The sequence below is a fragment of the Coccinella septempunctata genome, chromosome X, assembly GCF_907165205.1.
Source record: "Coccinella septempunctata chromosome X, icCocSept1.1, whole genome shotgun sequence".
Lineage (NCBI taxonomy): Eukaryota > Metazoa > Arthropoda > Insecta > Coleoptera > Coccinellidae > Coccinella > Coccinella septempunctata.
In genome coordinates this window covers 21907026-21979114 of record NC_058198.1, presented here as the reverse complement: position 1 = coordinate 21979114, position 72089 = coordinate 21907026, and the positions used below count along the sequence as shown (strand labels likewise).

General features: G+C 38.5%; 2 protein-coding genes across 2 annotated transcripts; both read left to right on the top strand.

The window, feature by feature from the left end:
• The first annotated feature begins 21425 nt into the window (after positions 1–21425).
• Positions 21426–22015, top strand: LOC123322374. The gene is made up of 3 exons (XM_044910319.1): positions 21426–21441; positions 21495–21718; positions 21794–22015. The coding sequence occupies exons 1-3, from the start codon at positions 21426–21428 to the stop codon at positions 21857–21859; spliced, it is 306 nt and encodes a 101-aa protein (XP_044766254.1). The 3' UTR covers positions 21860–22015.
• A 2896-nt stretch (positions 22016–24911) lies between these two features.
• LOC123321972 lies at positions 24912–26763 on the top strand. Its single transcript, XM_044909785.1, has 2 exons — positions 24912–25024; positions 25690–26763. Exon 2 carries the CDS (start codon positions 25707–25709, stop codon positions 26691–26693), a length of 987 nt encoding a protein of 328 aa, XP_044765720.1. The 5' UTR covers positions 24912–25024; positions 25690–25706; the 3' UTR covers positions 26694–26763.
• Positions 26764–72089: the final 45326 nt, after the last annotated feature.

Below are 72089 nucleotides of genomic sequence, written 5' to 3'. Positions count from 1 at the left end.
GAATTCGGTGTTTTATACGGAAAAGGGTCGAAAAAGGGTAGTCTGCAAGGGGTGCAAGAAAAGTTTTTTACGGATTATGAATCCTGAATAGTTGACCATCATCTGAGTGAAAATCTCATCTTGACAGTCGTAAAAACATAGAAGTTATAGTCAGCTGACTGCGCCGCTTTATATCGCGAATTCGGTGTTTTATACGGAAAAGGGTCGAAAAAGGGTAGTCTGCAAGGGGTGCAAGTAAAGTTTTTTACGGATTATGAATCCTGAATAGTTGACCATCATCTGAGTGAAAATCTCATCTTGACAGTCGTAAAAACATAGAAGTTATAGTCAGCTGACTGGGCGCTTCCTAGCGCAAATTCGGTGTTTTATACGGAAAAGGGTCGAAAAAGGGTAGTCTGCAAGGGGTGCAAGAAAAGTTTTTTACGGATAATGAATCCTGAATAGTCCACCTTCATCTGAGTGAAAATCTCATCTTGACAGTCGTAAAAACATAGAAGTTACAGTCAGCTGACTGGGCGCTTCCTAGCGCAAATTCGGTGTTTTATACGGAAAAGGGTCGAAAAAGGGTAGTCTGCAAGGGGTGCAAGAAAAGTTTTTTACGGATTATGAATCCTGAATAGTTGACCATCATCTGAGTGAAAATCTCATCTTGACAGTCGTGAAAACATAGAAGTTATAGTCAGCTGACTGCGCCGCTTTATATCGCGAATTCGGTGTTTTATACGGAAAAGGGTCAAAAAAGGGTAGTCTGCAAGGGGTGCAAGAAAAGTTTTTTACGGATTATGAATCCTGAATAGTTGACCATCATCTGAGTGAAAATCTCATCTTGACAGTCGTGAAAACATAAAAGTTATAGTCAGCTGACTGCGCCGCTTTATTTCGCGAATTCGGTGTTTTATACGGAAAAGGGTCGAAAAAGGGTAGTCTGCAAGGGGTGCAAGTAAAGTTTTTTACGGATTATGAATCCTGAATAGCTTATCATCATCTGAGTGAAAATCTCATCTTGACAGTCGTAAAAACATAGAAGTTACAGTCAGCTGACTGCGCGCTTCCTAGCTGAAATTCGGTGTTTTATACGGAAAAGGGTCGAAAAAGGGTAGTCTGCAAGGGGTGCAAGAAAAGTTTTTTACGGATTATGAATTCTGAATAGTCCTCCTTCTTCTGAGTGAAAATGTCATCTTGACAGTCGTAAAAACATAGAAGTTATAGTCAGCTGACTGCGCCGCTTTATATCGCGAATTCGGTGTTTTATACGGAAAAGGGTCGAAAAAGGGTAGTCTGCAAGGGGTGCAAGTGAAGTTTTTTACGGATTATGAATCCTGAATAGTTGACCATCATCTGAGTGAAAATCTCATCTTGACAGTCGTAAAAACATAGAAGTTACAGTCAGCTGACTGCGCGCTTCCTAGCTGAAATTCGGGGTTTTTATACGGAAAAGGGTCGAAAAAGGGTAGTCTGCAAGGGGTGCAAGAAAAGTTTTTTACGGATTATGAATCCTGAATAGTTGACCATCATCTGACTGAAAATCTCATCTTGACAGTCGTAAAAACATAGGAGTTATAGTCAGCTGACTGCGCCGCTTTATATCGCGAATTCGGTGTTTTATACGGAAAAGGGTCGAAAAAGGGTAGTCTGCAAGGGGTGCAAGAAAAGTTTTTTACGGATAATGAATCCTGAATAGTCCACCTTCATCTGAGTGAAAATCTCATCTTGACAGTCGTGAAAACATAAAAGTTATAGTCAGCTGACTGCGCCGCTTTATTTCGCGAATTCGGTGTTTTATACGGAAAAGGGTCGAAAAAGGGTAGTCTGCAAGGGGTGCAAGTAAAGTTTTTTACGGATTATGAATCGTGAATAGTTGACCATCATCTGAGTGAAAATCTCATCTTGACAGTCGTAAAAACATAGAAGTTATAGTCAGCTGACTGGGCGCTTCCTAGCGCAAATTCGGTGTTTCATACGGAAAAGGGTCGAAAAAGGGTAGTCTGCAAGGGGTGCAAGAAAAGTTTTTTACGGATAATGAATCCTGAATAGTCCACCTTCATCTGAGTGAAAATCTCATCTTGACAGTCGTAAAAACATAGAAGTTACAGTCAGCTGACTGGGCGCTTCCTAGCGCAAATTCGGTGTTTCATACGGAAAAGGGTCGAAAAAGGGTAGTCTGCAAGGGGTGCAAGAAAAGTTTTTTACGGATAATGAATCCTGAATAGTCCACCTTCATCTGAGTGAAAATCTCATCTTGACAGTCGTAAAAACATAGAAGTTACAGTCAGCTGACTGGGCGCTTCCTAGCGCAAATTCGGTGTTTTATACGGAAAAGGGTCGAAAAAGGGTAGTCTGCAAGGGGTGCAAGAAAAGTTTTTTACGGATTATGAATCCTGAATAGTTGACCATCATCTGAGTGAAAATCTCATCTTGACAGTCGTAAAAACATAGAAGTTTAGTCAGCTGACTGCGCCGCTTTATATCGCGAATTCGGTGTTTTATACGGAAAAGGGTCGAAAAAGGGTAGTCTGCAAGGGGTGCAAGAAAAGTTTTTTACGGATTATGAATCCTGAATAGTTGACCATCATCTGAGTGAAAATCTCATCTTGACAGTCGTGAAAACATAAAAGTTATAGTCAGCTGACTGCGCCGCTTTATTTCGCGAATTCGGTGTTTTATACGGAAAAGGGTCGAAAAAGGGTAGTCTGCAAGAGGTGCAAGTAAAGTTTTTTACGGATTATGAATCCTGAATAGCTTACCATCATCTGAGTGAAAATCTCATCTTGACAGTCGTAAAAACATAGAAGTTACAGTCAGCTGACTGGGCGCTTCCTAGCTGAAATTCGGTTTTTTATACGGAAAAGGGTCGAAAAAGGGTAGTCTGCAAGGGGTGCAAGTAAAGTTTTTTACGGATTATGAATCCTGAATAGTTGACCTTCATCTGAGTGAAAATCTCATTTTGACAGTCGTAAAAACATAGAAGTTATGGTCAGCTGACTGCGCGCTTCCTAGCGCAAATTCGGTGTTTTATACGGAAAAGGGTCGAAAAAGGGTAGTCTGCAAGGGGTGCAAGTAAAGTTTTTTACGGATTATGAATCCTGAATAGTTGACCTTCATCTGAGTGAAAATCTCATCTTGACAGTCGTAAAAACATAGAAGTTACAGTCAGCTGACTGCGCCGCTTCATATCGCGAATTCGGTGTTTTATACGGAAAAGGGTCAAAAAAGGGTAGTCTGCAAGGGGTGCAAGTAGAGTTTTTTACGGATTATGAATCCTGAATAGTTGACCATCATCTGAGTGAGAATCTCATCTTGACAGTCGTAAAAACATAGAAGTTATAGTCAGCTGACTGGGCGCTTCCTAGCGCAAATTCGGTGTTTTATACGGAAAAGGGTCGAAAAAGGGTAGTCTGCAAGGGGTGCAAGAAAAGTTTTTTACGGATTATGAATCCTGAATAGTCCACCTTCTTCTGAGTGAAAATCTCATCTTGACAGTCGTAAAAACATAAAAGTTATAGTCAGCTGACTGCGCCGCTTTATATCGCGAATTCGGTGTTTTATACGGAAAAGGGTCAAAAAAGGGTAGTCTGCAAGGGGTGCAAGTAGAGTTTTTTACGGATTATGAATCCTGAATAGTTGACCATCATCTGAGTGAGAATCTCATCTTGACAGTCGTAAAAACATAGAAGTTATAGTCAGCTGACTGGGCGCTTCCTAGCGCAAATTCGGTGTTTTATACGGAAAAGGGTCGAAAAAGGGTAGTCTGCAAGGGGTGCAAGAAAAGTTTTTTACGGATAATGAATCCTGAATAGTCCACCTTCATCTGAGTGAAAATCTCATCTTGACAGTCGTAAAAACATAGAAGTTACAGTCAGCTGACTGGGCGCTTCCTAGCGCAAATTCGGTGTTTTATACGGAAAAGGGTCGAAAAAGGGTAGTCTGCAAGGGGTGCAAGAAAAGTTTTTTACGGATTATGAATCCTGAATAGTTGACCATCATCTGAGTGAAAATCTCATCTTGACAGTCGTGAAAACATAGAAGTTATAGTCAGCTGACTGCGCCGCTTTATATCGCGAATTCGGTGTTTTATACGGAAAAGGGTCAAAAAAGGGTAGTCTGCAAGGGGTGCAAGAAAAGTTTTTTACGGATTATGAATCCTGAATAGTTGACCATCATCTGAGTGAAAATCTCATCTTGATAGTCGTAAAAACATAGAAGTTATAGTCAGCTGACTGCGCCGCTTTATATCGCGAATTCGGTGTTTTATACGGAAAAGGGTCGAAAAAGGGTAGTCTGCAAGGGGTGCAAGAAAAGTTTTTTACGGATAATGAATCCTGAATAGTCCACCTTCATCTGAGTGAAAATCTCATCTTGACAGTCGTAAAAACATAGAAGTTACAGTCAGCTGACTGGGCGCTTCCTAGCGCAAATTCGGTGTTTTATACGGAAAAGGGTCGAAAAAGGGTAGTCTGCAAGGGGTGCAAGAAAAGTTTTTTACGGATTATGAATCCTGAATAGTTGACCATCATCTGAGTGAAAATCTCATCTTGACAGTCGTGAAAACATAGAAGTTATAGTCAGCTGACTGCGCCGCTTTATATCGCGAATTCGGTGTTTTATACGGAAAAGGGTCGAAAAAGAGTAGTCTGCAAGGGGTGCAAGAAAAGTTTTTTACGGATTATGAATCCTGAATAGTTGACCATCATCTGAGTGAAAATCTCATCTTGATAGTCGTAAAAACATAGAAGTTATAGTCAGCTGACTGCGCCGCTTTATATCGCGAATTCGGTGTTTTATACGGAAAAGGGTCGAAAAAGGGTAGTCTGCAAGGGGTGCAAGTAAAGTTTTTTACGGATTATGAATCCTGAATAGTTGACCATCATCTGAGTGAAAATCTCATCTTGACAGTCGTGAAAACATAGAAGTTATAGTCAGCTGACTGGGCGCTTCCTAGCGCAAATTCGGTGTTTTATACGGAAAAGGGTCGAAAAAGGGTAGTCTGCAAGGGGTGCAAGAAAAGTTTTTCACGGATAATGAATCCTGAATAGTCCACCTTCATCTGAGTGAAAATCTCATCTTGACAGTCGTAAAAACATAGAAGTTACAGTCAGCTGACTGGGCGCTTCCTAGCGCAAATTCGGTGTTTTATACGGAAAAGGGTCGAAAAAGGGTAGTCTGCAAGGGGTGCAAGAAAAGTTTTTTACGGATTATGAATCCTGAATAGTTGACCATCATCTGAGTGAAAATCTCATCTTGACAGTCGTGAAAACATAGAAGTTATAGTCAGCTGACTGCGCCGCTTTATATCGCGAATTCGGTGTTTTATACGGAAAAGGGTCAAAAAAGGGTAGTCTGCAAGGGGTGCAAGAAAAGTTTTTTACGGATTATGAATCCTGAATAGTTGACCATCATCTGAGTGAAAATCTCATCTTGACAGTCGTGAAAACATAGAAGTTATAGTCAGCTGACTGCGCCGCTTTATATCGCGAATTCGGTGTTTTATACGGAAAAGGGTCGAAAAAGGGTAGTCTGCAAGGGGTGCAAGAAAAGTTTTTTACGGATTATGAATCCTGAATAGTTGACCATCATCTGAGTGAAAATCTCATCTTGACAGTCGTAAAAACATAGAAGTTATAGTCAGCTGACTGGGCGCTTCCTAGCGCAAATTCGGTGTTTTATACGGAAAAGGGTCGAAAAAGGGTAGTCTGCAAGGGGTGCAAGAAAAGTTTTTTACGGATTATGAATCCTGAATAGTCCACCTTCTTCTGAGTGAAAATCTCATCTTGACAGTCGTAAAAACATAAAAGTTATAGTCAGCTGACTGGGCGCTTCCTAGCGCAAATTCGGTGTTTTATACGGAAAAGGGTCGAAAAAGGGTAGTCTGCAAGGGGTGCAAGAAAAGTTTTTTACGGATAATGAATCCTGAATAGTCCACCTTCATCTGAGTGAAAATCTCATCTTGACAGTCGTAAAAACATAGAAGTTACAGTCAGCTGACTGGGCGCTTCCTAGCGCAAATTCGGTGTTTTATACGGAAAAGGGTCGAAAAAGGGTAGTCTGCAAGGGGTGCAAGAGAAGTTTTTTACGGATTATGAATCCTGAATAGTTGACCATCATCTGAGTGAAAATCTCATCTTGACAGTCGTAAAAACATAGAAGTTATAGTCAGCTGACTGCGCCGCTTTATATCGCGAATTCGGTGTTTTATACGGAAAAGGGTCGAAAAAGGGTAGTCTGCAAGGGGTGCAAGAAAAGTTTTTTACGGATTATGAATCCTGAATAGTTGACCATCATCTGAGTGAAAATCTCATCTTGACAGTCGTGAAAACATAAAAGTTATAGTCAGCTGACTGCGCCGCTTTATTTCGCGAATTCGGTGTTTTATACGGAAAAGGGTCGAAAAAGGGTAGTCTGCAAGGGGTGCAAGTAAAGTTTTTTACGGATTATGAATCCTGAATAGCTTACCATCATCTGAGTGAAAATCTCATCTTGACAGTCGTAAAAACATAGAAGTTACAGTCAGCTGACTGGGCGCTTCCTAGCTGAAATTCGGTGTTTCATACGGAAAAGGGTCGAAAAAGGGTAGTCTGCAAGGGGTGCAAGAAAAGTTTTTTACGGATTATGAATTCTGAATAGTCCTCCTTCTTCTGAGTGAAAATCTCATCTTGACAGTCGTAAAAACATAGAAGTTATAGTCAGCTGACTGCGCCGCTTTATATCGCGAATTCGGTGTTTTATACGGAAAAGGGTCGAAAAAGGGTAGTCTGCAAGGGGTACAAGTGAAGTTTTTTACGGATTATGAATCCTGAATAGTTGACCATCATCTGAGTGAAAATCTCATCTTGACAGTCGTAAAAACATAGAAGTTACAGTCAGCTGACTGCGCGCTTCCTAGCTGAAATTCGGTGTTTTATACGGAAAAGGGTCGAAAAAGGGTAGTCTGCAAGGGGTGCAAGAAAAGTTTTTTACGGATTATGAATTCTGAATAGTCAACCTTCTTCTGAGTGAAAATCTCATCTTGACAGTCGTGAAAACTTAGAAGTTACAGTCAGCTGACTGGGCGCTTCCTAGCGCAAATTCGGTGTTTTATACGGAAAAGGGTCGAAAAAGGGTAGTCTGCAAGGGGTGCAAGAAGAGTTTTTTACGGATTATGAATCCTGAATAGTCAACCTTCTTCTGAGTGAAAATCCCATTTTGACAGTCGTAAAAACATAGAAGTTATGGTCAGCTGACTGCGCGCTTCCTAGCGCAAATTCGGTGTTTTATACGGAAAAGGGTCGAAAAAGGGTAGTCTGCAAGAGGTGCAAGTAAAGTTTTTTACGGATTATGAATCCTGAATAGTTGACCATCATCTGAGTGAAAGTCTCATCTTGACAATCGTAAAAACATAGAAGTTACAGTCAGCTGACTGCGCGCTTCCTAGCGCAAATTCGGTGTTTTATACGGAAAAGGGTCGAAAAAGGGTCGAAAAAGGGTAGTCTGCAAGGGGTGCAAGAAAAGTTTTTTACGGATTATGAATCCTGAATAGTCAACCTTCATCTGAGTGAAAATCTCATCTTGACAGTCGTAAAAACATAGAAGTTATAGTCAGCTGACTGCGCCGCTTTATATCGCGAATTCGGTGTTTTATACGGAAAAGGGTCGAAAAAGGGTAGTCTGCAAGGGGTGCAAGTGAAGTTTTTTACGGATTATGAATCGTGAATAGTTGACCATCATCTGAGTGAAAATCTCATCTTGACAGTCGTAAAAACATAGAAGTTACAGTCAGCTGACTGGGCGCTTCCTAGCGCAAATTCGGTGTTTTATACGGAAAAGGGTCGAAAAAGGGTAGTCTGCAAGGGGTGCAAGAAAAGTTTTTTACGGATTATGAATCCTGAATAGTCAACCTTCTTCTGAGTGAAAATCTCATTTTGACAGTCGTAAAAACATAGAAGTTATGGTCAGCTGACTGCGCGCTTCCTAGCGCAAATTCGGTGTTTTATACGGAAAAGGGTCGAAAAAGGGTAGTCTGCAAGGGGTGCAAGTAAAGTTTTTTACGGATTATGAATCCTGAATAGTTGACCTTCATCTGAGTGAAAATCTCATTTTGACAGTCGTAAAAACATAGAAGTTATGGTCAGCTGACTGCGCGCTTCCTAGCGCAAATTCGGTGTTTTATACGGAAAAGGGTCGAAAAAGGGTAGTCTGCAAGGGGTGCAAGTAAAGTTTTTTACGGATTATGAATCCTGAATAGTTGACCTTCATCTGAGTGAAAATCTCATCTTGACAGTCGTGAAAACATAGAAGTTATAGTCAGCTGACTGCGCCGCTTTATATCGCGAATTCGGTGTTTTATACGGAAAAGGGTCAAAAAAGGGTAGTCTGCAAGGGGTGCAAGAAAAGTTTTTTACGGATTATGAATCCTGAATAGTCGACCATCATCTGAGTGAAAATCTCATTTTGACAGTCGTAAAAACATAGAAGTTATGGTCAGCTGACTGCGCGCTTCCTAGCGCAAATTCGGTGTTTTATACGGAAAAGGGTCGAAAAAGGGTAGTCTGCAAGGGGTGCAAGTAAAGTTTTTTACGGATTATGAATCCTGAATAGTTGACCATCATCTGAGTGAGAATCTCATCTTGACAGTCGTAAAAACATAGAAGTTATAGTCAGCTGACTGGGCGCTTCCTAGCGCAAATTCGGTGTTTTATACGGAAAAGGGTCGAAAAAGGGTAGTCTGCAAGGGGTGCAAGAAAAGTTTTTTACGGATTATGAATCCTGAATAGTCCACCTTCTTCTGAGTGAAAATCTCATCTTGACAGTCGTAAAAACATAAAAGTTATAGTCAGCTGACTGCGCCGCTTTATATCGCGAATTCGGTGTTTTATACGGAAGAGGGTCGAAAAAGGGTAGTCTGCAAGGGGTGCAAGTAAAGTTTTTTACGGATTATGAATCCTGAATAGTTGACCATCATCTGAGTGAGAATCTCATCTTGACAGTCGTAAAAACATAGAAGTTATAGTCAGCTGACTGCGCCGCTTTATATCGCGAATTCGGTGTTTTATACGGAAAAGGGTCGAAAAAGGGTAGTCTGCAAGGAGTGCAAGAAAAGTTTTTTAAGGATTATGAATCCTGAATAGTTGACCATCATCTGAGTGAAAATCTCATCTTGACAGTCGTAAAAACATAGAAGTTATAGTCAGCTGACTGCGCCGCTTTATATCGCGAATTCGGTGTTTTATACGGAAAAGGGTCGAAAAAGGGTAGTCTGCAAGGGGTGCAAGTAAAGTTTTTTACGGATTATGAATCCTGAATAGTTGACCATCATCTGAGTGAAAATCTAATCTTGACAGTCGTAAAAACATAGAAGTTATAGTCAGCTGACTGGGCGCTTTCTAGCGCAAATTCGGTGTTTTATACGGAAAAGGGTCGAAAAAGGGTAGTCTGCAAGGGGTGCAAGAAAAGTTTTTTACGGATAATGAATCCTGAATAGTCCACCTTCATCTGAGTGAAAATCTCATCTTGACAGTCGTAAAAACATAGAAGTTACAGTTAGCTGACTGGGCGCTTCCTAGCGCAAATTCGGTGTTTTATACGGAAAAGGGTCGAAAAAGGGTAGTCTGCAAGGGGTGCAAGAAAAGTTTTTTACGGATTATGAATCCTGAATAGTTGACCATCATCTGAGTGAAAATCTCATCTTGACAGTCGTGAAAACATAGAAGTTATAGTCAGCTGACTGCGCCGCTTTATATCGCGAATTCGGTGTTTTATACGGAAAAGGGTCAAAAAAGGGTAGTCTGCAAGGGGTGCAAGAAAAGTTTTTTACAGATTATGAATCCTGAATAGTTGACCATCATCTGAGTGAAAATCTCATCTTGACAGTCGTGAAAACATAAAAGTTATAGTCAGCTGACTGCGCCGCTTTATTTCGCGAATTCGGTGTTTTATACGGAAAAGGGTCGAAAAAGGGTAGTCTGCAAGGGGTGCGAGTAAAGTTTTTTACGGATTATGAATCCTGAATAGCTTACCATCATCTGAGTGAAAATCTCATCTTGACAGTCGTAAAAACATAGAAGTTACAGTCAGCTGACTGCGCGCTTCCTAGCTGAAATTCGGTGTTTTATACGGAAAAGGGTCGAAAAAGGGTAGTCTGCAAGGGGTGCAAGAAAAGTTTTTTACGGATTATGAATTCTGAATAGTCCTCCTTCTTCTGAGTGAAAATCTCATCTTGACAGTCGTAAAAACATAGAAGTTACAGTCAGCTGACTGGGCGCTTCCTAGCGCAAATTCGGTGTTTCATACGGAAAAGGGTCGAAAAAGGGTAGTCTGCAAGGGGTGCAAGAAAAGTTTTTTACGGATAATGAATCCTGAATAGTCCACCTTCATCTGAGTGAAAATCTCATCTTGACAGTCGTAAAAACATAGAAGTTACAGTCAGCTGACTGGGCGCTTCCTAGCGCAAATTCGGTGTTTTATACGGAAAAGGGTCGAAAAAGGGTAGTCTGCAAGGGGTGCAAGAAAAGTTTTTTACGGATTATGAATCCTGAATAGTTGACCATCATCTGAGTGAAAATCTCATCTTGACAGTCGTAAAAACATAGAAGTTATAGTCAGCTGACTGCGCCGCTTTATATCGCGAATTCGGTGTTTTATACGGAAAAGGGTCGAAAAAGGGTAGTCTGCAAGAGGTGCAAGAAAAGTTTTTTACGGATTATGAATCCTGAATAGTTGACCATCATCTGAGTGAAAATCTCATCTTGACAGTCGTGAAAACATAAAAGTTATAGTCAGCTGACTGCGCCGCTTTATTTCGCGAATTCGGTGTTTTATACGGAAAAGGGTCGAAAAAGGGTAGTCTGCAAGGGGTGCAAGTAAAGTTTCTTACGGATTATGAATCCTGAATAGCTTACCATCATCTGAGTGAAAATCTCATCTTGACAGTCGTAAAAACATAGAAGTTACAGTCAGCTGACTGGGCGCTTCCTAGCTGAAATTCGGTGTTTTATACGGAAAAGGGTCGAAAAAGGGTAGTCTGCAAGGGGTGCAAGTAAAGTTTTTCACGGATTATGAATCCTGAATAGTTGATCATCATCTGAGTGAAAATCTCATCTTGACAGTCGTAAAAACATAGAAGTTACAGTCAGCTGACTGCGCCGCTTCATATCGCGAATTCGGTGTTTTATACGGAAAAGGGTCAAAAAAGGGTAGTCTGCAAGGGGTGCAAGTAAAGTTTTTTACGGATTATGAATCCTGAATAGTTGACCATCATCCGAGTGAGAATCTTATCTTGACAGTCGTAAAAACATAGAAGTTATAGTCAGCTGACTGGGCGCTTCCTAGCGCAAATTCGGTGTTTTATACGGAAAAGGGTCGAAAAAGGGTAGTCTGCAAGGGATGCAAGAAAAGTTTTTTACGGATTATGAATCCTGAATAGTCCACCTTCTTCTGAGTGAAAATCTCATCTTGACAGTCGTAAAAACATAAAAGTTATAGTCAGCTGACTGCGCCGCTTTATATCGCGAATTCGGTGTTTTATACGGAAAGGGGTCGAAAAAGGGTAGTCTGCAAAGGGTGCAAGTAAAGTTTTTTACGGATTATGAATCCTGAATAGTTGACCATCATCTGAGTGAGAATCTCATCTTGACAGTCGTAAAAACATAGAAGTTATAGTCAGCTGACTGCGCCGCTTTATATCGCGAATTCGGTGTTTTATACGGAAAAGGGTCGAAAAAGGGTAGTCTGCAAGGGGTGCAAGGAAAGTTTTTTACGGATTATGAATCCTGAATAGTTGACCATCATCTGAGTGAAAATCTCATCTTGATAGTCGTAAAAACATAGAAGTTATAGTCAGCTGACTGCGCCGCTTTATATCGCGAATTCGGTGTTTTATACGGAAAAGGGTCGAAAAAGGGTAGTCTGCAAGGGGTGCAAGTAAAGTTTTTTACGGATTATGAATCCTGAATAGTTGACCATCATCTGAGTGAAAATCTCATCTTGACAGTCGTAAAAACATAGAAGTTACAGTCAGCTGACTTCGCGCTTTATATCGCGAATTCGGTGTTTTATACGGAAAAGGGTCGAAAAAGGGTAGTCTGCAAGGGGTGCAAGTAAAGTTTTTTACGGATTATGAATCCTGAATAGTTGATCATCATCTGAGTGAAAATCTCATCTTGACAGTCGTAAAAACATAGAAGTTACAGTCAGCTGACTGGGCGCTTCCTAGCTGAAATTCGGTGTTTTATACGGAAAAGGGTCGAAAAAGGGTAGTCTGCAAGGATTGCAAGAAAAGTTTTTTACGGATTATGAATCCTGAATAGTTGACCATCATCTGAGTGAAAATCTCATCTTGACAGTCGTAAAAACATAGAAGTTATAGTCAGCTGACTGGGCGCTTCCTAGCGCAAATTCGGTGTTTTATACGGAAAAGGGTCGAAAAAGGGTAGTCTGCAAGGGGTGCAAGAAAAGTTTTTTACGGATTATGAATCCTGAATAGTCCACCTTCTTCTGAGTGAAAATCTCATCTTGACAGTCGTAAAAACATAAAAGTTATAGTCAGCTGACTGGGCGCTTCCTAGCGCAAATTCGGTGTTTTATACGGAAAAGGGTCGAAAAAGGGTAGTCTGCAAGGGGTGCAAGAAAAGTTTTTTACGGATTATGAATCCTGAATAGTCAACCTTCATCTGAGTGAAAATCTCATCTTGACAGTCGTAAAAACATAGAAGTTACAGTCAGCTGACTGGGCGCTTCCTAGCGCAAATTCGGTGTTTTATACGGAAAAGGGTCGAAAAAGGGTAGTCTGCAAGGGGTGCAAGAGAAGTTTTTTACGGATTATGAATCCCGAATAGTTGACCATCATCTGAGTGAAAATCTCATCTTGACAGTCGTAAAAACATAGAAGTTATAGTCAACTGACTGCGCCGCTTTATATCGCGAATTCGGTGTTTTATACGGAAAAGGGTCGAAAAAGGGTAGTCTGCAAGGGGTGCAAGAAAAGTTTTTTACGGATTATGAATCCTGAATAGTTGACCATCATCTGAGTGAAAATCTCATCTTGACAGTCGTGAAAACATAAAAGTTATAGTCAGCTGACTGCGCCGCTTTATTTCGCGAATTCGGTGTTTTATACGGAAAAGGGTCGAAAAAGGGTAGTCTGCAAGGGGTGCAAGTAAAGTTTTTTACGGATTATGAATCCTGAATAGCTTACCATCATCTGAGTGAAAATCTCATCTTGACAGTCGTAAAAACATAGAAGTTACAGTCAGCTGACTGGGCGCTTCCTAGCTGAAATTCGGTGTTTCATACGGAAAAGGGTCGAAAAAGGGTAGTCTGCAAGGGGTGCAAGAAAAGTTTTTTACGGATTATGAATTCTGAATAGTCCTCCTTCTTCTGAGTGAAAATCTCATCTTGACAGTCGTAAAAACATAGAAGTTATAGTCAGCTGACTGCGCCGCTTTATATCGCGAATTCGGTGTTTTATACGGAAAAGGGTCGAAAAAGGGTAGTCTGCAAGGGGTGCAAGTGAAGTTTTTTACGGATTATGAATCCTGAATAGTTGACCATCATCTGAGTGAAAATCTCATCTTGACAGTCGTAAAAACATAGAAGTTACAGTCAGCTGACTGCGCGCTTCCTAGCTGAAATTCGGTGTTTTATACGGAAAAGGGTCGAAAAAGGGTAGTCTGCAAGGGGTGCAAGAAAAGTTTTTTACGGATTATGAATTCTGAATAGTCATCCTTCTTCTGAGTGAAAATCTCATCTTGACAGTCGTGAAAACTTAGAAGTTACAGTCAGCTGACTGGGCGCTTCCTAGCGCAAATTCGGTGTTTTATACGGAAAAGGGTCGAAAAAGGGTAGTCTGCAAGGGGTGCAAGAAGAGTTTTTTACGGATTATGAATCCTGAATAGTCAACCTTCTTCTGAGTGAAAATCCCATTTTGACAGTCGTAAAAACATAGAAGTTATGGTCAGCTGACTGCGCGCTTCCTAGCGCAAATTCGGTGTTTTATACGGAAAAGGGTCGAAAAAGGGTAGTCTGCAAGAGGTGCAAGTAAAGTTTTTTACGGATTATGAATCCTGAATAGTTGACCATCATCTGAGTGAAAGTCTCATCTTGACAATCGTAAAAACATAGAAGTTACAGTCAGCTGACTGCGCGCTTCCTAGCGCAAATTCGGTGTTTTATACGGAAAAGGGTCGAAAAAGGGTCGAAAAAGGGTAGTCTGCAAGGGGTGCAAGAAAAGTTTTTTACGGATTATGAATCCTGAATAGTCAACCTTCATCTGAGTGAAAATCTCATCTTGACAGTCGTAAAAACATAGAAGTTATAGTCAGCTGACTGCGCCGCTTTATATCGCGAATTCGGTGTTTTATACGGAAAAGGGTCGAAAAAGGGTAGTCTGCAAGGGGTGCAAGTAAAGTTTTTTACGGATTATGAATCGTGAATAGTTGACCATCATCTGAGTGAAAATCTCATCTTGACAGTCGTAAAAACATAGAAGTTACAGTCAGCTGACTGGGCGCTTCCTAGCGCAAATTCGGTGTTTTATACGGAAAAGGGTCGAAAAAGGGTAGTCTGCAAGGGGTGCAAGAAAAGTTTTTTACGGATTATGAATCCTGAATAGTCCACCTTCATCTGAGTGAAAATCTCATCTTGACAGTCGTAAAAACATAGAAGTTATGGTCAGCTGACTGCGCGCTTCCTAGCGCAAATTCGGTGTTTTATACGGAAAAGGGTCGAAAAAGGGTAGTCTGCAAGGGGTGCAAGAAAAGTTTTTTACGGATTATGAATCCTGAATAGTCAACCTTCTTCTGAGTGAAAATCTCATTTTGACAGTCGTAAAAACATAGAAGTTATGGTCAGCTGACTGCGCGCTTCCTAGCGCAAATTCGGTGTTTTATACGGAAAAGGGTCGAAAAAGGGTAGTCTGCAAGGGGTGCAAGTAAAGTTTTTTACGGATTATGAATCCTGAATAGTTGACCTTCATCTGAGTGAAAATCTCATCTTGACAGTCGTAAAAACATAGAAGTTATATAGATTAAACTTCGCGCCTAGACGATTTCAGTTCAATTGATCGAAAAATTATATCGAACAAATTCATTTTTCCAACGAATTGTTCGAATTATCAAATTTATATATGCCAAACACCAAATATTTATATTATTTCCACTACTAATCTCATTTCGTAATGCAGAAGCGATTTTTCGGCGAAAATAATAGTAGGGGTACGCCACTGGCGGCCGTCGCCGCTTCGGGTATCTTCGGGATTCTATCAGCTAGAAATTGTCAGCCAACTTCACACCGCTTTTCTTCTTTGCCTTTACTATGCGTCGTATAGAGTACAGCTGAAAAAAACCAGAAGTAGGGATAGCAGCCAGAGGCGTACACCTATCCTTATTTTCGCCGAAATAAGACTGTAGCAATTCGGAATAGAAATTAGAAGTTTAAAGTTGTACTGTCCTGGCCTTGAGTTACCTTTCGCTGTTCTGTTATGATTATGGAATTCTTTTTAATTCGAAGATACTTACTAATGACAGCACTTTAGAGACACCTAACTACTCGATGGCAAAAAAAATCATTATTGTCCAGTTGTGGTAGGACTCCATTTTACGTAGGTAACCCAAAATACGAATTGAAAAATTGACGAGAGGTTGGGGATTCGAAAGCAAACAACACATTTAAACCCAAACAAGAAAACGTTTATTTCGGGTTTCATTGGAAACGACTTCCAATGCCATTGCTTTAGGGGGCAGTGGAGAGAAGGAAAAAGAGCTGCGAGAAATCCCACCCTTAGAACAGCAACAATTACATATACTTTACATGTATGTTTTCACGTAGCTTCAGCAACAGGTTCAACTAGCGAGCGAATATATCATGTGAAATGTACACTTGGTGGGGTCATTTACATTTGCAACTACCAACTCCTTGATGAGGACTCTTAACCGATAATTCAGTGAGATGAATAATTACTTTCAGAACATACAATAGTTCTAAATTGAGCAGGGTTCAGGTTGTGAGAAAGTTTCGACTCGGATTCAATGGCATCCGGTCTTCAGGTTTCGAATTCACAACCATTGCGAAAGGAATAACAGCATCGCCATGCAACAGAAAGGATGCACCAAAGACAGCTGAGGGTTGCAAAGAACAGCTAATAATCTAGTCAGTTATTTGCAATCAAGCGTTCTCCAAGCGGAGGAATCTTTACGCTGCGTACATAGACTACAAAAAAGCATTCGATTCCATACCTCACGAATGGCTCTTGACGATCTTGAAGATCACAAGGTGGATCCCAATATTGTTTGTTCCTGAAGAACGCCATGTCAACCTGGCGTACTAGTCTTCAAATGAAAGCAGCAGATGGCTCCATTACAACAGGACCTATTCCAATAAGACGCGGAATTTTCCAAGGAGATTCGCTGAGCCCTCTGTGGTTCTGCATGGCCCTGAATCCCTTGTCTCATAGATTGAATTCTATGGACTACGGATTTGCCATCAATAGCGGCAGTAGAACTATGATGAAACTGAATCATCTCCTTTACATGGACGATTTGAAACTCTTCGCATCTACCGAAAAAAAAATGCAACAGATGCTGATAATGGTGGAAGGATTCTCGGAAGACATCAAAATGAAGTTTGGACTAGAAAAATGTCGATTGCTGAACATAACGAGAGGGAAAATAGAAGATGGCACGTTCAAACTCAAGGAAGGTGCAGAAATTGAAGCATTAAAGGAAGGAGACACATACAAGTATCTGGGCATAAAACAGAAAAGAAAAATTAATTAGAGCCAGATGAAGATTAAGAAGGATAATGAGAACTGGCCTTAAGAGCAAGAATCTGATAAAAGCTATTAGGTAATACCTACGCTTGCTCGGCGCTGAGCTACTCATTGGGTATTATCTCTTGTACCACCATCGATTTAGCAGCCTTACAGAAAAAAATAAGGACGATGCTGACTAAACACAATAAACATAACCCCAAAAGCTCAATAGAACGGACAGAGCTGCCACGACATCTTGGGGGTAGAGGAATTGTTGATTTGTCCAACCGTATGTCCCAGGAAATTGAAGGACATCGAAAATACTTCCTGACCTTAGTTGCTCCATCAGAACCCCATCGAGTAGTATGTGTTGCTGATAGTTCTACACCGTTAAAGCTACAGCAGGACCACCTGGAAACCTTCGAACACTCTGCAGAAAGTAAAATGCAGAAACTGATTGGCAAACCTTTGCATGGAAGGCACCAGAATGAGATCAACCATGATTACGTCGACATATCTGCGTCGAACTACTGGTTGACTTCCGGAAGGTTGTTTCCTGAGACAGAGGCTTTCATGCTAGCCCCCCAGGATCAGGTGATTCCAACAAGGAACTACATGAAATATTTCGCCAAGGATGCCTCAGTGGCGGATGATAGCTGTCGTTATGGCTATGCGACACATGAAACCTTCCAGCACACATCACCCGGGGATGTCAGAAGTTCGCGGGCACGGAGTACAAAAATAGACATGATGCCAAGATTCTTCACCAAGAATTGGCACTAAAACACCAACTTCTAAGTTCGAAAAAGGTTCCTTATTACAATTATCATCCGGATGCTGTATTGAAAAATGAACATCACAAGCTCTACTGGGATCGCACTGTTCTCACAGATCGGAAAATAACCCACATACCCGACCTCATATTGCTCAATAAGGATGAGGACAGAGCACTATTCATCGACGTGGCAATTCCAAATAACAACAATCTTTTAGATAGGCACACTGAAAATATTTCAAAGTACAGAAATCTCGAGGAACAAACCAGGAGATAGTGGAAGCTGAAAGATATCAAGACCATCCCTATTGCCATTTCATCTACAGGCCTGATACCGAAGAAACTACTAGAGAACTTGAGAAAACTTCAGTTGGACGAAAATATTTATAAAGTCATGCAGAAGGTGAACAACAGGCTCGAAAATTTCAACTTACACTTTCAATTTGTGTGGATCTGTTGTCAACTATTGAAATTTTGGAAATGATAACAACTGCTTGCATGGAGGATGTTTAAAAGACTGAAGTTAACATATTGAATTTTCGGAATATGCGTGGATCATGAATTATGATGAACGTCAGCGCACCTGGGATAGAGAACCACTACATACTTTTGATTTTTCTAATTAAATAATGGTACGCAGTATTTAAATTTTCTATGACGCTTTGTTTATTTATGGAATTTACGTCTTGTTTTATCGATATCATCTCATCCACTATCCTTTTCTTTAAATTTGTTCACCTACCTAATATTTCCACTGAATTATGATCGAAATTAAAGGAATGAAGAAAATTTTGCACATGCTCCGCCAATGCTGTATTATTTTCTTTTTTGTTCTTTAAGAGATTAAGAATTTTGAGTTATTCTCTTTTGTGTTCAGAAATTCTATCTTTAAGGTAGCGACCAGTTTGTCCAATATATGTGGCTGGACAATCATTACAGGAGATTTTATATATGACGTTACTCAATAATTCTTTGGGTGTTGCACTTTTAGTTTTTGTGAAAACTTTTCTTAAAGTATTATCGGATTTGAATGAATTTTCTTTTTTGTTCTTTAAGAGATTAAGAATTTTGAGTTATTCTCTTTTGTGTTCAGAAATTCTATCTTTAAGGTAGCGACCAGTTTGTCCAATATATGTGGCTGGACAATCATTACAGGAGATTTTATATATGACGTTACTCAATAATTCTTTGGGTGTTGCACTTTTAGTTTTTGTGAAAACTTTTCTTAAAGTATTATCGGATTTGAATGCGACATTTATGTTTAATTTTGTGAGAACGTTTTCAATTTGCTCTCCCTAAATTTTCGATGTGAGTCATCTTGAAAAAACGTCCAATATTTACTGTGCTTAGGTGATAAATTTAATTTACCTTATTCTAGCTTAGCACGTAATTCCATAATCACCAACTTCATAAGATCCAAAAACCAAACAAATGACAATGTAAACAATGTATTGAGAAGATGGATCAAAGAAACAAAACATTTTCTTAAAACTAACGATGAAATTATTGTTACTAAAGCAGATAAAAGTACAACAACTGTTGCCATATTCAAGGAAGAATACGTCCAAAAAGCTTCGGAGATCTTGGATGATAACGTGACTTACTGCCTAATTAATAAGGATCCAACCAAAAGTATTCAATCTAAATTAAATAAAATTATAGCAAAATTGTACAAGGATGGAAAAATTGGAGAAACCACTTACAAATTCTAAAATGCACTAACGGTCTATGTCCTAAGATTTATTTCTCACCAAAAATTCATAAAGTGAATAACCCTTTAAGACCAATAGTATCATACGTCGGAAGTCCCTTATATAACCTCAGTAAATATTTAGCCCAACTTTTAAACCATGCTTTTGAAAAAGATGCAAGATACACGAAAAATTTTTTTGAGTTGGTAGAATATTTAAAAACTGTCTCAGTTCCGGAAAATTACATACTAATTTCATTGGATGTAGTCTCACTATATACAAATATGCCACTTGATCTGGCAGTAGCAATAATAAAGAAAAAATGGGAAAAAATTGAGCCTCATACAACTCTATCAATTGATGAGTTTTTGCAGTTATTCACTTTCTGCGTGGAAAATAGTTATTTTGTGTTCATGAGTAAATTTTTTAGGCAAATTTTTGGACTAGGTATATAGGGAATAATTTGGCGCCGGTAACTTCAGACATAGTTATGATAGAAGTTCAAAATGCAGCCATTCAAAAATTGAGTTTTATGATACCATTTTTAAACCTTATGTTGATGATATTGTCACATGTATTCCTTCTGATAAAAAGGATGAAATCCTGGAAGCTCTTAATAGCATTCATCCCCGCTTAAAGTTTACCATAGAACTGGAATCACAAAATAATTCACTACCATTTTTAGGTTCTATATTAATACGACGAAATAACAGAATATTAACAGATTGGTATCAAAAACCAACATATTCCAGAAAAATACTCAATTTCAACTCAAAACACCATATGGCGCAAAAAATTAACATCATTAACAATCTAAAACATAGAGCTCTCAAACTTTCGGACGGTGAGTTTCACGAAGAAAACATAAATAAAATGAAAACAATTATGGAAAACAATAACAACCCCACTAAATTATTAAAAAAATTTTGAACCAAAGAGAACCTGAACACAACAGATTGCAAGAAGAAAGAAAGAAAACCAAAAATATTTCAAGATGACTTACGTCGAAAATTTAGGAGAGCAAATTAAAAACGTTCTCACAAAATTAAACATAAATGTCGCATTCAAATCCGATAATACTTTAAGAGAAATTTTCACAAAAACTAAAAGTGCAATACCCAAAGAATTATTAAGTAACGTCATATATAAAATCTCCTGTAATGATTGTCCAGCCACATATATTGGACAAACTGGTCGCTACCTTGAAGATAGAATTTCTGAACACAAAAGAGACTCACTTAACATTCTTAATCCCTTAAAGAACAAAAAAGAAAATAATAATTCAGCAAGCAGCTGTTATCATTTCCAAAATTTCAATAGTTGACAACAGAACCACACAAATTGAAAGTGTAAGTTGAAATTTTCGAGCCTGTTCCTCACTTGTTTGATTTATTGTTTGTGTAGAATTTTTTTTTTTTGGAGTGTTTCTATAATGTTTATGATTGTAATCATTATCCTCCGAATTCATTGTAGATCGTGTTGTTCTATTTCAGAGCCCTGATGAAGACTATGAAATAAAGTCGAAAGTAGTTGGCCTTTTTTCTATGAAGTTGGTTTTGTAAACAAATCATAGACCTATACACCTGTGAAAAGAAATTTAATATATGGCTAAAACCTGGACATTGGTAAATTTCTACCAGGAAGAGTCTGTAGAGGCTGTGCCTACTACTATGGCTTTTAAGAAGTGACCGCTGCTATTGGCCTTTCCTCAAAATAAGGTTGTCCAAGCCATAAGAAAGCAGCATTTCTTGGCCAGTTCATAAGGTAGAGGTTTTCAGGTGTGGGATATACGGTGAGTCTATTTCATTATTCTTATTCAATTCTCATTTGAACATTGTTCATTATTTCCAGAAAACTACCTTCAAGCTAGGAATGAAGCACGAAGGAAAGAGTATGAGAGCGACCTGAATACTGATTGCGACAGTGAAATCAACCGTAAAGTCAGACACAAAAAAATTCTCTCATCTGATAATGGAGATAGTGAGTCATCAGGGAGTGAATTGTTTAACTCACAATCAAAAAAAAAATGCCACAAAAAATATATAAGTCCATCCAAAATGAGCAGTAGGCCAATCTTAGAAATTGAAGAAGGCGAAACCTCAAGGAGGAATATTTCTTCCAGACCAACAGGGAAACTGATGGTATTTTTCATTCCTGTGATAAAAACCCTCCTATTATGTGTGTACTTAAAATTTTATCTGACATTAATGTTATTCATTTCAGATGTTGAATCAACCTGTTCATGCTGCATAAATATGGTGATTAATATTTATGTTCTATAAAAGATAAGTTTGATGAATATGAATTTCAGATCAGACGTTGAAATCGATTCAGAATACACAAATTTCAATTAAGAATCTACTAACTCAAGTGCTGGACGAATTGCAGCAGCTCAAATTGAAGAAACTGACAGAGAAGGACAGAGATGGCAATATTTCTGTATTTTCAAAGTTCAAATTTCTTCCTATCAATGATGAGGAACATTTAAAAATACTAGAGGGGTATTTAGAAGCAGAGCAAAACTTTTCAGCTACTGTGAGTGCCCCAGTTATATATTAACAAGATTCCACTTCTTTTAATTTATTAGTCTACATCATATTTTTGTTTTAGATCGATATTTGTGCTTTTTTCCCATTCCTTCATGAAATGGAAAAAAAAGCACAAATACGCCACTAGAGCCAAGGAACATCTGATCGTGCCCTCGTTGAGATTCTCATACCTTCAAAGAAACTCTTTACATACCCTGGTGAAAATTTACAATAAAATACCTGATGAAATCAAACATCTGCCTCAAAAAAGGATGGAGAGAGTACTTTTCAACTATATGAAGGACAGACCATACTACCCAGTCAACCAGTTTCAGTCACAGGGAAGTTGTTGGGAATTACCACTGTGGAAATGCGACTTCACAATGTTGATTTAAAAAAAGGCCACCAGTACTTACTGGAGAGTGCTTAATGTCCGCAACATCGCATATCGCGGGTAATTACCCAGTACATCACATAGTAGGTGTAAAAAAAGCACCCTAGACAGCAACTTTGCGACTTCTCATTTTGGAGGTTTTTGGAACGACTATTTTGACAGAATAAACTACCAAAGTGTATCCTCTATTGAAGTTATATTCATGTTCAATTTGATAATTACCATCGTGGCAATCAATTTGCACTCTATATTTCGAGGCGTTCCGAGGAAAAGTGACCCAAGCTACAATTTTTCTGAAATTGAATTAACAGTAAGAACTGCCTGAAAATGAATCAAAATTTTATGTACCTACTCGTAAACTCAATTTCAGAAAAAATGTAGCTTGGGCCTCTTCAGCTCTGAACGCCTCATTTGTACCCTGTGTTTACTCTTTACTCTTACCTACATATATTTCGCATTCTGCTCTCATCCTCAAAAGGGAAATTGAACAACTATATGAATCACTGATATCTTTTTATTCAAGATTAATATGTTTCATACAAATCCAAATATATAAAATAAAGAAAATATATTTGTTATAAATCTTCATTCCACTTCAGGAACGGCATGGTCCAGCTGAAGAAGAAAAAATCAGAGCAGTATTGATAGTAATAAATTGAGAGCACAGTATATAAAATAATAATTTGAAGTTCTCTCGATGATTCAAATCAATTCCAAGTTTGATTTTGAAGGTTATGAATGTTACTTATCACCTATATTCATATTAGGTATGTTGAAAGTTGAACGTTACAAAGCTGCAAAAATGGGGAGGATAAGAGGGCCAAGAAGTGATCATGATGTTGTCATTATTTCAATAGGTTATATAACTACTCACCTTTTACTGCACGTTAATTAATCAATCAACGTCAAGTAACACTTAACTTAAATTTAATAATAGAACAGCTCGGTTAAAAAAATTATCAGAATGGGTTTGATTTGAGACCTTTGTTATTGATAACCAATTCGCTTAACAGGGTTGAAGGTCAGGTTGTTGGAATAAAAACCACTTCTCAGACCATTGCCGACATGTTTCGATTTTATTCTAAAATCTTCTTCAGGGCTCTAAAATGATTACAAGATTTTTCAATTAATAACACTTATAAATAAAATGTGTTGGAACATACATGTATTGTCCCATTGTATGTTCCAACACATTTTATTTATAAGTGTTATTAATTGAAAAATCTTGTAATCATTTAAGAGCCCTGAAGAAGATTTTAGAATAAAATCGAAACATGTCGGCAATGGTGTGAGAAGTGGTTTTTATTCCAACAAGCTGACCTTCAACCCTGTTAAGCGAATTGGTTAAAAAAATTATTCTAAAAATTCATTCATGAAGATTTTGTTTGTTCATTCTCTCAACACAACGCAGTCACAAAACGAAACACGTCACACCACGTTTTGCATAGCGGGATTTAGGTTATGGGTTAACCTCGAGATAACGTGCTGATAAATAGAACATTTCAGACAGTTACTGAAAGTTTTTCTTAGAGAAGTCGCTGGGTAGAGTTCATCGAAATTTATTCACAACACATCATTTCATGTTCTAAAAATATCACAGATTCAATATTTCAAAAATATCAATAGAGAGAAGTCGCATAATAGTAGCTATGTTCACTTCATCGGAACATCTCAATATGATGTTACATGCAACCACTAGGGATCTAAAGTTGAGGAATTCGCAAACTTAACAATATGCGGACGTTAATGTCCACAATGTGAAATCTTAAGTACATCCATGAAACTTCTCAAGAAGCTCTTCAATGCGATATTTTTGGGTACTTCCTGCGACTTACTGTTACATTTCTGGTTGACTGGGTATTCATTGAACGAATTTTTAAATGCTTGATACTTGACTGTTTTTAAGATATCTTGTTTAGAGATAACTTGTTTACTTGTTTTATGATTGTATATGTTTATGTCTATTGTTTCTGTTTTAAATTGATCTATTGACTAGCTCTGCACCCTAACAGGGTTTTTTGTATTGGAGTATTTAAATAAATGATGATGATGATGATGATGAATTATCCAGGTTAGGAGGCAGCTGCATTTATGATTTTCTAAAAAGATGTATGAACGCAATACTCACCAATTCCTTCGCAGCCGAAGGAATTGAATGAAAAAAAAAGTTTTCAGCAGCTTAAAATTGGCGAAGGTGCTAATTGTTAAGTGATGATTTTCTTATAATGTAGCTTATTATTATCGCGGTTAGTTTCACTAGAAACTTCAAGGTGTATAATCATATTGGTCGCATTCAGCGGACGGAGCGCAAAACGCTTCTGCTACCCATCGGTAGCGGTAGCGGTCAGGAACATGTTGAACGTTCGCTGGCAAGCCGAGATAGGATAAGGCAGTCCAACATCAGCTGATTAGTTGAAAAGTCTGTAGGAAAGACGTAAACAAACGGATTTTTTAAGTTTCGTTAACCTTGTGCTGGTTAAGTCAGTTTTTTTTTGTGAAAAACATAACCTAGAATTCTGACGAATCACTTTGTTGCTCTAGTATATTTCCTATAACTTATTTAACATCCTTCTTTATTACCTTCCATCAATTTTCATTTCATTTTCCTCAACAAACTCAAGCTCGTGCATCTTCCACACTAAATAACAACTACCCACTCAGTTCAAGTCCAACTTTCGCTCCTTTCCGCTACCGCTACCTAGCACAAATCAAATCCGCTCCCAAAAGTGGCGTCCGCTCCAGAACGTGTTGAGAATGTAGCGCATATGTCACCGAACGTTTACGCTAGCGTTTGGTAACAGTTGCGCAAGGATTCGCGCATTGGCTGTTGACGGGGCAACATATTTCCGGCTGATTGGAGTTCGATTAACCTGGAATATTCCTTGTTGTTGTGTCTCGTGTGTGAAAAAAATCCCGGTGGTGAGTTTAGAACCTATCCTATAATTTGTGCTGAACACTGTAAATATTTCAGGCCTCTGGGCCTATAGTTGTAGTTAGAATTAAGTTAGTTTCTTTTTTTTAGTTTTTTTTTGTTTCGGTTGGGATCAGATAAGCTCCTTATCTCTGGTTTTTTTTTGTTTTCATTATGGATGAAACAGATCCCGAGGCTTGGCCTCGGGTTCTGGAAGCATTATCCCCCAGGGCAAGGCTGGCCTTGGAGCAGCTGAACAGGGATGAGTGGAATTCCATTAATGTGGGACTCCTGAAGGATGAAATCACTCTTGTTAGGTCGGAGGCATACCGTTGTGGGAGGGTGAATATAGTTGAAAAAATAGACGAAATTCTATCTATCGTTGCCCAGGGCAGATCGAAGATTAAAAAAATGCATTGTTTTTATTCTGATAGGGATAGGGGTCCTTTTGAGGTTATGATAGAAAGTACCAATAAAGAGATCAAAAACCTGAACCCACTCAATATAGGTAAGGTAATATATAACAACAAAAGCTATAAGGATTATAAAATTCTGAATATCAGTAGAAAGGGTATTAAAAAAGTAGGTGTAAGATTTTCATCAGCCGATCAGGCAAACTGCTTTGTGAGGTACAGTGAATTTGACCCCAGCTCATATGATGTCTATATTCCAGGTAGATTTGTCTCAGTCATGGGTATTGTCAGGGATATTGGTCAGGATATAACAGATGAGGAGCTAGTCAATATGGGTAAGGGATTAAATCCAAATGTGAAATGCATAAGAGTACGAAGATTCAATCGAAGGAAGACTACTGAGGATGGCACTGTTTTTGTGAAAACGAATACGTGTGTGTTGACCTTTGAGGGTACAACATTACCAAAATACTTTGAATTGTATAATATCAGACTTCCGGTCGAACTGTATATTTCCCCAGTTGTACAATGCAATAAATGCTTACGCTATGGTCATGTGAGGAATCTCTGCAGGGGGAGATTCAGATGCAGGAAATGCGGTTCATATCATGAAGATGAAAAGCCTTGCGATGCTGAACCTTGTTGTCTATTCTGTAGACAGGGGCATGAGGCCATGGATAGACGATGCCAGGAGTACCTAAGACAGGTTAAGATGAGGGAGATTATGGCAATTCATAATGTCTCGTTGTACGAGGCAGACAAATCTTGTAAAAGATCAATGGCTCCTAACCCATCGGAGTTTCCCTTAATAACGGGGAAAAAACAAGAGGGCATGCAGAATAGACCACGTAACCAAACATATGCAAGTATCGTGTCGCAAGCTGAGTATAAAACCCAGAGCTCGATGCGAACCAACGACAACGGTCCAAGACTAAAAAGAAAAGCCCCCTCCACAGTGGGCTATGACAAAGCGGAACATGAAGCGTGCTTGTTCTCATACAGGCCGGCTTCCCCAACAAGTCACTTTTCCCAATCTTTTTCTCAGGCTACTTCCGTACCACCCCATTCACAGATGGACACCGCTGGTGAAACCATGTTGAGAAGGTCAGAATCTCAATCCCAAACGAAAGGTAGAATGTACTCTACCAGCCAGAACGACCAGTCAATAATGGATGATGTTGCAGATGATACCGGAGAAGACAGACAAATGATCACATACAGTGAGGACTACCTGAGATATGGGAAGTCCTCACCTACATATTAATCTCGATCTTAAATAATAGTAAATTAATTGCTGATATCTCTGTTGGGCACCTTGAGGTTTTTTTTTTTTTTTTTTTAATCGAGTGTTGAATGCTTAAAATTTTGCAGTGGAACATACGTTCCCTTTGTGCCAATTTTGACGACCTTAAGGTCCTCATCAGAGACTTCGAGCCAAACATAATAGCGTTGAATGAGACCTTTTTGCGAGATTATCAGGCTTTTCGTATCTCAGGTTTCTCCCTGGTGAGGGAAGATAGGGCTGATGGTTTTGGGGGTGTTGCAGTGGCGGTGTGCAACTCCCTTGAGTATGAGGTGGTGGACTTGAGCTATATGAACTTTCCGGCTGGAGTCCAATTGCAGGGCATTCGTTGTGCTGGTGTCACTGTCGTCAATATATATGTACCACCGGATATCTACCTTGTGGATACCCATCTGGATCAATTTGCGTCGATAGTGGGGGGGCACCTCTTCATCTTGGGTGACTTTAATGCGCAGAACCCCCAGTGGGGGTCGGGGAGATGTAATCACAATGGGGGTATTATGATGGCATTTCTTAGGGAATATACGCTTGTTCTTTTGAACGATGGTACGCCAACCAGGCGTACTGCCCCGGGTCAGAATCCCAGCGCTCCGGATTTGTCGATCTGCTCTGGGGAGCTGATGCTTCGCTCTACTTGGTCCGTAATTCCGGACTCTGGACCTAGTGACCACTTCCCTATTTTTATAGAGGTGCAAAATGTGGCTCATGATTTCAGTACTCCCAGAAGATCACTTCGCGAATATAATACCAAGAAGGCCAACTGGCAACTTTTCGCCTCCAGTTTCCTTGAGCAGATCGAAGTGAGACGAGTCAACGATTTAACGGAGTATATATCAACTATCCGGGCTGCAGCTGATGCCTCTATTCCCAAATATAAGGTCCGAAACACAAGTAGGCATAGTGTGCACTGGTGGGACGAGGAGGTTGCATCTGAGATATCCCTCAGGAGATCCCTTTTGAAAGCCTACAAACATGCCCCTTCCATTGAGAACTTTATTAAGGTCAAACACCAAATTGCGAAGACGAGACGGTTGATCAGAATGAAGAAAAGAGACTCTTTTCGTAAGTTCACGGAGAATCTCTCAGTGAGGGATACAAGTCGTTTTTGGAGAATAGCAAAGAAATTCTCTGGTCAACCTTCCAGTATGAGGGGACACACAATTTCCGACCAATGCTGCAGAGACATCCTGGCTAAGATTGCCCCTGTTGACCTTTCACAGGACCTCCTCCTTGAATATGAGGACTCTTCGGAGAGATTCAATTTGGAAGAACTGCAGTACTCGTTGAGGGTCAGAAAGGATTCTTCTCCGGGTGTAGATGGTGTGGATTACATGATCCTGTCCCACCTCCCCCTATCCACTAGGATACTGCTGCTTGAACTCCTCAATCGGTTGTTGCGGGGTGAGTGCCCTCCACCGTGTATGAAGACTGCGATCATAATTCCTATCCTGAAAAACAATCTTCCGTCTAACGTCTGTACAAGCTATCGACCTATCACCATTACGTCCTGCGTCACAAAAATCCTGGAGAGGATGTTGAAGGAAAGGATAGAGAAGATAGTGGAGGACCGATTGGGGCAGGCTCTAACGTTTGGCTTCCGTAGGGGAAGATCTATCTACGACTGTCATACTCTTCTTACTGCGCACATATACAGGGGATTTAAGAACAAATTATTTACTGTAGTTGTGTTTCTTGATATTTCAAGCGCATATGACTGTGTCAACCTGAACATACTCTGGCAAGATATGATAGACAGCGGTGTTCCGCGTAATATAGCCAACCTGATTTACCAACTATTCAGGGGCAGATCAGTTGTCATCAGGGGTTCATCGGGATCTGAGTTCCGGGAGGAAATTACTAGAGGACTGATACAGGGCTCTGTGTTGAGTCCCCCGCTGTTTGGCCTGTATACCCTCTGTCCCCGAGGACTTATACACCGGGAGCTTATCCTACTTCAATATGCAGATGACTTTGCGTTGCTTGGCTCGGGAAGTGATGTCGAACACATCGTGGAACTGCTGAATACTAGCCTCGAAACCTTGAATACTTGGTTGTCTGCTAGAGAACTGAAAATTAATGCACTTAAGTCATCCGCCATTGTTTTCTCGAAGGGCTCCATTCCCTTGGATCCCCAGCCAATATTGGTCGACTCCCAGGTCGTCCCTTGGAGATCGCAGGTTAAGTATTTGGGTGTCACCTTTGAACAAAAACTAAAGTGGGGGCAGCAGATCGATTCCATGTGCTCCAAGGCGATTTCACAGTGTAGGATCATCAAGAGTTTATGTAGACCTTCGTGGGGATCACATCCTACCACTCTTCTCAACATCTATAGAGGACTTATCAGACCATATCTGGACTTTGGTGGAATCTTATATGGTAGGTGTGCTAAAGCCCAGTTGCAGAGACTGGATAGAGTCCAGCTCGCGGCCATGCGAACCTCCTTGGGCCTTATGAGGTCGACCCCCACTCACGTCATCTTGTCGGAAGGCGGAGAACCCCCGCTCAAATATAGGAGACTGTGGCTGTCTTATAAGTATGTCTCCAAGTTGTACAGATTTTCGGATCATCCTCTGCGTCGGGCTCTTCGAGATCCGGGTGAGCTGGACCCTTTATGGTTCAACGGAACGATCCCGGGATACCTACAGGCGCTCAAACTCGTTGACAGAAGAAAAACTTTAATATGGCAATCTCCTAATCTGCCATACTTTCTAACCGATATCAGGATTAGGTCGAGCAGAGTGGACGTCCTCAAGACTGATTTGGGGAAGGGCTCGGTGCTGAATATTGCGATGATGGGTGCTCTGCTTTCGGAGAGGTACGGGGGATATGTTGATATTTATACGGATGCCTCAAAATCACATGGTCCTGAGTCGGTGGGTTACGCGGTTTGGATTCCGTCTATCCCTTTAAAAGCATGTGGTAGGCTCCCAGACCATTGGTCGATTTTTTCAGCTGAAATGTTTGCTATTAACCGGGCGGTTCAGATCATCCTAGATAAGTCAATTCGAAAAGCGGTTATAATTTCGGACTCACTCGGTGCTCTTAATAGATTAAAGAGTGGGAAAGTTGACGCTAATACTGACATCTGCACGGTGAATGTTCTCACTCTGCTCGCTAGGGCGAGGACCTTGGGTTTGCGAATCTCTCTTTTGTGGGTCCCTAGTCATTCATATATAGTCCACAACGACACGGCTGACATGCTGGCGAACAGGGGTAGGGCTCTACCTGGTATATCGCGGCTGAGGGGAGATCCTCGAGAACTGTGGCCTTCCTACAGAGACACACTTTGGAGGGACTGGGACAATGAGTTCCATAACATCGGACAAAGCAAGGGCAAAATATACTCTTCAATGATTAGTCCATCGAAGTATCGGAGTAAAACATGGTTCAGAGATCTTAATGTCCCAAGGAAGGATATAACTACCATGATGAGGATTAGGTCTGGACACTGCTCGAGTCCGGCTCATTTGGCGAGGATCGGGGTGAGGGACTCATCCCTGTGTAGCTGCGGCGAGTTGGGGGACTTAACTCACTTGTTTTTTTCGTGTTCTGAGAACGCTTTCAACATAGATAGTTTGTTTCATGGGCTGATTGCTCTGGGGTTCCCGCTCCCTCTCTCTGTCAATGATGTGTTTTTATCCAATAAGCCAGAGGTAATGAATATTATACTGGAGTTCTTGAGTGGCTCCAGGATCCGCTTATGATTTTTTCCTTTTTTGATGACTTACCGGTAGTGTTTCAGCACATATAAATCCTCATTCCATTAATCCTTTCAGATCCAGAACACCTTAAGTGTGATAACTGTCTACTCCAGGGGGATTATTGAAAAGTCAACATTTTGCCTCAATTACTCACAGCCTAATCTTACATATTGATAGTTGTTCTGTGCACAGAGAGCCAGGGGTCAACCTGGCGTGAAGCTTATAATCAAGGATATACTCGACGCGGTCTGATATAGACTGGATCTAGACTCCTGCTCCCCTGGGAATCAGACTGCTAGACAGTACCGTATACTTGGAGATTGGAAGCATAGCCATACGGCTGTTCCAGGATTCCTAGCCTCTCTCGATATGGGGGATAGCATATGAGAGAGCTGGAACTTTAGAGAAGAAGAAGAAGAAGAACAGTTGCGCAACTGTTTCGTCCGCTGAATGCGACCATTCCATATAAACATACGGATTCTGAAGACATAAAATCGATGCGTTCTTGAGATTATTTACTCTTCTAGGAGCATGTGATGGAAGTGAACTTGGCTGAAAGCACAAAGGCTTCAGCGGAGGCGTTAAAAAAATGACTCAGAAGAGCCAAAGAAAGAAGCGAGAATGAAAAAAAAAATGATCTTCAAATTCTAGAATGCGATATTAGTTTTATGTAATACTTTCCAATATATGTTTTTTATATGAATCGATTTTTATTTTATGAATGATTTCAGATACAATGTGTCATTATAATGGGAATTGGACATTCTGATTAGATCTGGACAAACAACGGACCTTTTAATGGATGTGAACTGTTATGCACCTCATATCGACATTAAATGAAACTATAATATGAGACGACAAGTTCATAACGTCGATACAAGGTCCATAACTAGCACATCCATTAAAAGGTCCAATTGGGAATTCTCCTCTATTTGGATTATCACTGCATATGCAAGTTTAGACTGAATGAGTTTAATTCATGATTTTTTCAAATTCACCGTGGAAACTATTCAAAATCATCCTTCAAATATGGGGTTTTAAAATTTAAATCGCTTTGTGCGGAGTTTAAGATTTGGCAACAGCGCATACAAGACAATGGAAAGAACAATGTCCGATCAGCTTGTTTATAAAATAACAGCTGTTGATCTACAGGCGCGTACTTACTGGCGAGCTTCAACTGCAACCGGCCATAAAAATCTCATAAAATTTTACGACCTTCCTCGGTCGTCGCAGACTTCATAGACAGCCATCTTTATCTATCTCATCAAGATAATGCATTTGTTGTCCTTTATTATCAAGGCATATTTCAGTCGATGTTGCCAGCTTGTATTATACAATTCTCACAAAACGCTTTAAACTTTAAATACCCATTTTTATTTTCCATTTTTAAGTGCTTAAAATAATTTTTTTTTGGAAACGGTTGAAATGGTTATTTCAAAATGTGACGTTTCAAAGATATTTCATAAAAAACACATTATTTTCGTCAGAAGGAGTATTCCCTATTAATATAAATCACCTGTCCAGTCAACATCCAGCAAATGTCCATTGTTTGTCCATTTTCGTACAATTCATGTCCAAAATGTCTTTATATTGGACCAAATATGGACATCCATGGGACATCCAAATTTATGACAAAGGATATCCATGGGATGTCCTATGGACGTCCTTTGTCCGTCGAAGAACGTCCACTGGATATCCGTATTGCATGATTTGGATATCCATTGGACATCCATCGGATGTCCTTGTGTTTATTTGGAGGTATATCGAAATCTTGTAGTAGAAAAGAAATATTATATTCGATTTAGAAAATGCAACCTGATAACTATAGAATGAGCAATCAAATAGTTCCCAAGGATTGTGGTCAATAATTCATGAAAAACTTGTCAAAAACAAAAATTTTTCAAGTAAATATTTCACAGATATCGGTAGACAACTTGGTGAAAATATTCGACAGCCGAGTGTGACTAAAATTAGACCTCCCATTGTTAATCACCACTCCATATTTCTTTCACCTACTGATTCGTGTGAGGTAATCAATATAATTAAAAACATTAAAATGAAGTGTGGCGGAGTTGATGACATAAATGTAAAGCCTGTTATTGCTTTAGCTGACTTTATTGCAGAACCTCTTGCACATATAGTGAATTCAAGCATAGAAAGAGCAATATGGCCAGATGCGTTCAAAAAAAGCCATTATATTCATATTCATAAAACTGGGGTGGGGACAAGCATGCATAGTATGTCAAATTATAGACCTGTATCATTAATATTTGTTGGGGCCGATTCGAAAATGCTAAAATATGAATGGGTTCGAGTTTCAAAGGGTACTCTGAACCTGATTAAATATGGAAAATATTATATTAAGTGGACTGTAAAATTACTAAAATACGTACTTCCCAACACAACACGAAGGAACAAGTGTACAGTCAATTAGAAAGGATAGCCTTACCTTCTCCATAAATAGATGGTTACCAAGGACCTTATCTTGACAACTACTCCTCGAACCAATTGATTGAGCTCAACAACGGCAGGGTCCTGAAGTTGGAGGGCTGAAGAAAGCCTTTTACACTTCTTTCTAACCTTTCCTTAGTCACGCCACTGATCACACTCAAAGTGAAAACTCACTAACTTTTAGACTTGTGACTATTTATCCGAAAGAATTTTGAAATGAAAAATGATCGAAAGATCAAATTCTATTGAAAGCTGAATTTATTTGGAATTTTATTAGGCAAAGGAAAACAATGAAAAATGGATGCATATGCTAAGAATCTGAAGTAATCTCTCTGATTGACAAAGGATTAATTCAATGTGTAGAATGTATATGCGCCGTCGTAAGGAAACCTACAGCTGGTAGAGTGGTAGCATATTGTAAATAAACTTTACCGGGGGATAATTAACTGAAAGATGAAACAATTTCCTATTCGGAAATTCGAAATATTTTTAAAAACAATTGAATGATCTGATGTTCACTTTGACGTGAACAATATCTAATTTAGCAAAAAGTTTTGAAAAAATAATTCACTTCAGTATTTCAAGCTTTATTAAGAAACACAATTTTATATCAAAAACACAGTATGGTTTCATGGAAAAATTGGGAACTAAGGACGCTTTGAATTATTTGACTAACTTAATATACCAACGACTTGATAGAAGCGCGGCAGTGGCTGTAGTCTTTTTAGATTTGGCAAAGGCCTTTGATACGGTCAATCGCAAAACTTTGCTTGCAAAATTGAACTATGGAATAAGAGCACATCAGCTTCTCACTTCATAATTAGAAAAAAGATGCCATCGGGTGGAGTTTGACAACGTTGTAGGAGACTATTGCGAGGTAAGTACAGGAGTTCCCCAGGGCACTGCTTTGGGACCGTTATCGTTTCTCTGATATTATGTGGATGCTATGCTCGTGACTGTACCTGATAATTCAGTAATTTCTTTCGCAGACGACACCACTGCTGTGTCGACTGGTAATAGTTGGAAGGAAGTTGAAGACAATATGAACAAATATCTGAAAGAAATAAGCGGAATGGATTGGAGCGTTTCCGCGGGGTAGGCATTTTCGAGTGAAGGTCTCCGATATCGTTTCAGCGCTCAGAATGGTGTCAAGTGGAGTGCCCCAGGGTACAGTTTTGGGTCCAATTTTGTTCCTTGTTTATGTGGCAGACCTCTCCCCACTACTTCAATCCAGGTGTTCTCAATACGCTGATGACCTGAAGCTGTACGCAGATCCCAGAACTGATTACCGGACTCTCCAGGATGACCTGAACTCTGTTGCTGAGTGGTGTGACGCATGGCTGATGTCGGTGAACGTTTCGAAGTGTAGAGTTCTTCATATAGGGAAAAACAATCCACTCTTACCCTACTACTTAAATGGGTCGCCGATCCAGAGTGCTGATTCTCATGTGGATTTGGGTTTGGTTGTGAACAGAACGCTAACATGGTCTGACCATATAGCGAATATCTCAGCAAAAGCGAAGAAGATGCTATACCTGTTCTACAAGTCATTCCCAAGTATGGACATCACAACATGCTCCCTTCTATATAAGACCTACATTCGACCGGTGTTGGAGTTCGCTGGGCCGGTTTGGTATCCGATCTATCAGTACGATGGAGACCTCCTGGAGTCGGTGCAGCGCTTTGCAACGAGATTGCCCTATGGATATCTCCGTCCTGACTATCCAACGCGACTGAAGATCTTCTCCTTGCCAACTGTTGAGGATCGCAGACTACGTGGGGATCTCATCGTGACGTACCGAGCTCTTCGCGGACATTTTGGGGTGGATCTGTCACACATGTTCCCACTTAACATCAATAACGCTCTACGTGGTCACAACTTTAAGCTCGCCAAGGAAGTTTTCAGGACAACAAGCCGCCAGAAGTTTCTGCGCAACAGAGTGTTCAGTGTTTGGAACAGCTTACCGGTTGAGGTTGTGAACGCTAGTAGTGTGAACTCTTTTAAAAATAGATATGACGATTGGTGTGCTCTGATTTCGAGGCAGTGAAAAATATTTTCCGTTCTATTTCGAATTTTGTTCCTCGGATGCTAGAAATTTTTCTTTATTGTTTTTCCTTTTTGTAGAGATTTCTCTTTGTTTCAAACATTTCTGCTGGGCCATACTGGTTGTGATTTTGTATTCATTATTGTATTGAGTCATAAAAGGCTAATAGGCCTCGACTCTATTTTGTATTTAATAATAATAATAATCGATAAAGACCCAAAATGATTCCTTCCGCGAAGGTGACCAAATTGAGATAGCCGTGTTAAAATCAAATAAGAAAAAAACTTGTTAAAATTGTACGTTGCAATGGAACCGCCTTCAAGAAAATGATCCATATAGGCAAGGTTTATATAGGACTGAGACTTTGCGAGATAAGTGAGAATGTGGCAGTCACTAGATGTTACAAGTGTTTCAAATTCAACCATATATCGAGGGACGGCAGGTACACTGGACCTGACAAGTGTTCCTATTGTGTCGATAGTCATCACTACACAAGATGCAAATCCCAGGAGAAGACATGTATTAACTGTGTGGAGAGCAATAGGAAATACGGAACTAACTATCCAATATCCCACTCAGCTTTGGATAGGAATTGCAAACTACAAATGGATAAACAGAAACAGCGTACAGACTACAGTTCAGTCAACATTGTCGTTAAATAGTGGATAGATATTGCTCTCGCTGTAGTGTTCTAATGAAAATGTGAAGTTCAGGGAATAACAGCTCAATTTTGAAATCTCTTTTATTTTACATCGACGTTTCGACGACTCTCGCCGTCTTCTTCAGGATGCAAAATTGTGTGAGATACAACAGTGCAAAATTTGTTGGTAAATTAATCATTCGAAAACAACCAACACATAATATGTAATATTTTTCAGGCTTGGACAAATACATAGGTAAAAGATTGGGAAACCATCAGGAAAATCGGGAACAAAATGATCAACACCAGAGGAGGTAGCATTGTGCAGTGCCACCCACGGCTGAAAATGGGAAAGGAAAACCCTCCTACTATCAACAACAAACTGAATGAATGCCTGCATTTCACAATACCCTTCCAAGGAGAGAAATTACATGTTTTCCTAGTGTATATACATCCCCATTCAAAGGTCGAGGAGACAATCTTAACAAAGGCAGCAGTATATAAATATTCAATGATTATCGGTGACTTCAATGTCAACAAAGCAAAACAAAAACAACTCACTAAATTTATGCAAAATGGGGTATTTTCGAAATATTTGACAGCCCCAACATTCATCATGGATAATAACCCAGATAGTACACCCGACCTAATCCTTTATTCCTCTAATCTAAAAAACAACATACTGGATGTTGAATTGATCCCAGACCTTGGATCAAACTACTTAGGGATGATGATAAGTCTGGACTTGAAAGAAATACCTAAAGAAATACCCAAGAAGACAATATACAAGTTCCATGCATGCAAAATAAAAAAAGTCAATAGAGAAGTTTTGGACTTCATTAAGGATAATCATACTGTACATATTGACGGAGATTATATAAAGAATTTCAACAACACCCTATCAAATAGCATAAAAAAAAATACTCCCATAGCCAGTTATCATACGGTACTTCACGAACTCCCACCATATATTATAAACCTGATAAAACTGAAAAGAAAAATGTACAGAGAATACCTGATTCAACCTCAGCCTGAATTTAAAAGAAACATCAATGAAATCAACAAAAGCATTCATATCATGGTCCAACAATACAGACAACACACTTGGATAAACGCATGCAACAAAATTAACGAAACAAAAGGAAAATCATTTTATCAAGAGGTTAACAAACTCTCGAAATACAAACAATTGCATAAGATCCCTACGCTCAAAGATAACAACAAAGAATATAGGTCAGACAAAGAGAAGGTAGAACAGTTTGCTGCCTACTTCAGAGGTGCATTCCAATATGATGGAAATATCAAATATGACTACAGCCAAGAAACCAAAGTATGGTATGAAAGTTTATTCAAGAATGCTGACGGTACCCACCAAAATGAAAATGTCAATATTTTGGAAGAGGAATACTACGATGTCCTTTCCAAAAGTAAGAACAGTGCCCCAGGATCAGACAATGTTCCATGGAGTATTGTAAGGAAATTAGACAAGGAAATACATGCCAAAATTATTCAGATGTATGAATACTGTTTGAGGTCCGGAGTATTCCCAGAAATATGGAAAAAGGGCACCAAAGGGGTGCCAAACACGGTATAGACCATCATAAAATACAAAATTATAGACCCATAACACTGCTGCCTGTACTGGGAAAACTTCTTGAAAAAATAATTGAAAGAAGACTGGAAGAGAAAATTAAGAACGCTATCCCAAAGAGCCAATTTGGATTCCGCTCAAAAAAGTCAACAATTCATCCTCTTACTATATTTGTATCCAACACACAAAACGCCCAAAGAACCCGGAAACAGACAGCTGCTGTTAGTTTGGACATCAACAAGGCATTCGACAGCGTGTGGCATAAGGGCCTACTTTTTAAGTTACACAAACTCAATACTTCGAACTATTTAATAAAAATGGTGAAAAGTTTTCTGGAAGAAAGGAAACTCTGTGTAAAAATCAATGAGACAACATCCACCTCATTCTCACCAGAACAGGGTACACCACAGGGTTCACCCCTTTCCCCTTTGCTCTTTAATATTTTCTGCTATGATTATGAGAACAATAGCAAATATCAGTATCTCCTGCAATATGCCGATGACACCATTATAATCTCGCATGGAAAAACCGTAGCTAAGTGCATAAAGACATTACAGCTTTACATGGACAGATTGATAACCTGGTTTTACAAATGGAGGCTACATCCCAACCCTGAAAAATCTAAATTCATAATCTTCAACCACAAGATCAGACCAAGTTCTCCTCTAGTTCAGATAGACAGTAGAAATATAACTCCGTCTCCGTCAATAAAGTACCTTGGCATACAAATCGACTGTAAACTAAATATGAAGCTTCAATCAAACCTCTCCAAGAAAAAAACAATTGCGAGAGCGAAACATTTCAAATGTCTCATTATTGCATTGCAAAATGTGGCATTGAAAATGCCACAAAAATATACAAAACAGTTTGCAGACCAATTCTGGAGTACGGGCATACATTATATGCAAATGCCACAAATTCGGTATTAAAAAATCTAGAGGTAGGGGAGAGAACATCTCTGAGAACAATAACACAAATGAGACACCCCCTCAATAAATTACACAATCCATCCAATGAACTACTCTACAGAAAGACCAAAATACAGCCAATAATAGAAAGACTGAAAATTTTAAATGGCAGATTTTTCAATCGGGTAAAAGAACTGGAGGATATATATGGCATGTTCCACAGAGATACAGCGAGCAACCCACTCAGAAAATTTCCAGACCAAACAATCATGGACAGTCTCACGTCCATGGCTATGTAGATCAATAAAAAATTAACCCAATTTAATATATAATAGACCAACCTTTTTTTTTTTGCTACATCGATGTATCTAAATGTACAAGGCTGAAGGACTTTGGTCGATGGCCTTTGACTGTGGTCAATAAATGACAGTTATTATTATTATTATCATAGGTAAAATAATTTTTCATCAAATCACGTTCATAATGTCATAATGTCAAAGGTGACAGATACATTGTATTATATTATTATTATTATACAATGTATCTGTCACCTTTGACATTATGAACGTGATTTGATGAAAAATTATTCTACCTATGTATTTGTCCAAGCCTGAAAAATATTACATATTATGTGTTGGTTGTTTTCGAATGATTAATGTACCAAAAAATTTTGCACTGTTGTATCTCACACAATTTTGCATCCTGAAGAAGATGGCGAGAGTCGTCGAAACGTCGATGTAAAATAAGAGAGATTTCAAAATAGCGGTTATTCCCTGAACCTCACATTTTCGTTAAATAGTGGAGAAGTATTTTCGAGAGCTTGAAGGATAATAGGTGAATTTAAAAACCCAATGCGTGCAGGACATAAATCAACTGAATAGTTTGTGTGGTGAAATGGAGGGCTCTTTTTTTCACATAAATATACACAGTGTCAATTAAAACTTAGATGAACTAAAAATTGTTCTTCATAAAATTGATAAGAGCTACGATGTGTTCAGTACTGACTGAAACTTGGCATTTGATGAACCCTGAAATATTCAGTATACCACAATACGATTTGATATATAATAGTGGAAAAATCAATCAGAATGATGGGGTTTTGGTACATATAAAATCATGTATAGAATACAAATTCGTTTTGGAGAATGTAAACTGTCTGAAATTCATTACTGCTGATATTGCATATTAGCAAAAAAAAAAAATAAAATTGACAGCTGCATATATAGACGGAGAGGCAGAGCCGAAAAAAGTCTCTGAATTTATTAAGCCTGGTTTTTTCTCAGATGATTACAATCATAATATACAACAAAATGCTGCGGTCAGTCAAGTGGATGTTAGAACATGTGCGTCAGGTCAAACATGTCGTGATCACCAACATAATAAAATCAATTTCTTAAGGCTGAAATTTTATAAACTTTTGTGTTTTAGTATGTAAATCAAAATTATGATAGTCAATCAACGTCCATTCGGTACATAGCTGGTCAGTCAGCTTTAATGTGCGTAGATAGAAGTGCGGGACTGGAAATCATCAAAGGATGATTAATGTCAGTAGAATGTATCAAAGATTGGGAAATTCTGTTTTTGCTATACTCTTCCTGGACGGCATGCTTTGACTGGATGTGAATTCAACCCAGCTTTTCACAAGAAAGGTAAAAAAAACCTCTGTATATAATAAAGCAAAGCGAAGATTTTCAAAAAAACATTCGCTGACCTTGGAATTGCAGATGAAAGCAACCAGAATAATATGTTCAATAATTCTTGTTTAAAATTTTTTATCGTTTTCGAAAAGCTCAACTCTGTTACCTGAATATAGAACGTTAAATATAGAAGATGACTTCACAATTCAGTCAGCAGACTATATGAAATATTTAGGTGTGATAGTAGACCCACATTTGGGATGGAATTATCAAGTGGACAATGTTATGAAGAAAACTAGAAAAATGATTCCTAGGTTCAAGTATTTTAGGAGCTTCTGTGACCCTGAAATGTTAAGAACATTGTACTTAGTTTTAGTTCAACCTCTTTTGATATATGGACTACTCGGATGGGGAGGGGTAGTGAAGCATTATTTACTTAAGCTAGAGAGATAACACAGAAATGGTTGTTGAAGATTATATATAATAGACCCTATCGCTACCCTAGTGAACAGCTGTTCCTTGAATCTGCCGTTATGAAAAGCTCGATCGCAGCATCAGAGGCTAGACTCGTTCTTCAAATTCATTCTTCAGAAAAGAAACTGGATCAATTAGAAAGAGAAAACTCCAACGTTAAGGAAAGGATTGAATACATGGATAGAAGGAATAAAAGAAATAATATAATAATTTTCTGATTGGATATATCAATCAGTGCATGACGAACTGCTTCGATTATTACGAGCAGAGTTGTATAAGAGAGATATCAAGGATTGTTACTTCCTCTATAAAAGTAGAGTTAGTTTCACATCTGAACCAAAATATTATTTTCTCTAAAGTTAAGAAACTAATGTGAACAAATATAAGCATTGCAGACGATTCGACTGAAATTCAACGTAGTACCGGGTTTTGAGATCAAATCTCCTAGAGGCGAGAAAAGATACATCTATCTAATCGTTTATAAGAGGAAATCGTCTCATAGTTGGCAACAAGGAATATAGTGTAGAAGACCTGGTGAACAACAGTCAAGAAAGGAAGCCTCATAGCGCGCCCCCAACACCATCAGTTTCCAGTATTCCAGGAGAGTGCGAGAAAACCGAAGAGAGTGACGATTTCGAGACAGATTCGGAAGTTGAAGAAGTGTCTGAAAGTCTGAAGCGGCAAATTCAATAACTCAAAATATTAGAAAAACACCAAAAATCCAAAAAACCGAGAAGCCGTCTAATAGAAAATCACCGAATAGAAAAGATTTTAGACTGGCAACGAGACTCAGAATTATGTCAACCAGACATAGTGGTATGTACTGCATGTTCCTTTCTTTGCTTTTATCGTAAATGGTATAGAATACTTAGTTTTGTAGTTGCTGATTGGTTGATGAAGCCTTGAATTCGTTTATCAAAGAATATCAGGAGGGATAATACGATACAAAAATAATTGAAAATATCAACACTTTAAAACACAAATTTATACTTATAATGGAGGACTGAAAATTTTTCATATGAATGTAAGGAGCGACGTAAAAAATTTTGATGAACTCTTGGAAATCCTTGCAGTTCAGTTTGATATTATCGTCCTAACGGAAACATTTCAAATAAGTAATATAGAGATTTTCAAAATTGATGGTTACCAGACTGTATACAGCGAAGGATCATTTAATAAAAATGACGGCATCTTAGTGTATCTGAGAAAACCTAACTATCTATGGAATAATAAAACTGGGTGTAAGTGAATCCTTAGAAATAAGCATCTGTGGAGATGATGACATGACGTTAACTGCAATTTACAGATCACCCAAAACGTGTAACGTGTGTAAATACCTTTAGTTCAGATCTCTAAAACGTATCTGGAGAGCATGCAACATGTTAAAACACACGTTATGATAGGAGATAAATATAAATTTGTTGGATGATACTATGTTGATGAATATAAGAATATTTTATCTTGTTTTGGATTCATATCGATGATAAATAAATGCTCAAGACCCGCAGAGAGAAGTTGCGTAGACCATATATTCATTAAGACATATCAGCTTGAAGATGAATTGGAAATTATGAGTGGATATATTATAAATTATCTAATAACTGATCATTCTCCTATTGTATAAACAATGAATTTTCTATATTAAGGGTTCACACGTAAAGCTGAAGAAAAAAAAATAAAGAAATATATAAATTCTGATAATTTAAGGAGAGATATACAAAATGAATCGTAGTTAGACATGTATTCAGAAAAAAATGTTGATACTATGGTAGACGTTTTCATTGATACTCTGAGAAAACATTTATTGACAAAAACACCAATTCTGTTAAACTGAAAAAAATTGAAATAACTCGTAAAAAATGGATTACCCCATCGATATTAAAGGCAATTAATAGGAAGAATGAATTCTAATTGCAATTGAAAAATAACCCTGATAATGAAATCCTGAAATCACAATATTCTAAATATAGGAATGAAGTTCAAATATTAATTAAAAATTTCAAGAAAGAATATTCGAAAAAAATAGTCGATGCCAGTAAATGCGAATGAAAAGCAGTGTGGGAATGCATGACAAATTTATGTGGTAGCACAAAAAATTCAAAACCAGACATAATATAGCAAGCATAAATTATGAAGGTAAATACATACAGAGTGAGGAGGAAATAGCTTATTTATTCAATAAACATTACAGCAATATCGGAGAAATCTAAGCTGAAAAAATTACTTGTCCATCAGATAATAATGAACCCTGTAAAGAGACACAATGTAATTCCTTTTATTCGACTACTGTTGACCCAATAGAAATAGAAGACATCATAGCAAGACTCAAGTCAGGTAAAGCCGAAGTTCTTGACTCACTTAGGTCTGAAACATTAAAGGAAATAAAATATGAAGTATCTATTCCTTTGTTTTATTTAGTAAACAAATGTTTCGAGATTAGGAGCTTTCCTGACGAATTGACAATGGGTATTATTAAGCCACTATTTAAGAGCGGAGACCGTTCACAGATTATAAATTATCGACCTGTATCGTAAGTGTCAAACTCAGCAAAGGTTTAAAAAAAATGCATAAAAATCGCATGATAAATTATTCAAAAAAGTATAAAAACGATTTTTATTAGTGGGATAGCAGCACTCTTCAATTAAATTGTGAACTCTTTTTTCTTGCTCGTGCTTTCGAAATTATTTATTTTTTATCTGTTCATCAGGAGAACTACAATACAATAACACGTTAGTAAAAAGGACATAAATGAATATTACAAAAGGCTTAAGAAATTGAGAATATATCAATTAGAGATGGAATAGTGTATAAATATATGGAAGATCATCAACAGTTTTTAGATTTTCAATTTTGACTCAGAATGTCATTTGACAATATATCATTGGCATTATTTGAGTGGTCTAAATCGAAATGAATTAAATAAGGAAACATGGAACTGAGACCACTTATATCTCATCTTGAGTTCATACTATTTGAATTTTGTGAAATTCTAACCATTTCAAGAAAGTTTCTCTTTGTTGAATTTCTTTCAGAATCTAATATTTCTACATTATTAAAATTTGGTTCATGTTGTCCCTTTAAGAATGAACAGCAAGAGCATATGTATTCTTGTTAGTTCTGATATATTTTTTTCAGCGGCGGTACAGTATAATATATACATGTAAAATGAAAAGACAAATTCTAGATTTCTTTAAAGATATGAATAGACTTCAAGAATTTCATCACCAAATCAAGGTTCTTTGGGTCCCTTTTGGTAGTCCTAAGGATTGCCGCTCTTCCCAGAAGTCGAGACACTCCATCACAAGGACATCATGAAGACACTGTTCTGGGCTTCCGTTTTTGAGGGATATTGGTGGGTAAATCTGGTACGGCCAATTCTGAGGCGAGTTAATATGACTTGATGTTTTCGTGTCATCCGTTCATAATTGAGGGGTTCAGAGCTGAATTGAACCAAGTCCATGCAGACTTGTTTTGAGATAAATGGCTGAGAAGTTGTTTATCACCAATTAATTCAAAAGTGCCTTGTTTAGATTTTAAAAGGTTTGAATGTCAGCATATGCTTACATAAGAATAATAATAAATAAAGAAGCAAATTTTCAGTTAATTGGTGATAAACAACTTCTAAGCCATTTATCTCAAAACTAGACTGCATGGACTTGGTTCACTTCAGCTCTGAACCCCGCAATTAATAGACTGGATTCAAGTTTGGGTTAACAGTCTTAAGTTTGTTATTTTCTATAACTTGCCTTCCATATATCTTTCTGCAGAGAAGTCGGATATTCGATGTTAAATTTTCATGTGGCACTCGATCTGGTAATGTGGAGTTTCTGGATCTTTGGCTATGGTATCAGCTATTTCATTTCCAATTATACCAGCATGAGAGGGAACCCATGCAATAGCCACACGTATACCCAACTTTGTCAGTTTTCTCAATTTATATTCAATGATTTTCAGCAATGCATTTTTGGGGTAGAGCTGTTTTATAAGTGTGTGAATTTGGCCCAGCACTTTTCGATATTCGAAAAAAAATTTTTTGTGCTTCTCAAAATATTTCACAAAATGTATAGAATAGGCCAGCCCAGTACTTATCGAAAAAATGAGTTTTGGCGACTTAAGCAGGTTGTGCTATGCATGTACAGTATTGTGCCGTTCGAATTTTTGCAAAAGTCCCTCTTATCTCCCGGAAAATCGAAAAGAAAAAAGTTAGCCCAGCACTTTCGTTTTTCTCAACGAAAACATATGTGAAAAATTGTGCTAGACGTGTGCTAACTTGTGCCGTTGAAATTTTCACGAAAATCCTTCTAGTTTTCCGAAAAATTTAGATTTTGGAAAAAAGTCAGCCTAGCACTTTCGTGTTTTTGCAGTTTAATTTTTTTTATGAAGTTGTGCTTCATTTGTGCTGATTTGTGGCGTTGAGATTTTCAGAAAAAACTCTCAACTTTTCCTTCAAATGGTGGATATCAGAAAAATCAGTATATTGCCTGAAAATCAGTATAAATGGCAACAGACCTAACATTCATACCGTTGAGGTTGGCAACCCTGCGTGAACAACCTAGGACTCATCAAGTTTTGCATAGCGTCATAAATCATCAGAAGTGTATCACGATAACAATGTTGCCAGAATTCAGTTTTCAGGAGAGAAATCTCGTGAATTGAGCTCGATGAACACCAGCGTGGATATCTGATGACTAAAGAAGATTACTATTGTTTTTAACTCAATTTTCTTGATACAGATGCGTGACTCTGAAGATAGTTTACCGTTAATCACAAAATTTTATATACATAGAAGATACGTTTCAATCCGTGTATGAAATTAAGCTGAAAAATTAACGGCTTGTAAACAATTATTAACATTATTTTTCAAGAATTTTATCTACACACTGTTAATTTTTACATACCTACATACATACAATACTTTTTTTTCAATTATATGAATAATAAATAAATAAGGCCTTTATTTCTTTTACAGAAATCTCTAGGGGAAGTTCACCCAAAGGTGTTCTACCACTTAATCCTTGTTTTTACATGAATAAAAAATTATGTGTGCAATCCATCCCGAATAATAATAATAAACACAAGAACAATAATAGAGCAGAAAATAAGACAGAAAAAAAATATATTGTTCATTTTCTTGCCTTCTCGGAGACTGAAAAGTGTTATACCGAACCACTGAGCAAGTATTCTCTGATTTTATTCTTGAATCTACTATCTTTAAGTTGTTTAAAGTCGTAAGGAATCTCATTATACAATTTATAGATGTTGTATCTAAAACTTCTCTGAAAGGTTGAGGTTCGATGGTGAGGGCATGTAAGTAAGCCTCTATGTCTAATTTTAACATTGTGGACATCAGTTCTGTACTGCAACCTATTGAAGAGATAAGGTGGTTTTTCATTCACAATTATTTTATGGAATGTACAAAGCGCATGAAAGTTAAAACGAAGTCTCATAGGAAGCCAACTCAACTCAACTAACTTATGGGATACATGATCAAATTTTCTAATTCCGAAAATAAACCTTATACAGCTGTTCTGGACACGTTGAATTCGACCGAGAGAGTCCTGATCCAAACAGAAACTGTACACAGGAGAGCAGTAATTGAAATTAGATAAGACCAGACACTCACACAGAAGTTTTTTGGTATAGATAGGTAAATAAGATCTGTGCGGATATAACGCTCTTAAAGCTCCATAAGCTCTCCGAGCAGTGCTCTCCACATGCTCGCGAAACCTCAGCGAATCGTCCAGAATCAACCCTAAATTTCGTGCACTATCGACAAACCCGATAACATTGTTCGCTACAGTTGGTCTGAGGTTATCCTTAACGAGCTGTTTGTTTTTTTTTTTTGGAACCGAAAGCCAGGGCAAATGATTTTTTGAGATTCAAAGACAGGCCATGTCTTCCAGCAATATCCCATAACCGATGCAAGTCCTCATTGAGTCCGATGGCTGCGTTATTCAACTCGTTAACTGAGAAATCTATGAAGAGCTGAAAGTCATCCGCATACATATGAACCCTGCAGTGAATAATGAACTTCACAAATTGGCTGGTATACAATATGAAAGGCAGTGGCCCAAGAACTGAACCTTGAGGGACTCCATTTAATACGCTCTTGGCTTTTGAAATTCTAGTACCCAATTTAATAACTTGCGTACGACCACTCAGATAAGACACAAACAGACTAAGTGCTTCCCCACACACTATACAAGACTTCAATATAGCAAGAAGAATATCATGTCTAACCGTGTCAAGAGCCTTACTGAAATCAAGTAACAGTAGAGCAGCACATCTCGATTTATCAATTGACCCAAGAATATCATCGGTCACACCCAAAAGAGTACAGGTAGTGCTATAGCCCGGCCTGAAACCCGACTGAACATCAGGAATAATAGTTTTTGATTCCAGATACTCTTCAAGTTGAGCCGCCATTATTTTTTCCATTAATTTCGACAAACCAGATAAAATACTAATTGGTCTGAAATCTGCAAGCCCCACAGGCGTGTTGCATTTTGGAATGGGGGTGACCTGAGCACACTTCCACGAGCTGGGAAATTTAGAACTTAATAAGATGGAATTGAAAATATTCACTATGAAGGGAAGTATATAAGGACAGCAAATCTTAATAAAGGAAATTGAAATTTTATCACAACCTGACGCACTGTTCTTGATTTTTCTCAGATACTCAAGAATAGTTTCTTCATCGACAAGTCTGAAAGAAAACTGATCCGAGCATATAGGATTTCTCTTATAAAAATCAACCATAGATGTGTCGGTATTACCACCAGAGAAGCTGAGAAAGTAATCATTGACTTCATCGGGGTCCTCTAATATCTGATTGACATCAACATGTTGTTTATTTGAAATCCCCAATGATTTAACTCATAATATTATAAGTAATATTTAATTGATTATAAATATAAATTTATAATTGAAGAAACGTATTCCAATCCAACTTCCCTCTCTCTAAATATCGATTGTTGTATTGGTCTTTCTTTATATCTTCAAGTTTTATTAAATTTACCATCGTCATTATTTTCATAATGGATTTCTGCTCAGATAGTCAGCCTCTTTATTCGATTTTCCTGGGTTGTATTTGATTTTGAAATTGTATTGGGATAGATAATAAGTTAAATCTCCTAGCTCCTCATCTGTTCTAGCTTTTATGTTCATATTTTCTAGTGGTTTATGATCCGTATAGACCATAAATTCTTTTCCCATGAGCCAGTGTTGCCAATATTTCACAGCTTCTTTTATTGCTAGACATTATAGATATATTGCCTTTTTCTTCATTTGTGCTTCATTCAATTTTTTGGAAAAATAAGCAACTGGCTTTCTATCTCCATTTTCATCCTTTTGTTTCAGCACTGCTCCCACTTCTTTGATACTCGCATCTGTGTAAATTTCTATTGGTAATTCAGGATCAAAGATTTTCAGAAATGCTTCAGAACATAACATCGCCTTAATTTTATCAAATGACTCCTGACGCTCTTTTGACCATATGAATATCACGTCCTTCCGTAATAAATTGTGTAATGGTTCCAGGATAATTGTACTATGTGGTACAAATTTATGATAGAAATTTATTTTTCCTAAGAATTGACGTATATTCTTTTTAGTTTCTTGAACTGGGAAGTTTTTCACTGCAGCTAAATTATCTTTTAGAGGCCTAATTGGATTGTGTTCTCTAATATGGCCTAAATATTTTGCATAATTATTGGCGAAAGTACATTTCGAAAATTTCAGTCTAAAACCTCATGTTTGAATTGCCTCCAACACTTTTGATAGATGTAATATATGTTCTTCAAAAGTTTCTGAGAAAATTAATATGTCGTCTATAAAATTCACCGCAAAACTGGAGAGTTTGTACTTTCTTATGATATTGCTCAATATCATTTGGAAAATGGCTGGGGCAGTCCTTAATCCAAATGGAAGGCATGTCCATTGAAAATGGCCTTCTTGTGTCACAAATGCTGTTTTGTATCTATCTTGAATTTTCAAAGGAATTGACCAGAATGCTGAATTTATATCGAGAGTAGAAAAATATTTACAATTCACAGTTTTAATCATTAGGTCCTCAATTAACGGAAACGGTTGAGATTGAGGGACAACAATTTTATTTAATTCTCTAAAATCTATACACAACTTTGTTTTTCTTTCATCTTCTTTTTTCATTTTTATAAGCCAAAGTTACTGGGGCTGCAAATGGGCTATAAGATTCATCAATCAATATCTTCTCTAATAATTTTGATACCTGATTTTCTATTTCTCTCCTATCTTCTGCTGTGCATCTACACTCACTTTCAAAAGTTTTGCACCCCCCCTGTAGTGGAGATAAAATAATCAAGATTCACAACAAATTGTTACTGACAACAACAGAAACTTGTTGACCACCAAATAAAACGATAACATTACGAAACAAAAAATGTTCTTGTGTTTAAATATCGATTTTGTCAAATGTGTGCCTTTCTGCGGATCAGTAGTTTTTCGTTTTGAGAACCGGTTAGTTCAAAAACTGTGTAATATGCCCAGAAACGAGTTGTCTTAGTTCGACAGAACTAGAATTATTGCTCTCTGGCAAGAAGGGCTCTCACGCCATCAGATAGCCAATAGACTGAACATTATTCGAAGCACGGTTAGCAAAACGATTAGGCGCTATGAGGAAACTGGTGGAGTGCATAGAAGACCTCGAAATGGTCGTCCTCGTGTTACCACGATTCGGGAAGATCGGTATATTGCCCAATCAGCCCGTAGAAATAGGTCAGTGACGGTACCAACACTCAGGTCGGAATTCCAAAGAGCCCACAACCGTGTAATTTCATGTGCTACAATTCGTAGAAGAATTTTAACATCAGGATTGCGGTCCAAAAGGCCTCTAAGAGTTCGTTTATTAACTGTTCGTCACCGAACCGCTCGTCTGCAGTGGTCGCGAGCTCATCAAAACTGGCATTTAGAAGAATGGAGGAATGTGCTATTTACAGATGAGTCACGGTTTGGGTTAGTAAGTGATGACTACCGCTTAAGAGTTTGGAGGGAACCAGGATGTCGAAATAGACCTGAGAGAGCTATTCAAGTTGCTCCTTTTCGCGGTGACACTGAAATGTTTTGGGGAGGCAAAATGTTTGGAAGAAGAACGCCACTAATTCACATATCCGGGACGATGACTGGTGCATATTGCCTCGAAAATATCATAAATCCTGCAATTATACCCATGGGTAATGAATTAGAGGCTCAATTTATCTTTATGGACGATAATGCCAGGCCACATCGCACTAGAGGTGTTCAAGAAGCCCTGGAAAACCAAAACATTCTCAGATTAGAATGGCCCGCGATGTCTCCTGACATAAATCCTATAGTGCATATATGGGATCATGTCTCCAGAGCCGTTTTCCGTCGAAATAATCCACCACGAAATTCACAAGAACTTATTGTAGCTGTTACCGAGGAATGGATGAATATTCCGCAGGAAATAATCAATAATTTAATTTTTGGAATGCCTAGACGAGTGAATGCATTGCTAAGCAGCAGAGGCTCGAATACTGCATATTAGTTTGCTCTTTTATTAATTAAGTTTTAATTTTCCGTTCAAATTTAATTTTTGTTTTTGCAATTTTTGATTCCTAATTTGTATTTGTTGTTTCAACTTCATAATTCTATGAAATTAAATTGATTTCATTTTATTTCTGTAAAAGCCTTTCATTATCCTTGAACCCGAGGGTATAATTTTTTTTTCAAAGTTTGAGATAGCCTTAATAATTAGGGGGTGCAGGACTTTTGAAAGTGAGTGTATATGGACGCTTGTAACAGTATCTGTCTACCATCAAGTCAATATGAGCTTCATAATGTCTCACAGTACCGACGTCATATTTATCTTTCGCAAAGACTTGTTTGTATTTTTCTATCAAATTATCAATTTCTGACTGTTCATATAAATCTAAGTGGTTTATCACTATTTCAAACTCATCGTTGTTTATATGCTCATTGAAAATGATTTCATGAAAATTGTTCGAATGCTTTATTTCATCTTCATTTTGTTCACCTATTACATCAGGAATTTCATCATTTTTGTTATACACTATCTCTTGTTCTGAATGACAACACTGTATGATCTTCAAATCTTCATTTTGCATTAATTCAAAAGTTTTGATACAATCCAAGCCAATTAAAAAATCATAATTGAAATTTTCATTTTCTACCACAAATATATCCATTAGTCTTTCTATGTTGTAAATTTTAATTTTAAGTGTAGCTATATCTTGTGTTTTCTTCTCACCATTAATAGTTTTCAAGTTTACTATTTTTGTATCATTTATAATTTCCTTTGACTTAATTTTTAATAATTTTGCATTAATTAATGATACATTGGAACCTGAGTCGTAAATTCCATAAACTTAAGTATCATTTAATAGTAACTTGACCTTTATTAATGGTGGCACCTCTAGTTTTTTGGATTTTTATCATTTTATTCTATTTCCAAGGCAGTGTTATTTACAGTTGGGTTGTAACCCAAAAATACTGCGATGGATGTACGTCATGATTGTAAGACCTATAATCACATATGGGGCAGTAGCCTGGTTTGCTAAGGCAGGTCAGGTAAGTACGAGGAGAATGCTCGACAGAGTACAAAGGCTTGCCTGTGTGTGCATCACAGGAGCCATGAGGACGTGTCCAACTAGGGCGCTTGAGATCATCACAGACCTCACACCTCTACATCTAGTGATTGATAGGGTAGCTCATGAGGCCATCCTCAGATTATCTAAGGAAGGAACAGGTAACGAGAGAATCAAGAGTCAGAGAGTTTGGTCCTCCCTGAACGACTACATCTCATCTGCAAACCTTCCTAGTGACTTAATGATCAAGAAAGTAAGCATTGAGAAAAATTTCAGTACAATGCTAAGTAAAAGAAGAGATTGGGAACGGGAGTACACCGCCTACAATCTTAAAGAAAATACATTAAAATGGTATACAGATGGTTCTAAAACCGCTACAGGAGCTGGCGCTGGGATTTATGGGCCAAGTACCAAGTGTGCACTATCGTTAGGCTCCTGTACAAGCGTCCTTCAAACGGAAATACTGGCAATCGAAAGATGCCTAGATGTAAATCTAGAAAGAAACTATCAGAAGTGTGATATAGCTATTCATACAGATAGTCAAGCTGCCGTAAAGGCACTGAGCTCCTATGTCATCGATTCAAAGCTGATTTGGGAGTGCCGGAATAAACTCAATGATGTAGGCAAGAAGAATAAGGTCTCTTTAATCTGAGTTCCCGGTCACTCGGGAATCGTAGGAAACGAGAAGGCCAATTAACCTGCCAGAGAGAGCGCACAAACGCCACTCACTGGCCCAGAACCCTTCTGTGGTATAGGAAAATGCACCTACAAGAAGGAGTTCATGGAGAAGGAGAAAGCCGAAAGGGAAAAACTCTGGCGGAATCTCCCAGGAATGGATCACTCCAAAAAGTTCCTTCGGAACTTTGAAACTGCTAGATCCAAAAAAAATCTGGATCTCAGTAAGAACCAACTACACCTACTCACTGGCTTTCTCACAGGACATTGTCGCCTAAAGAAGCATCTGTTGAGAATGGGTTTGTCGGACACTGACCAGTGTAGATTCTGTGGGGAGGAGGAGGAAACTCCTATTCACCTGGTTACGGAATGCTTTGCCATTGCAAGCCAAAGGAAAGAGTGCTTTGGACGAGAAACTTGTAGGAGTGGGGAATTATCCTCGTTGAAGCCGTCCCAGATATTGGATTTCATCAGATCTCTGGATCTGGAAGGCGAGCTGTAAAGGGCGCGATGAAAACAGCTCTGTTAGGGGGCACAATAGACCTCAAGGTCGCAGTGAACTGTAACCCCTTCTCACTATACTATACTATACTATACTATTTACAGTTCTTTAAGCAGATTTTTTTTCTCTCTAAACCAGCAATTTTCCTCAAGATGGTAACGTATCCTTTTGTTCTCACTTACACATATTCGACATGGTTTGTTTATTTCACTCTGTTTGGTTTTTTTCCAGAATTCATAAATTCAATATTAAATTTTTTATCATACCAATTATTCCTTAAAATTTGTTCAAGTTTCCCTATTTCATTGTAGAGATCTTCAGTTCCTTTCAAATTTTCTCTATCAATTTTATCAGAAACATTATTAGGTAATCCAAATGCTATAAGGTCTATAAGTGTCCCAGTATCAATTGAATTTCGCACTTCCAATAATAATTTTTCTCTTTTCAAGGCATATTCAAGCAATGAACCTGCTCGATATTTAAAGGCGAGAGCATATCTGATTGGTGACCATTCTTTGTTTCCAAAAGTATCTCAAAAATTTTTTTCCCATATATTCCATTCCGATTCAACTGTAAATTTCATAAGCATACAGCTGTACCACCCAATACCAGAATTTGTAAAAAAATATTTCAGAATCTCAATTTTCTTCTTATCCTCATTGATTCGAAAACGTTGACATTCTTTATTGAAATCTTCAATCCATTGAATAGCATTTGAGTATCTACCAGTGAATTTCTCTATTATGAAACCTTTTGCTATTTCCCCTAAGTTTTTTGGTTCAAATTGAGAGTACTTATTTTCAAGAAGTTTCTCAAAAATATTTTCTAATGTTTGCCCTGAGTTACTAGGAATAGATTCATCAGTAATTTCTTTTTCCATAATTTCCTCGAGATTGGTATCATCAAACATTTGGATGAAGAAGAAAACTTGCTTCTTCATCCAGATATACTTTTGATATATCTTCTGTCAATTTTATCCATATTCTTCTCGTTTGATGTCTCTTAGTTAATGATTTATTTACCTTGGCATAATTTGAAGTGTTTTTTATTTCTTGGTAAAGATTTGCTGGTTGGAATTCCTCTGGTAGCCCAAAAATCTTTCCATCAGGTGTAGCTATTGAAGTTATACATAAAATATGTGATCTTCCATCTGCCGTTGGTTTGACAGCAAAATCAAATCTCAAATTTTCCATATTTCTAGAAGAAGGTGAAGGAAATGTTGTTTTATAATATGTTCTTTTTATTGGGGATGAATTAAAGACCCAATTGCGTTTCTCTGTAAATATCAAAGTTTTATTTACTAATATACAAAACAATATTGTCGGTTTACCTGTAAATATCAAAGAAACAACATTTAAAGCCTTCAATTACAATATCTTTTATAATAATACGAACTTCAAATATGACAAAACAAGGATCAGGTAACACGACACATTCTTCTTGAAAAGCGATATTTTCTTTACACATATAAGAAAATAATTTTGTTTTTGAGTAACTAGTTATATGATTTTATCTATCTAATATGGATTAGTAATACTAAATTTTATGTATTCATTTTAGAATTCAAGAAGATGTAGAAATTGTAATTGTTCAATGTGATTCTTTTTCCGCATTAGAGTACTATTTTTATCGATTCCTGAAATATTTTCGATAATCTCAATCGAAAAATAATAATAAACTGTAAAAAATAAACACAGTAAAACAGAATAAGTTTAATAAATCTCAAAACAAAAATAAATTGAACATGTCTTGTAACAAAAAATAAAGATTCAGTCTGTTGCATCATATATAATTAAATGAGGCTCGATTTCAACAGAATTTCCTCTTTTTCGTGCGTTTTTCACCATATCGTCGAATTCCATCCACGTTGAACTTTGAAAAGAATAGCCAACATAATGACCCATTTCAATCGAACCATATCTTGCCACTATTCCAGCAAGGGTGAAAGTTTTACAATTCAAATAATTTATATGATGTGGGAATTCTGAAAGTTTTGTCAAATCACTTTTGGATGGTTCATATTCCATCACAATCAGTGAACCATAAATCAGACTTCTTCTCATGAGATTATCACAGCAACAGGTTCTGGAGATGGGCATTCCTTCAATTATTGCTTTTTGCAATTCTTTGAATCCAAATTTTCTTATAATACTTGAGTTAATGGGTACTATAACTAATTTTCTAATGATTTGTTTTGAACATTCATGGCATAATTTTTATTTCAGTATAGCTAGGATCATCAACTAGTATATATTCAGCCATATTGCCTATGTTTGAAAAGCAATCTACACTTATAACTCTACCATTCATGTTCATCGAGCAAAAGGCTTCTATTTCCATCATCAAATTTGCCCTCTTCAAATAAATATTACTACAGCAGCCATAGTTTAGGAAATCTCTCAAAAACGTCATCGTAGCTGTAGTTAAAACATGAACGTGGTCTTTGAACTTTTCATTTATGCATGCTCCTGCCAAAATAGAGACAATGCTATCAAAGCCACAAGTATTTCGTACTGCAACCTTTTTTCCTTTGTGAGTTATCAACGGACATTTGCTTCCATTTTGCAAATTTTCAATTCCAAATTTGTGTTGAAAATTTGAACAATCGATAGTAGGACATGAGTTCAAATAGGTTTTTCCTTTTTTGATAGCTGCGTTTTAATTTCTCCAATTATGCTCACCGATTAGATTGTCTTCCTCACTCGATATCATCGATTCATTATACTGTGAATTCTGTTTGTCGTCTCTTTCGCTACTACATATGTTAGAAGTTGAGTCCGCAGGGAGAATCCCGGGTAGTGTGGAAAGTTGTTCTTTCTCTGAAGCTACTGCAATCACTTCATTGGTTATGTTACCTGTAGAAAGAGCTAATTTTGATCGCCCTCTAAAAGACAGTAGATGAGTGGCTACAAATTTGTCTGCTCTCATTGGTCGGCAATCGTTTTTAAGAAGAACGTGTTTAACATCTTTGAAGTCTGATTCGACAGAAGCTGAACTAACAGTAAGCTCTCCATATCCAAAAGTAGGTATCATTACACCACTCAAAATAGGATAGTAGTAAACTAATTTTATCAGCTTCATTCTCATTTCAGGTATATAGAAAGGGTTTATTTGATTTCCGTTTTCAGAAAGATTTACGATGTTTTCACATTGTGTGAAAATACTTTGGGTCCATATCATTATATTATCATCTACATCTTCTAATAGAAAATCTTTTTCTTCCTCATGTTCTTTTTCCTCATTTTCATCTATAAAACCCATTACATTTTCATTTCCTTTTATATTATCAACAATAAACTCGTATGGCTGCTGGGCAACTACAGCTACAGCATTCCTGTTTTTTCCGAAATCTTCACTACAACAAAGTATGAGGATATGTTTTACCATCTCTTGAAATTCAAGAAAATCTGCTTGTTTGGCTAATAAACCCATTGCATGTAAGTAGAATTTCTTGACTTTAGGTTGTGCTTTTGTTATGCAAGGCCATCGTGATATGAAGTTCATGAAATGACAAATATCTAATCTAATAAATGACTTGAGCAACTCAATTCCTTCTTTATTCAATAGAAGAGCATGGCAAATTCCGAGATAATGATTCAAATTTTTGCATTGCGCGAATGCCTTACATTGCCTTACATTGAGTAAAGCCTTATCAAAATCACAAAGTACAATTCGTGGATCAGGAAAATTGGAGCTGTGTATCTCACCTACTCTAAAGAACTCCAAAAGCCAATTATGTATTGCATTAGTATTCTAAAATGCACTCAACATTTGAAAAACTGGCATTTTGTAAGTAGGTGTCTGGGTAACAGCTTGGTACAGATATATGTGAGGTGATAATTCACCATTTGGTAGTTGAATTTTTTTTATAAGCGATCCTGTGCCGTCTAAACATACCATATCGTGGTGATCTATATACACTGTCATTTGTTCAAGCAGCTAATAATGGACGAAGAAAGGGTCAATACTGATAGTATGTATAGAACCGACAAAGGAAGAATATTTCATTGATTGCAAACTCATTACAGGAGACGTCCCTTTGACACTGAGCGATTTATCTTTTTTTTTTTCCTGTTTTGCCTTTCGCAAAGTTGCGGCCTTATATAGATGTGGAGGTTCTTTATCGTAAGCTATGTTTTAATCTCGACTTCGTTAATTATTATTGACTTCTTTTCCCGATATTGAAATCTGTTCTTTATCGTAAACCTTCATCAGTTTATCTGCTTAACTCCTCCGCCACTTTGTTGCTGAAGTAGTCCCTGCTGCAAGTTGCTCCGAAGTGATTTTTCTTCTCTCTCCATTTAGCGGGCGTTTTTTGATATGTTGTCTAGACAACCAGATGGTTTGTTCACTATTTTTCCCAAAAAAGTCGCCTTGCATTCAGTACAAGAAGCTTGAATTTTCGCATAAATGCCAGATTTGGACATGGTACATCGTTTAAATATAAAAGCACACGGCAGATTTGTCTCTTTATGAACAAGTTCAAATATTGTATTAGTCCACCTTCCTCTTTTTAGAGTGCAATAATTACGTTGTACTTTTTGACTGGATTTATAAATGACACTTTCAGAATCAATATCATGCCAGGTTTTAAAAGGTATTTTCAAACAGAAATTTATTTCTGATGGAGCAGATGATGAGTTTGATGAATCTATTGAAGTTTCGAGAGAGCTAGTGGTTGAATTGAATGTAGCTTCAATTTCGTGGAAATCTAAAAGATAATCTCTGAGCGCATATCTATTGGTGAGAAGAATTGTATACCTATATATACTTCGCGGACATTGAATTGCTCAACAATGGACTTATTTCTTCGTGTTCTCTTGATTTTGGAGGAATAAGTTTAGAGTCTTCACGAAAAATGTCGTTGTACTTTTGATCCATAAGAATGTTTTTTAACTCACTGATTCGCGCCTCCATTTGATCCAAAGAAAATGTTCTATCTTTTTCTACTAAAAAACACTTTGCAATTCGCAATCGCAAATTTACACGCACAGAACAACCGTTAACCGTTTAGATTCTGCGCATTAAAACACTCCTACTGGCTGGCTGACTGCTGCGACTGCGACATGGGTGGTTCGATTCATAAAAGGGGGTTTGGAGGTTCGGAAGTTTGTAGTTGTAAAATGTTGCCAAATTTATAGTTTAGAAAGAAATAATGATAGTATGGGATAATTATGTGAGGTTCTTCTATTTCATACTTTAGTGAACATGATGGATCCCTTTCTCAGCAAATTCGTTTGATTTTTGTGAAACCTGAGAAGCAAATCAAATCTGTTATCCATCCTGTTCATTGGAGTTTGATAGATAATGAAAAAGACGAGGTTTTCGTGTCTGCTCCAAATTCTTTATTAAAAATTGCTACATATGTTTCGGCCCTTACAAAATTAGGGCCATCTTCAAGTTATCTGTCAAGATCTGACAGATAACTTCGGTTATAATTTCAAACATATGCCTGAAGATGGCCCTAATTTTGTAAGGGCCGAAACATATGTAGCAATTTTTAATAAAGAATTTGGAGCAGACACGAAAACCTCGTCTTTTTCATTACTGAGAAGCAAATCCTCATCATACAAGTTTAAGTAATAGATAAAAATAGGATCTAGCTCTTTTTTAAATCTCAGAGCGTCATCAGGTTCTATTATATCACCAAAAATCCTAAATACTCAATCAATAACTTGACTTTGCTCTGGGTAATTACAAATAGTTAATTAAATTTTTTCAATGAACCTTCGTTAAGAAAGTCCTAGTTAATTTTCGGACGAAGCTGAAAAACTAACAGTATGTAGATAAAATTCTTGAAAAAATAATGTTAATAATTGTTTACATGCCTTTAATTTTTCAGCTTAATTTCATACACGGACTGAAACGTATCTTCTATGTATATAAAATTTTGAGATTAACGGTAAACTATCTTCAGAGTCACGCATCTGTATCAAGAAAATTGAGTTATAAACATTAGTAATCTTCTTTAGTCATCAGCTATCCACGCTGTAGTTCATCGAGCTCAATTTACGAGATTTCTCTCCTGAAAACTGAATTCTGGCAACACTGTTATCGTGATACACTTCTGATGATTTATGACGCTATGCAAAACTTGATGAGTCCTAGGTTGTTCACGTAGGGTTGCCAACCTCAACGGGTTGCCAACCTCAACGGTATGAATATTAGGTCTGTTGCCATTTATACTGATTTTCAGGCAATTTACCGATTTTTCTGATATCCACCATTTGAAGGAAAAGTTGAAAGTTTTTTCTGAAAATCTCAACGGCACAAATCAGCACAAATTATCAGAAATGTAGCACAAAACAAAATTAAACTGCAAAAACACGAAAGTGCTGGGCTGACTTTTTTCCAAAATCTAAATTTCTCGGTAAACTAGAAGGATTTTCGTGACAATTTCAACGGCACAAGTTAGCACACGTCTAGCACAATTTTTTACATATGTTTTCGTTGAGAAAAAACGAAAGTGCTGGCCTAACTTTTTTTCCAATTTTGCGATTTCCCGGAAAATCCGACGAATTTTCGACAAAATATTTACGGCACAAGTCAGCACAAATGTAGCACAAATTCTTCCACTAATTTTTGGGAAGAAAAATCAAAAGTGCTGGGCTAACTTTTTTCTTAATTTTCGATTTTCCGGGAGATAAGAGGGACTTTTGCAAAAATTCGAACGGCACAACACTGTACATGCATAGCACAACCTGTTTAAGGCACCAAAACTCATTTTTTCGATAAGTACTGGGCTGGCCCATTCTATACATTATGTGAAATATTTTGAGAACCGTGTGGAATAAAACAAAAATTTCAACGTCACAAATCAGCAAAAACCTAGCACAATTCAGAACAAAATTTTCGCTACTTCAGAAAATACTGTTCTTACTGTTCATTCGATATCATGTCGTCGAGCAAGAAAGGTGTCAGCGAGTCTCTGCAGATATCGATTCCTGAATGCGGTATCTGTAAGCGATCTATAGCTAAAAATATTGTGAAGTGCAAAATCTGTACTAAAGTTTATCACCCTGGTTGTGCCAACAGAATTAAAAGATGTTGCGACGAAGTCATAGCAAATCAAAGTGAATCCAGTACCTGTGACGTATCCCCAATGTCGGATACAATTGGTAGGTGTATTACGAATGAATCTACGCATCAAGAACTTCTACTCAAGATAATTATGGAATTGGAAGCAGAGAAATCAATATTGATTGAGAACAATTGTTTACTCAAATTCAAAATTTCTTCCCTCGAATCAATTGTTATCGATAAGAACAATGAAATCGAACACCTTAAGAAAGAAATCGACACGATTTCATCTGGTAACAATGCAGATAATGAAGTACCTACATATATTCCACCTTTGAGTACGGGAGATAAAAGCGTAATTAGTAGATCCAAATTGAATTCGGCCAACTCCAAAACTTCAAATTCGAGAACATTTTTGAATACCCTAACCCTAAACGATTCGTCCCATGGTAATTTACAACGAGTTTCTGATGCGAATACCTATTCTGATGTTGTTAAAATTAATAATGTACCGAACTCGCAGAGTTCAGAGAGTAGGTAGATGACTGGAAGCTTGTTTCTCGTCGGAAGTTTACTAAGCGAAACCGTTCTCTGGTTATCGGTAGTGGATCTAGTGATTCTTCTGTGGAAGGCATAGAAAAATTTAAGGCTCTCCATGTTTCTAATCTGAAACCGGAAACCACGGCTGAAGATCTTCAAAAGTTCCTAAAAGGTAATTTCTCAGAAGTAAAATGTGAGAAACTCAAGTCCAAATTTCCGGATAGCTACTCCTCGTTCAAAGTTCTCATTCCAAGCTCAGAGTATGAGAAAGCACTCGATGGTTCGAATTGGCCAAACAAGGCTAGTATAAATCGATTTTTTCAACCAAGGAAAGCCTATCGTCCAACGGACCGAATGGTACAGAAAAACTTGCTGTCCCCACACGAATTAGAGAAGAACTAGCGATATCTCAAATCAACGTTCAGTGTCTGTCCAATAAACTGGATATTCTTGAGGTTCTCTTCAAGGAAAAGGAGCCGGACATTGTCAGTATTGCTGAGCATTGGTGTGTTCCTGAAGGTGTTGGAACAATGATCATTCCCGGATATGTTCAAGCTGACTCATATTGCCGTCCCAAAAGGTTACATGGAGGATCGTTGATCTATGTAAAAGAGAATATACCTTCAAAGTCATTATCCGTGTCAAGATACTCTGAAGAAATGGTGTTCGAAGTATGTGGAACTATAGTAGAGACTAAAAAGTGTAGATATGTTATTCTTAGTATATATCGACCTTGTGCAGGTAATTTTGAATCTTTCATCAAGCATTTTTCGTACACACTTGATCACATTTCAAAATCAGGTGACATATTATTGTTTGCGGAGATCTGAATGTAGATTTTTTGGATGATGAATGTCCAAATCGTATTTTATTTTTAGATTTACTTCAATGTTATAACCTATATATCTCATCGGATGTTCCCACTAGGGTTTTTAAAAATGTTACTGGCCACACATCCATTTCTAAGATTGATTACATCTTGACCAGTGTGGATTCTCCTAAATCTGCTGAGGTTTATGAGGCTCACATCAGCGACCATAGAGTTCTGTCACTCAAGTTACCGATGACTTTCATGCCTAAAAATTCTATCTCAAACAAATTGGTCAGGGATCTGAGCCCGCAAAATCTTGACAATTTAAATCATTTCATCAAAAATTGTGATTTTCGTCATGTTTATTCTTCGCTTGATGTGGATGTATGCTTTGGTGTATTCATGTCACTTATTGAGGATGGTTTCCAGAGATTTTGCCCATCAATTGAATGTTCATATCGTGCTAATTATGACAAATTATGGATCACTCCTGCTGTACACTTGGCAAAACGTAATTTGAATAATCTTTATTGGCTGTATACTCAAATGAAATGTCAATCCACTTATGAAAATTATGGGAAAGCCAAATCCTCATACAAGTCACTAATCAGGAAAACAAAAATTCAGATATTATAGTAACCTTCTTGAAACTTCTGACAACCGAAACAAAACAGTGTGGAGTATCGTGAATTCCCACACTGGCCGGACAATGAAAACCTGTAAACCTATTGAGTTGATTATTGATGGAACAACTCATGCTGACCCTGAAGATCTGGCGGTTATTTTTGCTGAGTTTTTTCCTCAGTTACTGAGAATGCCCTGCGCGAATATTATCGCTCTAGCTTGTCCAGTGCTTGCACAACCTCATCAATCCTGAACTTTAACTTCTTCTTTCAACCAATTCTGGATCATGAGGTGATTGATGTGATTAATAATTTAAAAAATAGCAAGTGTTCTGGAATAGATAATATTTCTGCGCGTGTACTGAAGAAGATGGGAACTGAAATCGCACCCCATTTCGCCCATATAATGAATCTGTCAATAAGCTCAGGCGTATTTCCCAATCTTTTGAAGAAAGCCATAGTTTTGCCCATTTACAAAAAAAATGATGTACATGATATTGCTAATTACCGACCAATCTCCATCCTTAGCGTCTTCTCGAAGGTTTTTGAGAGAATTGTTTTTAGTCGAATGATGAACTATTTAGACAAATACAATATATTGGACACCGCCCAACACGGCTTCAGATCAGGTCGCTCGACTCACACGGCAGCTTTATCTTTCGTCGAGTTTGTACATGGTTGCCTCGACGAAGACTTATTCGTAGCCGGACTTTTTTTTGATTTATCAAGGGCTTTCGATAGCCTCTCCGTCGAGTTCATCATTGATAAATGTTATAACATTGGTTTCAGAGGCATATTTCTAACATGGCTTCGAAGTTATCTAGTAAGTAGAATCATACTTGTCAAGGTTAACGAATCTTTTTCGCAAGAAGAGAATATCAATCTAGGTGTACCACAGGGGTCCGTACTCGGACCACTTCTTTTTTTGTTATTTATTAATGATTTACCTGTAAATTTGAAGAACATGCTATTTTTGTTATCAGGTCATACAGATTTCAATTTATTCCTGAACATTTTAAGATTGGTCTTGTTTGCTGATGATACCTCAGTTGTGATCAGTGCCAAGACGTTCGAAGAATTACAGACATTATGTCAACTCTTGCTGCAGTGTTTTGTAGACTGGTGCCGTAAAAATAATATAATAATTAATATCAACAAAACTAAATGCATCCACTTCCAAAATAGAACTGATGGTCTCAATAAATTAACTTTACGGTTTTCGGATTATGTTATAGAAGCTAAAGATAGTGCAAGATTTTTGGGAATCTATCTTGATCAGAACTTGAAGTGGTGCTCGCATGTACATTCTGTTTGCAAAAAACTGAATAGCTCCTTTTATGCTACGAGTAGAGTTAGAAACTTAATTCCCCTACAGTCTTTGATGAATTTATACTACAGCCTTGTGTACAGTTACATTTCTTACAATATAATGTTATGGGGCAATTCATCTGATGTTTGTAGAGTGTTTATAGCCCAAAAACGGATTCTGCGCATGTTCAACATTCCAACTCGAACTTCATGCAGACCTTACTTTAAGGATAACAATATTTTGACTGTTGCATCTATATTCATCTTCCGGTGTCTTTTGTATGCGAAAGAAAATGAAAATCATATCACAAAACTCACAACATTTCATAGTTATAACACCAGAAATTTTAGAATTATGTCTTTACCCAAGCACAGAACTGCTAAGTTAGAAATGTCACCCTTGTATATGAGTATGAAGCTTTTTAATCACCTTCCAAGTGGTGTACAGTCGCTTAGTCTCAAGAAATTTAGGAAAGCAATTAAAGATACACTTTATGTAAAATGTTATTACACTGTCGGTGAATACTTTTCCGACAGATTGTAAATGTTCAATCATTATATATTTTGACTTGTCCTATGCATGTATAATGTCTTACAGGATGAATAAATTTATTATGACTTTAGCCTTGCGGCTTTCACACTCCTCTCCAGAGGAAAATTCACTTATCCCAGATATCTCAGATATCAAAAGGATTAAGCTCTGTTGGAGCCCTTTCCAGGTTTTCGGGCTCGTGGTGGTGGTCATGTCCGGGTCGCTCCTCGCCTTCCTGCTGTAGGTTGGATTCCTGCTCCACCCGCACTTCCTGTCGGAGCAGACGGTGTTCCTCTGCATTCCCCATGTACTTGCGTACAGTTCTCGCCGTTCCGAGCAGTACCGCTTTCTGCATGACTCTATAGATATTTTCGTCCAACTGAAGTTTCCTCAAGTTCTCTAGTAGTTTCTTCGGTATCAGGCCTGTAGATGAAATGACAATAGGGATGGTCTTGATATCTTTCAGCTTCCACTGTCTTCTGGTTTGTTCCTCGAGATCTCTGTATTTTGAAATTTTTTCAGTGTGCCTATCTAGAAGATTGGTATTATTTGGAATTGCCACGTCTATGAATAGTGCTCTGTCCTCATCCTTATTGAGCAATATGAGGTCTGGTCTATTGTGGGTTATTTTTCGGTCTGTGAGAACCGTGCGATCCCAGTAGAGCTTGTGATGTTCGTTTTCCAGCACAGCATCCGGATGGTAATTGTAATAAGGCACCTTTTTCGAAGCTAGAAGGTGGTGTTTTAGTGCCAATTCTTGGTGAAGAATCTTGGCAACAGCATCATGTCTATTTTTGAACTCCGTGCCCGCGAACTTCTGACATCCGCCGGTGATGTGCTGGATAGTTTCATGTGTCGCACAGCCATAACGACAGCTATCGTCCGCCACTGAGGCATCCTTGGCGATGTACTTCATGTAATTTCTTGTTGGAATCACCTGATCCTGGATGGCGAGCATGAAGCCCTCTGTCTCAGGAAACAACCTTCCGGAAGTCAACCAGTAGTTCGACGCAGATATGTCGACGTAATCATGGTTAACCTCGTTCTGGTGCCTCCCATGCAAAGGTTTGCCAATCAGTTTCTGCATTTTACTTTCTGCAGATTGTTCGACGGTTTCCAAGTGATCCTGTTGTAGCTTTAATGGTGTAGAACTATCAGCAACACAAACTACTCGATGGAGTTCTGACTAAGCTGCCTTGCTCAAGAAATATTTTCGAAGTCCTTCAATTTCCTGGGACATACGGTTGGACAAATCAACAATTCCTCTAACCCCAAGATGTCGTGGCAGCTCTGTCCGTTCTATTGAGCTTTTGGGGTGATGTTTATTGTGTTTAGTCAGCATCATTCTTATTTTTCTCTGTAAAGCTGCTAAATTGGTGGTCGTCCAAGAGATAATACCAAATGAATAGCTCAGCGCCGAGCAAGCGTAGGTGTTAATCGCTTTTATCAGATTCTTGCTGTTAAGACCAGTTCTCATTATCCTCCTCAATCTTCGGGTGAACTCGTCCGTTAATTCTTTCTTCATCTGGGTCTGATTGATTTTTCTTGCCTGTTTTATGCCTAGATACTTGTATGTGTTTCCTTCCTTTAATGCTTCAATTTCGGCACATTCCTTGGGTTTGAACGTACCATCTTCTATTTTCCCTCTCGTTATGTTAAGCAGTCGACATTTTTCTAGTCCAAACTTCATTTTGATGTCTTCCGAGAATCCTTCCACCATTTTCAGCATCAGTTGCATTTGTTTTTTGGTAGATGCGAAGAGTTTCAAGTCGTCCATGTAAAGGAGATGATTCAGTTTCATCATAGTTCTACTGCCGTTCTTGATGGAAAATCCGTAGTCCGTAGAATTCAATCTATGAGACAAGGGATTCAGAGCCATGCAGAACCACAAAGGGCTCAGCGAGTCTCCTTGGAAAATTCCGCGTCTTATTGGAATAGGTCCTGTTGTAATGGAGCAATCTGTTGCTTTCATTTGAAGACTAGTACTCCAGGTTGACATGGCGTTTTCCAGGAACTTAACAATATTGGGATCCACCTTGTAAATCTTCAAGATCGTCAAGAGCCATTCGTGAGGTATAGAATCGAATGCTTTTTTGTAGTCTATGTACGCAGCGTAAAGATTCCTTCGCTTGGAGAACGCTTGATTGCAGATAACTGAATCTATTATTAGTTGTTCTTTGCACCCTCGGCTGTCTTTGGTGCATCCTTTCTGTTGCATGGCGATGATGTTATTTCTTTCGCAATGGTTGTGAATTCGGTTTCACGATGTGATTAATTTGTACATCGTTGGAAGACATGTGATCGGTCGGTACTTGGATGGGTCTTCTGTATTCCTTTGGTCTTTAGGTAACAGGTATGTTGTGCCATGTGTGAGGAATACTGGCATTCTTTCAGGATTTTCAATGACATCATTTATTGCGGAGGTCAATTTGTCATGCATGATCCAAAGTTTCTTGATCCAGAAGTTCTGTAATCCATCAGGCCCAGGTGCTTTCCAGTTGTGCAGTCCTCTGATAGCTGATTTTACTTCTTCAATTGTGATCATGTCATGCTGCATCGGCTCATATTTTATAGCTTCAGATTTTTCATCTTCAATCCATCCGGTATCTCCATTGAACTGAGGTTTCGTTGATAATTGTTCGGTCCAGAATTGTTCAATGGCTTCCTTTGGTGGTAACTTTCCATTTTCTCTATCCGACGATGTGAGTGACCGGTAGAAAGATTCTTCCGACTTTTCGAATGAATTATTGTCTCTTTTCCGGCTATAATTGCTTTTATATCTCCTCAGGCGTTCTGCATATAGACTTAATTTTTGCTTCAGAGTGTCGAGGCAATGGTGAGCTGTAGCATTCTCCGTCTCTCGTTCTGTGTGTGTCCTGTTTCTATCCATGATCTCTGTGGCAGCTTTCACAACCTTTCTTCCTCGATTCCCGTTCAAGTACTCCGTCATTCGTCCAATGTCTCTTCTTAGCCTTTCTGTTTTGTGTTGAAGACGTTTCTGCCATGGTGGCGCGTGTAATTTGTGTAATTTTGGACCATCGTTGTTCGTTCGACGAATTTTTGCCCCCATGATTTTCGCTGTCGTCAGCGCTGCACAGTGAAAAACTAGATGGAGATATTCCAATGAACTTCCGTTCTGTAGGTATTCAGGTAAAACGTCCTTATTCAAGATGTCGATTATAAGTGACAGTTTCTTGGATGTATTGAGCCGTGGAGGTGCTACTCGATGAAGAGGATCTGTTCCTTCCAGTTCGGCAAAGTATCTCCTCATGTCAGAGTCAACTTGTCGGTGGAGCTCTTCCCTATCGTCCTGGTGTTCAGGCTCATTTGCTTTGCAAGAAGGACTTTCAGTATCAATGTCTTCTGGGTGTTGTTGCCCAGGTATGTGAATTTCATCAGAGGTGTTGGTGTTATTCTCTATTGCTAGCGGACGCTGAAGTTCTCGTTTAATTGCGTCGATTCGGGCCGTTGGTATTAGTTCATTTCTCAGAATTACGCGGTACTGGTCTGCCACTCGTTGTTCAGTGACATTGAGATTTGGGTAGGCAATGCAGAATTCCTCATGAAGCCTTTTCCTATAGTTGTTCGTGTTCTGCCCTAGTCCCGTGATGGAGTTATATATGCCACAATAGTTTCATTCATGGACGTTGTCCACTTCATGCGCTTTCTAACTAACCCCGCTTGGGTGAGCACTGGCTGAATATCCTGCGCAGCACCTTCAGCGGTTCGAGTCGGCAATTGAATTGGACTCGATGGTTGCTGTTGTTGCTTTGGAGCTGTAGCTTCTTTTGCAGCAGGAGCCCGCTTCCTCAACATCCTGCCACCGACGTCCCGCATGCTGTCATGTCCAGCGCCGGCTCCAGACATGCCCTGACGATCCCCAGGCAGCGACTTGTTTCCGAGGCTTCTCGTAATCACCATTTTCATGGGTTTGTGCTCCCCTTTCTCGGTTTGGGTGAGGGGTAGAGAAATGAGAGCAGAAAGAGCACCCCCATGAAGGATGTGAAAGAGAGAGGAAGAAGGAATGGGACTGCGGACAGCAGGCGTGGCTGGCTGCACCGTCTACGTCGTTACGATGGCTACCTGGCAGGCCATCTACCAGATAGCTGCCAGGCAGGCCAGACATTATTATTATTATTATTATTATTATTATTATTATTTTTTTTTTTTTTTTTTTGCCTTCCTGTGAGGGGAAAACCCTTTATGGGCGCCCAGAGGGTCCGCACTCTAGGTTGTGTGAGACTCCGAGATCTTGTTTGGCTACTCACTAAAAACCCCTCACACTTTCGACGGAGAAGTTCTTCGTCCGGCCCTTGCAGCGTCCCTTAACAAAAGAGATGAGCTGCAAGTGGCATCTAGAGTTCATGGGATCTGATGATATGCAGTGACCCAAGCAACACCGCCTTCTGCATTCTGTGCGCTAGTATCTCGGCCCAAGATCTGCAGGCCGGAATAATCTTCAATTCTTCCACGTAGTTGGCTCTCATTCCTCCGAGACATCCTATGATTAGTACAACCATCCTGACTTTATGACCTGGGTACATAGTTCCAAGCTCGAAAACAAGATCTTTGTATTTTTGCCTTTTCTGCTCTTCCTTCATCACCATGTTGTTTTCTGCAGGGGATGAGAATTCCACGACGAACAATTCCTTCAGCTCTTTGTCCAAAAGAAAAGGTATTTTTTTTTATTATTATTATTATTATTATTATTATTATTATTATTATTATTATGACTTTAGCCTTGCGGCTTTCACACTCCTCTCCAGAGGAAAATTCACTTATCCCAGATATCTCAGATATCAAAAGGATTAAGCTCTGTTGGAGCCCTTTCCAGGTTTTCGGGCTCGTGGTGGTGGTCGAGTCCGGGTCGCTCCTCGCCTCCCTGCTGTAGGTTGGATTCTTGCTCCGCCTGTACTTCCTGTCGGCGCAGACGGTGTTTCTCTGCATTCCCCATGTACTTGCGTACAGTTCTCGCCGTTCCGAGCAGTACCGCCTTCTGCATGACTTTATAAATATTTTCGTCTGATGTTTGTAGAGTGTTTATAGCCCAAAAACGGATTCTGCGCATGTTCAACATTCCACCTCGAACTTCATGCAGACCTTACTTTAAGGATAACAATATTTTGACTGTTGCATCTATATTCATCTTCCGGTGTCTTTTGTATGCGAAAGAAAATGAAAATCATATCACAAAACTCACATCATTTCATAGTTATAACACCAGAAATTTTAGAATTATGTCTTTACCCAAGCACAGAACTGCTAAGTTAGAAATGTCACCCTTGTATATGAGTATGAAGCTTTTTAATCACCTTCCAAGTGGTGTACAGTCGCTTAGTCTCAAGAAATTTAGGAAAGCAATTAAAGATACACTTTATGTAAAATGTTATTACACTGTCGGTGAATACTTTTCCGACAGATTGTAAATGTTCAATCATTATATATTTTGACTTGTCCTATGCATGTATAATGTCTTACAGGATGAATAAATTTATTATGACTTTAGCCTTGCGGCTTTCACACTCCTCTCCAGAGGAAAATTCACTTATCCCAGATATCTCAGATATCGAAAGGATTAAGCTCTGTTGGAGCCCTTTCCAGATTTTCGGGCTCGTGGTGGTGGTCGGGTTCGGGTCGCTCCTCGGCTCCCTGCTGTAGGTTGGATTCCTGCTCCACCCGCACTTCCTGTCGGAGCAGACGGTGTTCCTCTGCATTCCCCATGTACTTGCGTACAGTTCTCGCCGTTCCGAGCAGTACCGCTTTCTGCATGACTCTATAGATATTTTCGTCTAACTAAAGTTTCCTCAAGTTCTCTAGTAGTTTCTTCGGTATCAAACCTGTAGATGAAATGACAATAGGGATGGTCTTGATATCTTTCAGCTTCCACTGTCTTCTGGTCTGTTCCTCGAGATCTCTGTATTTTGAAATTTTTTCAGTGTGCCTATCTAGAAGATTGTTATTATTTGGAATTGCCACGTCGATGAATAGTGCTCTGTCCTCATCCTTATTGAGCAATATGAGGTCTGGTCTATTGTGGGTTATTTTTCGGTCTGTGAGAACCGTGCGATCCCAGTAGAGCTTGTGATGTTCGTTTTCCAGCACAGCATCCGGATGGTAATTGTAATAAGGAACCTTTTTCGAAGTTAGAAGTTGGTGTTTTAGTGCCAATTCTTGGTGAAGAATCTTGGCAACAGCATCATGTCTATTTTTGTACTCCGTGCCCGCGGGCTTCTGACATCCCCCGGTGATGTGCTGGATAGTTTCATGTGTCCCGCAGCCATAACGACAGCTATCGTCCGCCACTGAGGCATCCTTGGCGATGTACTTCATGTAATTTCTTGTTGGAATCACCTGATCCTGGATGGCGAGCATGAAGCCCTCTGTCTCAGGAAACAACCTTCCGGAAGTCAACCAGTAGTTCGACGCAGATATGTCGACGTATTCATGGTTGACCTCGTTCTGGTGCCTCCCATGCAAAGATTTGCCAATCAGTTTCTGCATTTTACTTTCTGCAGAGTGTTCGACGGTTTCCAAGTGATCCTGGTGTAGCTTTAACGGTGTAGAAGTATCAGCAACACAAACTACTCGATGGAGTTCTGACGAAGCTGCCTTGCTCATTTAGTCAGCATCGTCCTTATTTTTCTCTGTAAAGCTGCTAAATCGGTGGTCGTCCAAGAGATTATACCAAATGAATAGCTCAGCGCCGAGCAAGCGTAGGTGTTAATCGCTTTTATCAGATTCTTGCTGTTAAGACCAGTTCTCATTATCCTCCTCAATCTTCGGGTGAACTCCTCCGTTAATTCTTTCTTCATCTGAGTCTGATTGATTATGACTTTAGCCTTGCGGCTTTCACACTCCTCTCCAGAGGAAAATTCACTTATCCCAGATATCTCAGATATCAAAAGGATTAAGCTCTGTTGGAGCCCTTTCCAGGTTTTCGGGCTCGTGGTGGTGGTCGGGTCCGGGTCGCTCCTCGCCTCCCTGCTGTAGGTTGGATTCCTGCTCCACCTGCACTTCCTGTCGGAGCAGACGGTGTTCCTCTGAATTTCCCATGTACTTGCGTACAGTTCTCGCCGTTCCCAGCAGTACCGCCTTCTGCATGACTTTATAGATATTTTCGTCCAACTGAAGCTTCCTCAAGTTCTCTAGCAGTTTCTTCGGTATCAGGCCTGTAGATGATATGACAATAGGGATGGTCTTGATATCTTTCAGCTTCCACTGTCTCCTGGTTTGTTCCTCGAGATCTCTGTACTTTGAAATTTTTTCAGTGTGCCTATCTAGAAGATTGTTATTATTTGGAATCGCCACATCGATGAATAGTGCTCTGTCCTCATCCTTATTGAGCAATATGAGGTCTGGTCTATTGTGGGTTATTTTCCGGTCTGTGAGAACCGTGCGATCCCAGTAGAGCTTGTGATGTTCATTTTCCAATACAGCATCTGGATGGTAATTGTAATAAGGAACCTTTTTCGAACTCAGAAGTTGGTGTTTCAGTGCCAATTCTTGGTGAAGAATCTTGGCAACGGCATCATGTCTATTTTTGTACTCCGTGCCCGCGAACTTCTGACATCCCCCGGTGATGTGCTGGATAGTTTCATGTGTCGCACAGCCATAACGACAGCTATCGTCCGCCACTGAGGCATCCTTGGCGATGTATTTCATGTAATTTCTTGTTGGAATCACCTGATCCTGGATGGCGAGCATGAAGCCCTCTGTCTCAGGAAACAACCTTCCGGAAGTCAACCAGTAGTTCGACGCAGATATGTCGACGTAATCATGGTTGACCTCGTTCTGGTGCCTCCCATGCAGAGGTTTTCCAATCAGTTTCTGCATTTTACTTTCTGCAGAGTGTTCGACGGTTTCCAAGTGATCCTGGTGTAGCTTTAACGGTGTGGAAGTATCAGCAACACAAACTACTCGATGGAGTTCTGACGAAGCTGCCTTGCTCAAGAAATATTTTCGAAGTCCTTCAATTTCCTGGGACATACGGTTGGACAAATCAACAATTCCTCTACCCCCAAGATGTCGTGGTAGCTCTGTCCGTTCTATTGAGCTTTTGGGGTGATGTTTATTGTGTTTAGTCAGCATCGTCCGTATTTTTCTCTGTAAAGCTGCTAAATCGGTGGTCGTCCAAGAGATAATACCAAATGAATAGCTCAGCGCCGAGCAAGCGTAGGTGTTAATCGCTTTTATCAGGTTCTTGCTGTTAAGACCAGTTCTCATTATCCTTCTCAATCTTCGGGTAAACTCCTCCGTTAATTCTTTCTTCATCTGGCTCTGATTGATTTTTCTTGCCTGTTTTATGCCTAGATACTTGTATGTGTCTCCTTCCTTCAATGCTTCAATTTCTGCACCTTCCTTGAGTTTGAACGTACCATCTTCCATTTTCCCTCTCGTTATGTTTAGCAGTCGGCATTTTTCTAGTCCAAACTTCATTTTGATGTCTTCCGAGAATCCTTCCACCATTTTCAGCATCAGTTGCATTTGTTTTTTGGTAGATGCGAAGAGTTTCAAATCGTCCATGTAAAGGAGATGATTCAGTTTCATCATAGTTCTACTGCCGCTCTTGATGGAGAATCCGTAGTCCGTAGAATTCAATCTATGAGACAAGGGATTCAGGGCCATGCAGAACCACAGAGGGCTCAGCGAGTCTCCTTGGAAAATTCCGCGTCTTATTGGAATAGGTCCTGTTGTAATGGAGCAATCTGCTGCTTTCATTTGAAGACTAGTACGCCAGGTTGACATGGCGTTTTTAAGGAACTTAACAATATTGGGATCCACCTTGTAAATCTTCAAGATCGTCAAGAGCCATTCGTGAGGTATAGAATCGAATGCTTTTTTGTAGTCTATGTACGCAGCGTAAAGATTCCTTCGCTTGGAAAACGCTTGATTGCAGATAACTGAATCTATTATTAGTTGTTCTTTGCACCCTCGGCTGTCTTTGGTGCATCCTTTCTGTTGCATGGCGATGATGTTATTCCTTTCGCAATGGTTGTAAATTCGGTTCGAAATGCACGATGTGATTAGTTTGTACATCGTTGGAAGACATGTGATTGGTCGGTACTTGGATGGGTCTTCTGTATTCCTTTGGTCTTTAGGTAACAAGTATGTTGTGCCATGTGTAAGGAATACTGGCATTCTTTCAGGATTTTCAATGACATCATTTATTGCGGAGGTCAATTTGTCATGCATGATCCTATTATTATTATTATTATTATTACTGTTGCTGGAGTTTCATGTTTTGAAAATTTAGTGAGGTAAGTATTGAACTCTGGAGGAGGAATCGTCCAGGGAG

What these genes read in the sequence shown, in the direction of transcription:
- LOC123322374 (XM_044910319.1), top strand. An exon ending in AGCAAAACTTTTCAGCTACT is followed by an intron (nt 21,719 to 21,793) that starts GTGAGTGCCCCA and finishes TTTTTGTTTTAG; the next exon opens with ATCGATATTTGTGCTTTTTT.
- LOC123321972 (XM_044909785.1), top strand. Translation starts at nt 25,707, where the DNA reads ATGGGTATTGTCAGGGATATTGGTCAGGATATAACAGATGAGGAGCTA.